The 60,948-nt window shown below is 37.3% G+C and overlaps 1 protein-coding gene and 1 long non-coding RNA gene across 4 annotated transcripts; one reads left to right on the forward strand and one right to left on the reverse strand.

The window, feature by feature from the left end:
- Window positions 1-24,049: 24,049 nt before the first annotated feature.
- LOC144294165 (uncharacterized) lies at window positions 24,050-42,456 on the reverse strand. Of its 2 annotated transcripts, none has more exons than XR_013361561.1 (4): window positions 36,431-40,694; window positions 34,648-34,791; window positions 32,716-32,838; window positions 24,050-32,611 (listed from the first exon to the last, which is right to left on the reverse strand). It is a non-coding gene; the product is annotated as an uncharacterized LOC144294165 (long non-coding RNA). The 2 variants fall into 2 exon arrangements; XR_013361554.1 differs by lacking the exon at window positions 36,431-40,694 and adding an exon at window positions 40,904-42,456 and having other exon boundaries at window positions 24,057-28,167.
- CCNH (cyclin H) lies at window positions 40,939-60,650 on the forward strand. Of its 2 annotated transcripts, none has more exons than XM_077865890.1 (9): window positions 40,939-41,209; window positions 43,641-43,763; window positions 44,860-44,933; window positions 45,957-46,167; window positions 50,252-50,415; window positions 53,897-53,967; window positions 56,703-56,814; window positions 59,613-59,688; window positions 60,256-60,650. In XM_077865890.1, the coding sequence occupies exons 1-9, from the start codon at window positions 41,093-41,095 to the stop codon at window positions 60,292-60,294; spliced, it is 987 nt and encodes a 328-aa protein (XP_077722016.1). In that variant the 5' UTR covers window positions 40,939-41,092; the 3' UTR covers window positions 60,295-60,650. The 2 variants fall into 2 exon arrangements, with proteins under 2 accessions (XP_077722016.1, XP_077722027.1); XM_077865901.1 differs by having other exon boundaries at window positions 40,944-41,209; window positions 59,613-59,673.
- The last annotated feature ends 298 nt before the right edge of the window (window positions 60,651-60,948 follow it).

The raw sequence follows: 60,948 nt of genomic DNA on the forward strand, positions 1-60,948 counted from the left end.
CCTGTCCCGGGGGAGGCCGGATCCTGGGCTGTGTCCCGGCGCCCTGTGCTCCGGAGCCTGCGCTGTTGGATTGGCGCTCCCGCCCCGCAGCCCCCTCCGCGGAGCCGCCCCTGAACCCCCCCGAGCTGCTCCCGCCCCGCACCCCCCTCCGCGGAGCCGCCGCCCGAGCCCCCCGCCCCCGAGCCCCTCTGAGCTGCTCCGGGTCCTGCCGTGCGCGCTGCAGCCCTTAGGGAGCTCGGCGCACTCTCCCGGGGCGCAGTTGCTCTGTTACTGTCCCGGGGAGCCCGAGGGCATCCCCGCCCTCCTGGGTCCTGCTCCACCTCCCTGGAGCCCCTTTCCCCCGGGAAGGTCGGTGCAGCTCCTGCTCCTCCGGGACGGGGCTCTCCTGTCCTGGGGACACTCGCCCCGGCCTCAGCCCGGCTCCTCGCAGGGCCCCTCCCCCTTGGAGGCCTTTTGTTTCTTTATTTCTTTTTCCCCGTCTTCCTACCTTGATAGAAGCGCGAACTCTTCTCACTGTAGCATTCCAGCTGGTCTCTCTTTAATTCTCAGGCCGAATTCATAGATTTTCAGGATAATTTGAAGGTTTTCTAGGTAATTTGGTGGAGACAGGTGATTTGGGGACCCTACTCTTCCGCCGTCTTGCCCCTCCCCAAGCCACTAGTATCCATACTGGCTTTATAAGTGATTAATCTACTACCTTTATTTGTTGGCTTTTACCTGTGAAATTTTTTTCTTCCCTGGTTTTCTTATTTTTAGTTATGGCCTATTCTTTTTATTTCAAGGATTCCCTTTGATATTTCTCATAAGGTTGCTTTAGTGCTGATAAACTCCTTTACCTTTAGTTTGTCTGAGAAACTCTTTATCTGTCCATCTGTTCTGAATGACAGCCTTGCTGGTTAAAGTATTCTTGGTTGAAGGCTTTTACTTTTACTTTGAATATATCATGCCACTCTTTTCTGCCCTGCAAAATTTCTGCTGAAAACTCAGCCAATAGTCTTATGGGGTTTGCCTTATGTCACAATTTTCTTGCTTCTTTTAGATTTCTCTCTTTATCATTGTCTTTTGTCATTTTAATTATTATGTATCTTGGTGAGAACCTCCTTGGGTTCATCTTGTTAAGGACTGTATTTGCTTCTTGAACCCAGATGTTTGTTTCTTTCCCCAGATTAAGAAAGTTTTCAGTTATTACTTCTTCAAGTAAGTTTCGTGCCTCCTTCTCCTTTTCTTTTTCTTCTGGGATCCCTATAATGTAAATAATGTAAATGTTATTATGCTTGATGATGTTGCAAAGTTTTCTTATCCCCTTCTATTTTTCTTTTTTCTTTTTGCTGTTCAGTTTGGTTGCTTTCAATTACCATGTCATAAAAATCGCTGATTCTTTCTTCTGCATCCTCTAGTCTGCTATTAATTTCCTCCAGTTAACCTTTTTATTTCAGTTATTGAATTCTTCAGTTCTGTTTTTTTTTTAATTTTTTCTGTCTACTCTTTTCCCAAGTCCAGTTAGAGTCCACCAAGTATCTTTTTGACTATTACTTTGAATTTTTTTCTCAGACATACTTCTTATATCTGTTGAGTTAGCTCTTTTACTGTGGTTTTGTCTTACTCTTTCATTTCTGACTAATTCCTCTGGCTCCTCATTTTGTCTAATTCTTTGTGTTTGTTTCTATGTATTAGGTGGGTCAGCTACATCTCCTGGTCCTAAAAGTAGAGGCCTTCTGGAGAAGAGATCCTGTAGTGCCCTACAGAGCAATTCACCCTGGTCATCAGAACCAGGCACAGTAGAGGTGTCTCCTGTGTAGGCTGCAGGTGCCTCCTGTTATTCCCAAGCCATGATTTCCTTTGGCCTAGTCAGTTGCAGTGCCAGCTTTGCCTGCTCTGGGTGCACTGGTCAAGGTTTCCTTTTTGCACTGTTAGAGACCTGTCTATAATATCTGTGTGCTTTTTGATGGGTAAGGCTGGCAAGGCCTAGCATTCAGCCTGCAATTAGCCTCTCTGCCACAATTGCAGACACATCAAAGGGCAGGACTTGCTGCTGCACAGCCATCTGTGATGTTCAGCTACAGAAACTGCAGGCATGCTAGTATGGGCCTATCTTCCCCTCTGCCCAGAGCAGGAGGCATCTGAAGGGATGCCTGCCTAGGTTATTGGGGTGGGTGAGGCAGGTCCGCAGAGGAAATTCCAGGATGGGGCTTTCAGTGTTAGTGCTGGCTATTGTAAGTGTCCATCTGCTGAGGAAAGGGATAGAAATAAATGGTGCCCACCTGTATTTTTGTTCCCAGAGAAGTCTACTGATCCCTGTCCCTTCAAAACATGTTCTGAGATTAAGATTCATAAATATGTCTCCTTCACATGTACCCCAGGCTCTTTTCAAACTGCTGCTTCTGTGACATTTCTCAGGTTGAGTTATTTAACGTGCTATTTTTTTAAGGATATGGACTTAGTTTCTATAGCTCTTTGGCTCTCTCAGAGTTTTAAGCTCACTGATCTTTAAAGCTTCCAGAGTTAGGTCTTGGTGGATTTCAAAGTCAGGTATAAAGGGGACTGATCTTCCCAGTTGGATCCCCAGTGTCAGGAGTGTTTGGTATGACATCTGATATTGTTGCTTCTCTGTGCTTGTGGTATCCCTCCTGTTTGTGGCTAGTCATTCCAGAGGTTTGGTTTCCAAGCATGTCTTCACCCCTTCTACCCTTTTCAGGGCAGCCTTTCTCTGTGATTAAACATAGAAGGTCTGTTCTGCTAGTCTTCAGGTCATTTTCACTGTTAGTCACATAGATGTAGCTGTTTTCTCAGTGTGTCCATGGGTCAAGGTGACTTTAGGATCTATCTACTTCATCTTCTCACAACTCTTAGAAAGTATTTTGAACTTAATGAAAATTAAAACCTTATGTATTAAAATGTTATAATAAAAAATAAAATAAAATAAAATGTTATAATAAATATCAACAACTAAATGTTGTTAATCTGTCAGTTTCCCCCACATTGATAAATTGCCCAGAGTGGAAGCCATTAGCCACATAAGGCTATTGAATACTGTATATCTGACTAATATAAATTAAGATGTGCTATGAGTACCAGATTTTGATGACTTATTGCCAAAAAAAGAATGTAAATGATTACATCAACACTTTCATATTGATAACATTTTGAAATGAAAATATTTTTATATGTTGAGCTAAATAAAATATATTAACATTAATTTCACAAGTTTCATTTTATACATTTTTGCCTTTCCTTATATATTTTGGCTTGAATTGTACTATGCTCTGAATATTTGTATCTCCACACGATTCCAACCCCAGATTTATATATTGAAACCTAACCCCCAAGGTGATGGCATTAGGAGGTGGGGCCTTTGGGAGATGATTAATGCAGAGCCCTCATGGATGGGATTAGTGCCTGATAAGTGCAACCTATGAAAGCTCTCTTGCACCTTCTGCCATGTGAAGTTAGAGTTGGAATATTGCTGTTTATCAGCTTGGACATAAGCCCTCACCAAACACAGAACCTGATCTTGCAGGCACCCTGATCTCAGGCTTCCAGCCTCCAGAACTATGAACAACCTATTTCTGTTCTTTGTAAGCAATACTGTAATTCAGTCTGTGGTATTTCATTATCATAGCCTGAACAGGCTAAGACACATTATACCCCACTGGTCACATTGATCTATAGACTTAAGGCAATTTCAGTCAGATCCCTTACTGATGTTTGTTAAAAATTGACAAACTGATTATAAAATTTATATTGAAATGTAGAAATTGAGTCTCATGATATATCCTCAATTACTTTTCAACAAGGCATGAAAGTAATCCAATGAGGAAAGGATTGTATTTTCAACAAATGGTATTGGAACGACTAGATAGAAAAATAAATCCTGATCCTTGTCCCATGTGATATACAACAATTAATTTGAAATGGCCCATAGAACTAAATATAAACCCTAAAATTATAAAACTTCTGGAAGAAAATCTTTGCAACCTTAAGATTGGTGAAAATTCCTTAGGAAGAAAAAAGGAACAAAAAAGACAAAAAAAATGTGTATTTGATATTATCAAAGTTTAAAATTTCTACTCAACAACAGACAGCACTAAAAATAAAATCCCACACACTGGGAGAAAATATTTGTAAGAACTATATATAAGGACTATATCCAGAGTATATAAAGAAATCAAAATGCAATAACAAGAACAGAAACAATATAGTTAAAATTAGGCAAAGATTTTAACAGAATTTTCACAAAAGAAAATAGATGGCAAATAAAGAATTAAAAAGACGCTCTTAGTCATTTGTGCAATGCAAATTAAAATCACAATGAGAGATAACCACAAATTCATTAGAATAGGTGAAATATTTTAAAACTGATAATACAAAATGTAAGAAAAAAAGTATGGAGTAAGGACTTTCATATGGTGTTAGTAGAGATGTAGAGTAGTACAATCACTGTGGGAAACAGTTGGGCAGCTTCCTATAAAGTTAAACATTTACTTACAGACTGACCCAGCAATTTTACTCTTGGGTATTTCCTCAACAACAATGAAAAAAGGTCCTCATAAAGAGTTGTTTATGAAATTTTAAAGATTTATTCATTTATTTATTCATAGTAGCCCTAAGTCAGAATAGGTCACTGTCCATCAGTAGATAAATGGATAAATAAATTATGATATCCATACAATAGAACACTACTTAGCAATAAAAAAAAAGAATACACTTCTGATACATTCAACAACCTGAATAAATGTCAAAAACATCATTCTGAGTGAAGACTTTATATACCAAAGAGTACGTACCTTCTGATTCATTCATATGAAACTCTTTAAAAAAGGCAAATTTAAACTATAGTGATAGGAAAAACATTGGTTGCCTGGGGTTGAGAGCAAGAGAGGGACTAGTTAAGGAAAAATACAAGGAAATCTTTCAGGATTCTGAAATGTTCTATTATCTTGATTGTGGTGGTTATACAGATATATGTGTTTGTGAAAACTCACTGAATTGTTTACATTAAATGAATACATTTACTGTATGTAAATTGAACTTCGGTAAAGCTGAGGATTTCTTTATCGATGAGAATGAAAGAAATTTTTCAAGTGAGATTATAAAACTATTTAACATTTCTATTTAATGTTTTTATTATAATTATTATTTAAAGATAAATTCTTACCAATAAGATTCCCTTTTACTCCATCCTGTTCTTCTCCATAAAAATATCTGTCCTCATTTCATGGTTTGGTCTACTATCCAACACAGCATCAATGTTAAGATAAAATCAAGTTCTGAGGATGCAAAAAATTAAGAAGTCATTTGAATACAACTTCATAAATTTAAGAAGTTGATGACTCACTAGCTATTTGCACCATAATTTTGTTTCAAAGAAAGGAAGAATCAGAGTTCCAAGTTTCCGATGCAAAGTTGTTTTTGCAGATATTCTGAGAAATAATTTCCTGGCAGCCAAGTACTGTAACTCATATACTACACAGAACATCACTGTAAAATAATGAAAATTCTATCTATAAGATAAGTTATTATAGCTATTGTCTTTTTTCTTCTGCAAGGGAAAATAAAATTACAGAACCTCAAGTCATAAATACATGGATCATGGCTTGTGAGGTTTTTGGGTTTTTTTTTTTTTTTTTTTTAACATTTTATCAACTACAAAAGAAGTCTAGGGAAGCTAAACATGTGCCTTTTTTTCTGATTACTTTGTTATGCTATCCTCAAACTATTAACTTTTTATGCTATCCTCAAACTATTATCCTCAAACTATTAAACTATTGTTAGTAGCCAAACAAAACCATTCATGCTAACTGGAAGTGAGAAAGTTCAACTTGTTTATCAAGAGAGGAGTTTTTATTGTGAAGCAAACTAATAAGCTTTTTTAAAAGAGGAAATCTGCTCATGCTAGGAATATGGTAGAAGAATTTATCTTTAGGCTTAATCTCCTTTTTTGGAGTAAGCATAAAGAACAAAATTTACAAAATACATTTTTTGCATCAGGCTAGCAGGTTACATTTCTACACCTTTAGCAAACAAATAGTCCAAAAAAGTCTTCAGGTTTGTTGATGAATTTTTTTTAAAAAGGGTGTCCCTGTCTTTTTGTTTGGTTGGTTCTAGATCTACTACTCTTAGAAGTCTGACCTGAACTATACTGACAGCTTATCCCCCAACTCACCATGTGTCTTTTGGAAAGTCATTTACTTTGTCTTACATGTATGTCTGACAAGACGAAGGAATCAAATAATACAGTAGATAGTTTTTCTTAAAAACACAGATTTTTAAATTAAAATTGGTTTCTGATTCCACATTCATGCTGGTTAATGTCCTGTGTGTTATAAATGATTCCAGTGTAGGATACATTTCACTGTCTTCACCCTAACTAGACACACCTTTACTTCTTTTTCTCCTTTCTTTCAACGCAGATTAAAGGATGTTTGTCTTTGTGATGGAAATCATTCTTCCTTCTCCTTTATAGCCACCACTATTTGTTCAGCTAGCAAAATGGCTGACTACTGATTGTTTATACAATTACAGTCTTATGACAGCTTATTTACTTCCTTCTTTTATAAAGTTTTAGTTCCAACTGGAGTATTTAGCAATAGGTACAAAAGCAAAGTGGTGACTTTATTCTAACATTGAAAGGACACTTGAGGATTTCTGCAGAAGGAAAATGGAACTTGGTCCCTACTTCATACCCAAAATTCTGTTACCTAAAGATTAAAAATATAAATGTGAAGGATAAACCATAAACATTTTAAAGGAAATATGTTTATAATATCAATACATGAAAACAAGACATCAAAAGCAATATATGTAAAACAAGTTTAGTAGAAAAATTCAAATTAGAATAGGGAAGAATTTTTTGAACAATACCAAAAAAATAATTACAAAAGAAGAAACTAAGTTCAACTACATTAAAATTAAAAATTTCTCCTCAAAATACACATAAAGAAAATTTAAAAATATGATAATTGCAAGATGAGAGTTGCAAATATAAGCAGAAAGGACATATATCTAGGTATAGAAAAAACTCTTATACACAAAAAGACCCTAAAAAAATAATAAAGGCTCAGTAGAAAAATGGACCAAAAAATAAAAGAAAATATGCATTCATAGAAGAGAAGATATGAATAGCTCATAAACATAAGAGACTCCTAATAATTATTAGTTGTAAGGAAAATGTAAATTAGAAAGACAATTTGCTATCGTTTGACATCTACATTGGCATAAATTTACAAACCTGTCAATGCCCTGTACTGGCCACAATACGTATCACCAAGGAATCTGAGATACTTTTTGGGAATGTAAATTGACACTATCACTTTAAAAAACAATTAAGTACTATCCTGCAAAAGTGAATAATCACATTACCTACAATTCGGCAATTGCACTCCTGGGTATAAAGCCTACGTGAGAGATATGTATGACAATGGCAGTATAATTAATAAGCAAAATCCTGGAAAGCTAAATTCTTTAAACGAGAAAGAATACATATGTATGTATATAATCACCTACTGGAATCTGAATATGATAGTGAAATGAATGAACCACTACTTGCTTCAGTGTGGAGGAATCTTGGACTCTGAGAGGGAAAAGAAACTATATACAAAGCGGGGCTATTTTTATAAACCTCAAAACCACAGTGCCTTGTTGAAATATACATTCATGTGTGATTTTAGAAAAGCGAGTAGGGGCACCTGAGTGGCTCAGTGGTTGAGTATCTGCCTTCAGCTCAGGTCAGGATCCCAGGGTCCTGGGATTGAGTCCCACATCAGGATCCCCTCAGGGAGCCTCCTTCTCCTTCTGCCTGTGTCTCTCATGAGTAAATAACAAAATCTTTAAAAACAAACAAGTAAATAAATAATTGATAAATTTCAGCAGAGTGTCTACTTCTTGGAGGGAAGGGGTTAGGGGTACGAGATGAAGGGAGACCACAAGTGGTTTCAAAGGTATTTACAACATTTTAATTCTTAAGTTGAATTGTGATTTCATTGGTGCTTATTTTATTACTTATTTACCTGGATCAAATAGTTGATAAGTAAAAATGTAAAGATAAAGGTGTATATAAGCTAAAATGTGTCCCTCTCCAAATTCATATGTTGAAGTCCTAAGCCCAAGTACTTCAGAATGTGAGTATATTTGGAGGTAGTGTCTTAAAAGAGGTAATTAAGTTAAAGTCATTAGGGATGAATCTGACCCAATGACTTGTGTTCTTGTAGAAAGAGGAGATTAGGACTCAGATGTTTACCGAGGGAAGAGCCTGTGAAGACAGAGAGAAGACAGTCATTTAAAAGCCAAGAACAGGGGCCTCAGAAGACACCAACCATACCCACACCTTGATCTCAGACTTCTGGCCCCCAAAACTGTAAGAAGATACATTTCTCTTATTGAAGCCACCCAGTCTAGGATTTATAATCGCAGCCCCTGCAAACTAATGCTATGTGACTCCATAAAACAGGATAAATTGTATTTATTACTTAAATTATTGTTTTAGTTATTTGTGAGCTTAATTCATTTCTGTTAACTGGGAACTTAGCTATCATTTTGATGTGTTTTTTTTAGGGAATATATTCCAGCTTTAAAACCAGTGACATATAAGTTAATATTTTTATTATAATCTACTTATACACATGGGGCTCAGATTTTCTCAGTTTATTATCAAGGGGCCCTGATATAAGTTCTTTAGTCACCATGTTACTAAACCTTAATTTTTTTTAAGTGTCTAATTCTGTTTAAGAATGGTGATATTTGCTTCTTTCACAAAGCAGATGCTGACTTGAGCACGGGTAGTATATTTGGGAGTGAGAGAGTAGAGAGCCAAGGAAAAAGAACAAGCAAAGGGTATGTTAGGGAACTGGTTATTGTTTTGGGCAATGGGGCTTCTTTCAGCTGGGGACTCTGAGAAATCATAATCTTAAAACTATCCCTGGGTATATAGGAGGTTAGGGCATATCCATCAGCTCCAGTCCTCTACTAGTTGAGATTTGCTCCTAGAGGAATTAATGCTCCTGCAATGTGATACTGCCCTGCCCCTGGCTGAAGGGTCCTATGCTCGCAAAAATCCTCGAATATAAAAGTAGATACACCTGGTTAGACACTTGCAGTGAGTTGTGGTCCTGTGCATAGAAAGCATTCACTATTGCTTGTTTCTCAAGTCAGAGGCAGGCTGAGGGGATGTGACACAGGGTACAAAAGGCATCAATGTGTATTTCGCCATTCTAAAAAGAGTGTCTATGCTATCTTCAGTTGCAAGAAGTTATCTTGGCCTATTGCAGGGAAAATTGCATAATTGAGGGAACAGAAAAGAAGCCCAACTATTAGGGCCATGATATCAGCAAGGAAGACGAATTAAAAAGAAATTGATACTTACCTGCTAGCTACCTAGTATTGATGCAGTAAAGGTGTAAAAAGTTTATGTTATCAATGAGATAAAATCAAGCCATGGGATAACTGGGATAAAAGTGACTGAATACTTATCCAATTTGAGTGAACAGGTAGGAGTCCCAGCTAAATTTAAATGTAATATAAGAAATCACTAAGAAAAGTATCTATAGATCTGTAGACACCATGTAAGTAAAATACCCTAAAAAAATATATAAAACCAAAATTTACTGGATAACAAATTACCTCTATTTTTTAAAATATAATTCGTATTATTTTAACTAATATCTTTTTCCCATCTGATAAAAATATTTTTTTTTTTATGCTGGCTAAGCCTCAATGCCACTAACACCAATACAGACAAAAGCAGTGAATTAATTAATGAATCTGACTCCCTGACATAGTACCAGACTTGAGAAATGGCCACAAGCTTGTGATCTGAACATAGAATTTATTGTACTGGGAGTTATGATTAAAAGTGACTCCTTAGTTAAAAAGTCTGAACTGATGCTGAAAACTGCCTGGAATCACCATTATTAATAAGGTAAAATTTCTTTCCATGCAGAACAGAATCCTTGAGCAATGCATAAACATATATTATCACTTCTGAATCAGATTTTTCTTGTGTTCCCTGAAGAGGCTTCCTTTTGCTGGTATTTTCTTTCCCTCAGTGCCCTCTGCTATTTTGTGAGACTAAATCTTCCCATTCATCAGGAGCCAGCTCAAGTTGGCTTCCTCTAGGAAGGTGCTCTAACTTCTTTTCTGATAATATCAGCCCCTACCCTTGAACCCTGTCTTTTTTCTTCAGATCTCAAGATTCCTAAGCCTCCATTATGGCTATTTATATATTTTCTGATCCACTAAATTATAAATCCTTAAATGTAGAATTCACATCTGATTTGTTTCTGAGCTTCCATTACATCCAAGACAAGCAATTTGCATATAGTAGTTCTAAAAATATTTATTGGCTCAGTAAGTTGAACGATTTGTACACTGGTAGCATACATAAATTATTTGTTGCTCCTTGCTTCTGTGTCCTAAAAATCACTTTGATCCTTACATGTAGAGGTCTAGTTCTCCCGTGAATCTGATCCATTTTGTAATAGATGATTTTTCCCTTTACTTCACAAATCGGTGATTGTTAATTATTGACAGTTTGGGCTTGTTTAAGTTGTCTAGTGACAGTATACTCTCTGAACTCTAGTTGGGCCATTGACAGTATTAATAAATGGTAAGGGGCAGGATCTCCTAATGAGACACTTGCCTGGAATTTCTTTGACAATAGAAAGCTTATAAATTGGTTTGTGAGCTCACATAATAGTTCCTTATTTATTCTATATAGCTTTACAATATCTTTATCCATGGAAACTATTCAAAAACCTAGTTGTATCTTTGCTAACTAGTTCTTCTGAAAATGATTTCTAAGTATTACAGGAAATCGAGAGAGAAAGGAATTTGCTTGACTCGGCCAGTTGGCAGGGAGAAACCTACTCCTATCCTTCCTTTCTCTTTTTCTTCTCTGGAATATCATTCTGAGAAGGCAAGTATCTCTCTGCACTCAAGGAGACTGGAATGAAACCTCCCATTGAAAAACCTACAGTTTCCTCAGTTCAGTCATTCTAGATCTACACAGTATACATTCACATTCCAAAAATAGTGGTTATAAAGAAAATCAGCAAAGAGCTATGTTCTGTAAGATAGTCTCAATTCTATTATGCTAATATAACAACACAATATACTAAATCGGCAAGGAAATTTTTCCAAGAATATTTCATGGAATAAACAGAATTAACTTAATTTGCCACTGACTTCCAATCTCTCTAATTATATTACCATCACCTTAATCAGTCTCTGGGAAGAATGTTGGGAAAATTCTTTTGAGCATTTAAATACTTTTTAGGAGCATCTAATATGAAATTCAGAAAACATTGCCAATTTATTAACTTTTCCAAACAAATAAAAAGATGGATTTTTTTAAAATCTTACTAGGAAAAATAGTGTTTCTACAGGGTCAGCATCCTTTTAAGAGGCTAAACCTCAAATGCCTTTGATAATGTTTTATGTTCTAGACCTGTGCTGTCCAATACAGTAATCATGAACCACACATGGTTATTGAGCATTAGAAATGTGGCTAGTCCAAACTGAGAGATTAAATGTAAAATATAAGTCAAATGTTGAAGACTGAGCATGAAAAATATAAAAATCTCATAATAATTTTATATTGGTTATATGTATAAATAATATTTTAGATATTTCTTTAAATATTATTTCACTTTTTCCTTTTTATAAAAATAGTTTCTAGAAAATTTTAAACCACACACATGGCTTGGTTTTTTTTTATTCACATTATATCTGTGTTAGCATCATTTTATACTCTTAACCAGTGTTGCTCAAATCAGAAATATTTTTTCAGGAATACATGACTATATTCATTACTGTAGATTTCACCAATTATTAGTAAGTCAGAAAATTTAAGAAAATAATGGATAACAACTGCTCTATCAAAAATGGACCAGTGTTTGAGAAGTAATAGTTTGGCAAGTGATCTTCCATCAATAGTTGTTTCCAGATACAGTGACAGATTTTTGAGTGAGTGCCAGTCCCTATGTAATGACTAACAATCACATCAAAATGTTAGTACTCTGATGTCAGGATATTAATAAAATAAGTGCAGAATTAAGAATAATTTGAAGACCTTAAAATGAAACACTACTAAGAACTAAAATGAAGTGACTTTCCTATCATATCACTTCATCTACAGATTGGTTTTTCTTTCTTTTCTTTTAGCCACTGAGATAGAAAGGGTAATTGGCAAATATTAAAGCTATAATACGAGTTTTCTTATTTTTTTTAAATATGGTTTTTTGCAAATGTTTCACCTGCTTCATTTTTGAGAGAGAAAACTATTTGGTGGCTCCATGTTGTGAAAAGTGCAAAATCAATGACACACTAATAGGAAAGACATAATTTTGGAGGTGTCAATTAGTATATAAAAGTATATTGCACACTCATCAAATTTCCAAAATTTTTTTTAGAACAACGCCAGTTCACTCTAATTCCATCTACTAGAATGATTCAGAATCAGATATGTACTTAGCATTCAGATCCTCGGTATTATTTAAACCAGAGGAAAAGAGACATGAGTAGTGGATAAGTAGTGTGGCTTTTCTTGCATGGTTTTTGTTGCTAGGGAAACCACTTCCTTCTAATCCTTGTGTTCAGCCTGTCCATCCTACTATCTGGCATCATTGCCTCTCAAGAAGGGCAATATCACAGCATGGAATAAGAACTGGAAACAAAGGACAAAAACCAGAACATTATCCTGCTACACATAAACATTTCTCAGAAAATCTGCATGGTAGTGACTTCTGGGAAATGAAAAGCAGAACCAATCCCTTAAAACTGCTATATACACATGTGCTGGTGGCTGCAAGGTACCGCATTCACACATACAAGTATGCAAAAACACCAATTTTCAAGTCACACTTGTGATTGCGGAAGAGAATGTAATGTGTCAGGCCTGGACAGGACAGGGCTTGGCACATCAGAGTCTCAGGGCTTGCTGGGTCAGTATGGAGCCCTGTGATCTTTCTCAGAGGCAGTCACTGGCAGTCAGTGTAATCAGTGAAGTGACTTTGTAGGAGTAGATTCTCAGAACCAGTACAAAGACTAAGACCCCTTAGGTCCTGGGGTGAGGCTGAGGTATGAAACAGATAGTGAGCTGAATAAAACCATGAGTAAATGAAAAGAAAGCTGACATGCGCTGGTAAAATAACCATAGGCCATAAAGGTAACTGCCCTTACAAACTCAATATTGGCTTTTTTCTGGACATCTTAGCAACCGACTCAAAGACCCAAACTGACTCTCAAACAAACAAGCAAAACCCCAAACTCTGAAAAGTGATAACAAACCGCAAATGATTTGAATGAATATAGTCAAAAGCACAGTCCTGTCATCTGTGCATCTATAAGACATCAAATAATCAGCTCCTCTACTACTTTGTTTTACTTTGGTTTTCCAGTATTTACTGCATGTGTTCTATAGACATTGTTAAATTGAGTGTACATGTATGGCAAAGAGTAGTGTCTACCAAATTCTGAAGACAATTGGTGATTAAAAAAAAAAGCTGCAGCCATAGTAGATAATTACGTAACTATTCAGATAAAAAAATACCAAAAAATTAATCTGAAATAACTATATACAAAAGTTACTCTTATGAAACAGGTGTACTAGTGGGCACAGCTTGGTATAAGACCATGTTCAAAGACTATTCAGAGTCCGTCTGTTTCCTTTATTCTTTTATAAACCTGGCACTTCATCTTATACTGCATTCACTGCCATATATATGTATGTATATATGAGTGTGTGTGTGTATGTGTGTATATATATATATATATATATATATATATATATATTCATTCTTTTGTCTTCTCAAATGATAGCTGGTTTCCTAACCTTGCTACTTAAAGAGCATCTCTGAAGATGTCCTAGGATAGCCATATTAATTTAAGGCTTGTTCTTCTAGGCTCCCAAGAGTGACATTCTGTGTAATTCCACAATAAAATTACCAAAAAACCACTAAAAAATGTAATAGCAATTTACCAAATATTTGAAAACAGAAGCAAATTGTCTCAAAATCTCTGTCCAATCAGAATTCTATCATCAGGTTCTTGACTGCCCCTATAGCCAATCTTACAGACAGATGCCTTCAAATTTTCCTTCTGTAGACATATTCAAATTGTCTTCTGGAGCTCCTTTTTTACATGTTTATTTCATCAGCTTTGAAAATCCTAGTTATACCTGAGATGTGTAAGAGAGAAATTCAAATCCATTTTTAAAGAACTAAGGAGGCAAAAATAGTAATTTGCTATTGGTCACATTAATTGTGATTCTCTTTCTTTCCCCTAGAGACTATCTTTCCATAAATACCCAAAACAGGATTCCTTTCCTGACAATTTGAGAAATTAGTTGCAGATGTTATGAATCCTTAATCTCCATGTAATGTAGGAGCTACTTATTCATGCCAGTAGAGAAACAGAAGAGGTAGGTAATATTCAAAACTGTCTACTTGTGACCTGTTTTTGCTCCCCAATATAGTTGTAGAACCACAGCACCAAAGACAAAGCCATATATGAAAAAAGTTACATTCTCCCAAAATTACCTGCTTTTATTTTCCTTCATCATCTATTGCAAGGGTACAGCCCTTTATAATGTTGTCTCCCTTCTACTCATAATGTTTGTAATTTAATATTATCACTTCATTGTTAGGCATGAATCACAAATACAATTTAGTAATAGTTCTCATAGTTATCATGAGGCATACAGACACTTTGGGGCCAATTGGGCCATTTTTGAGGTGAAAATGGCTGACATAGATTACATTTGATTAGTTCACATGTTAGTCATTGATACATAGAACAAAAGAGCTTTTGGAGGAGACTGCATATATAGTAAAATAATTTTTAATATTTTAACAATCTCCAGTGGAACAAGAATTTGTGTGAAATTTGTACCCTTTCCTTCACCATCTCATGCTGCACCCTAACCCCCCAGTGAAAGTGCATTCGGGCATGTCCCATTTAGCTTCTGAGATGGAAAGAGGTCAAAATCTACACAGGTGAGTCTTGAGGAAAACAGTAAAAGCCAAAGACAAACTACCTATCACATGAGGGTGCATGTAGTGGGAGGAGATAAGTGTCTGCTGGGCTCCACGTAGGAAAGCAGGCCAATGGAGTATGGATTCAGGGAGCATAAAAGCCTAGAGAAAAAAGAGGATATGTGAGAGAACTGGAACCCCCACTGGGGCATTCCTGAAGTTCTACACCAGTGCAAGACTACACCCTTGGGTCTCAGTTTTGTAAGCATTGCACATAATAGTAAATATCTATAATATTCAGGTCATAAATTTCTTTTGATGAAATTCTCAAACCTAATGTTTCCTCTGGGGGGAAAAAAGGCTACAGAAAATCATGGAACAAAATCCATACAAACAAATCCAAAACTTGGAAGACTACAGTAGCATCATGTTCGTGTGTGACAATCAAGTATGCCTTATCTCCTCATAGTTGGCCTCCTGCTTTTTGTATATAAAATTGTCCTTGCACACATCTAAGCCAGAGCCCAGGCAGCAGCCAAGTCTCCCTAACAGGGCAGCTTCCATCAGCTTCTCCTTGCCTTTTACACTTTTATTTCTCACCAAGTAGCCCAGAGCCACATTTTAATAAGTGACCTTCAACAAGCTGAATAATTTCTTCAGTACATGGGTACATTCAAAAGCCTTGGAGGATTTAGCTGTAATAAGTAGTCCTAGCAAATATACGGTCTTATGAAGCCTTTGAAGTCTCTAAAAACTTCCCTTAAATAGCCTCAATTGAAGGTTCGGGCTAGATGATTTACAGAGCCCCTTGCAAAGCAAAAATCCTGTGATTTGGGATCAGCAGAACCAGCTGGATATTACAGCTTACTGAAGTTAATATGGTTCTCCCATCTTTAAGAATATTTTTGGATCTAAAACAGGCTGCTTGAATTGTTCAGCTATTAACTATTAATTAATGTCCAGTCTTCACTGGGCTAGCAGCAAAACCAAACAAAGCAGCGATTTGTATTCTCATTCCCCTACCTTAAATAATGATCTGATAAAAAAATATTTCCATTAAACACAATTAGAAAATATTGTACAGTGCTGCAAGGCCAAAGATGTTTTTCACAACTCTGGATTGATTGTCACTTAACAGACTCAGGGTTTGTATTTATCCTCCAATGAATTCTTGAACTTTACTTAGAACTCATACCTTCCTCAACCTATGTCTGTAACTTTATTAAAAAGTTTGAAAATAGTATAGCAACGTGTTCTTAATATTTCATTTTTAAGTTGGAGATGTAAAATATTAAATACTTTTGGTTGGTCAGTGAATCAGATTTCTAATCATGTGCATTGAATAGCGTTTTTTGAAATCTTCAACACCTTTTTATATTAATCACTGCTTATCAGAATACTAACTACATACTTAATCATGTATGGTACCTAGAGCATGATTTTTGAAGAAATAAAAATTTAAAGCACAATCACAATAAATACACAAATAGAGAATCATCATTAATAGAGAACACAGAAATTAATAGAAAATTAATCTATTATAATCAGTTTGCCTAATAACCAGTTTCTGAATGGCAAAATTGATCAAATTTACCAAAAATTTGTTTTAAGAAATATCTTTTAGAGTATACCTGATGAAAATGATTTTTTTAAGTGTATCTACTGCCTCTAAACTTGTTTTCCCTTAATATTTATGGAGGACTTAAGACATGTAAGGCCTTGTTTTAAATACTTTACATAAATTAATTTACTCTTCACAATAGTCCTATGAAGTATATTATGTTATTATTATTGAGAAGAAAACAGACATACTGTCATGGTGGGTAACTTGCACAAGGTCACACACCCAACAAGGTGCAGAGTTTGGCTCACTGTGCCATACCGCCTCATAAAATGACATCCACAGAAATTAATGAGTTTAAGAAAGTTTCAGCATATCAAAAAATAAGGAGATCAGGGTTGAGAAGTTAAGATGGAGGAGTAGGAGGGGGACCCTATGCTTGCCTCATCCCTCAAACACAGCTAGATAAATGTCAAATCATTCTAAACGCCAAAGAAATCTATCTGAGACTATTAGAAAAAACTGCACAACTAGAAGGAGAACTAGAAGGCCACATCGTAGAATGTAAGAGGCGTAGAATGTAGGAGGTGCACAGAGATGATTTAGGGCAGAAAAGGATCACAGGTGCTATGAAGAGGAGAGAGCCCTGATCATGGACAGAGGGAAGAAAGTGGAGAGAAGGTTGGGGGCGGGGGGGGGGGGTGGTGTTGCGTAGAAAGGGAGAGGGAGGGAGTACAGCATACAGAGGATTGAACAAGGAAAACACTTCCTCAAAGCCATTGGCTGGAAAAATGAGACGGACTGATTATCATTTTTATAACCAGCAGAGCTCAGACTGGAGTTTTAGAAGTCCATGGTCTGGCAGTTGTTAAGCCCAGAAGACACTGAAGGGCTCCTGTGGAGAAGGAGGTCTGAGGTGCACAGCTGATGGCACAGTCTGAGGATACCCAGGACACACTGGGAGAGAAGTTTCCCCTTCTTAGAGTGCATCTGGGAGAGGTGGCCTCACCTTTCAGAGGACAAAAGAGCTGGTGAACTATAGAGAATACACTGAGGATTGCTGGAAGGGAGGTGAGCAGTGAGGTGGGCTAAATGGGTGATGGGTATTAAGGAGTGCACTTGTGATGAATCCTGGATGTTACGTGTAAGTGATCAACCACTAAATTCTACTCCTGAAATGAATACTGCACTATATGGTAACCAGAATTTTAATAAAAACTTGAAACATTTAAAATATAAGGAGATCAAATCAGTTGTAACTCTTTCAAAATTCTGAATGTTTTTTTTAAAGTACTGCTAAAACAGTCATATGCACTGGCTAAAATTTAGAGAATATATTCATATTTACAAAATGTATTTAAGAAGAAAACTCCCTAAAATATACCATCATTTGGGCTTTATTCTATTCATTAGTAGGTTGTACTACATAAGGAGAGAATTAAGGTCCATTTGATGAGGGGAGAACCAAAGAATTCATTGATATAATTTGAAGCCACCATGGAAAGAAAAATGAAATCAACAGAAAATCTTCACTATAGATTTTATATGAGGATTTCATGAGGTAAAACTAAAAGTACCATAGGTTAAATGTCCTATGAAGACTTCATTTATATGCAGGTTTTTCTTTTTAAATATCTTCCTTTAAAGAGATGAATATTTAGTTTACTATCTGTTTTAAATTATTTTCAGTGTTGAAATTTCTGCCTACATGGTGAAACACATGTAATGGTTAGGGCAAGAAGCTCTTGTGTGCATACTCTAAGAAACAAAATCTACTTCCTTTTTTTTTTTTTTTTAATCTACTTCTTGACTAGATTCGTGGTTTGGTTCGCTGATAGCTCCTCAGGCTAATTCTATGGGACTTAGGGTAGCTTATATTTCTGATCAGGGTCCGACTTTGTGAAATGATTTCAATCCTAATCCATTTTGAGTTGTTGATAGGATGTGCAGTCAATTTTTTTCTTCTAAAGTCTCTTAAGTCTCTTACCAAATTAACCAATAGTTCTCCACATAAAATCATGTTAATCATCCTAGTTGGAAATTTAAGAATCGGAGTTGTGTAACTCCTCCCTGCCTTTATTGTGAAGATGTTGCCCTTTACATCATGTGATGTCAGAAGAAAAAAATAGATTTTTCTTCAGCAATGGGTCTATTTTTGTCCTATAGATATTATGAATCAATATAAATGATTATGTTTTTCATTTGCACCAAGGAAGTTCAGAGTCATGTTTGCATGCACTTCTACTCAGTTTATATAACTCTCTGACATGACCTTTGAAACAACATAACCCTGCTACATCATTCTTTGTCCTGTTTTATTCATTGTGTTTTGAATTTTATTACTATACAGAACATATTTATATAAGCAGACGTAATTACTCTTGAACAATTTAGAAAATACATAAATATATACCTGTACCAATCAAATCTCATATTTGTCATTACATCACTTCAGAACATGATTTTAACTTAGCTTCTCCACTTTTCACCTATATCATTTTTTAATAAATCCTTTTCAAACATCTTCATGGTTAATTTGCTGACTAGGGTATCTCATCCACATGCATGTCTTTGGCTAGAATCATTGCTAGATGTGACAATCAGGGAGGTGTGCCACTCATCTCTCCCTTTGAGAAAGATTTTTGTCAGTCAGTACTGAGGAGGGCTGTTAGATGATAGCTTCTAGCGATAGTTCTTTCCAAACTCACCACAGTATTTGAGCCAAGGCTATGTTTTTCCTGGGAAGCACCTATCCAGTCACTGAGTACAGTGGGTGTCCTAGGGCCTGCCCAATGCGGCAACACAAGGGACTCTTGCAACAGGCCATCTTTGATCAGAGCCTCACCCTTAAGTTGGCCAGGCCATTGTCATACCTACATCCCAGTCTACGATTTTCACTGTCCAATTCTTCCTCTTTCCTGTCAGGTGTTAGAATCAAAGCATCCCCATGATATAGCTTTTGTTTTTCTGCTTTACCTTTCATAGGCATTACCAACCCTCTACGTTTCTAATCAATAAACCCCTTACACTTCTAACTCCAAATCAGCATCTGACTCTCAGAGAACCAAAATGACACATTAGATAACTCACACATTTATATCTCATTGAGGTTTCACACCTGTGAAATTGATGTATATCAATCCACTGGGATACACTTTGTGTTTTTTTATTGTGGTATTTAATCACAAGGGTCCCTATCTAAATCTTACCCATCCTTTAAGTTTCAGCTTAAACATCAGCCACATCAAGGTTTCCTTGACTTCCTAGTTGAAAATAGTTATGTACTCTATTATAAAATTCTGTATTCTTGTATGCTATACCTAATATGTAATTATTTGATTAAACATCTTTGATATTACTAATATATCCAACTAAACTCCACATTCATCAAAGACAAGTGTTGAATTTATGCTTTTAAGTATTCTGTGCATCACCTAACATACACATATGTGTATATGTGTATGTGTTTACGTGAATGATTTGATTGACTAATCTAGCAACATCTGGATGATTTTTGCCTGCCACTAGAGCAACTGTGGTGATATTTGAAAAAGTGGATGAGGCTAATAAAAATGTGATGGCCCAGTAAAAATGTTGGTTAGGCAATATATCTCTTGAATCTAACTTTAAGCATCAAGAATAGGAGACTCATTTGGCCTATAAAGTTTTGTTGGTTTTCTAAACTCAAATGTCATAAAATCTACTTCATAGCTACAAAATATGCAGTAGCTGTGTGTCTGTAAGAATTGCCTACGCCTGATAATAGAGAGATTTTCCAATATAATAATGTTTGTACTGTCAAAGACCAAAAAGTTGATTTTAGGTGCTGTAGAGGCAGGGTGCTTAAAATTTTTCATCGATTCTTTTCATCGAAGCATTCAATATATATTGAATATATATTTGATATGCATTAAAAAACTCTCACATCAAAACCATGATAGTCATAGCTAATATTGCTTTGGATGGGATTAAGAAACAAGCATTTCAGTTTTAAAAGTAATTTTATTTTTTATGAATATTAATGAAAAAACTTTATATTTTTTATTGGTTTTAGGAGTAGAATTTTGTGATTTGTCATTTACATATAACATGCAGTGCCCTTCGCAAGTGTCTTCTTGATACCCATCACTCATTTAACCCATCCCTCCACCCGCCTTCCCCTCCAGCAACCTTCAGTTTGTTCTCCTAGTTAAGTGTCGTATGGTTTGTCTCCCTCTCTGCTTTTACCTTATTTTATTTTTCCTTTCCCTCTTCTATGTTCCTCTGTTCTATTTCTTAAATACTACTTATGAGTGAAATCATATGGTACTAACCTTTCTCCAAGACTTATTTTACTTAGTATAATACCCTCTAGTTCCATCCCCATCACTGTAAATGGCAATATTTTATTCTTTTTGATGACTAATAGTCCATTGTATACATGTACCACATCCTTTACTCATTCATCTGCTGATGGACATCTGAGGTCTTTCTATGGTTTGGCTCTTGTGAACATTGCTGCTATAAACATTGGGTGCATGTGCCCCTTCAGATCACTATGTGTGTATCCTTTGAATAAATACCTAGTGGTGCAATTGCTGAATCATAGGATAGCTCTACTTTCAACTTTTTGAGGAGCTTCCATACTGTCTTCCAAAATGACTGCACCAGTTTTCATTCCCACCAACAAGATAGAAGGGGTCCCCTTTTTCTGCATCCTCATCAAAATCTGTTATTTCCTCAGTTGTTAATTTTAGCCATTATGACTAATGTGAGGTAGTATTTCCATGTGGTTTTGATGTGTATATCTCTGATACTGAGTAATTTTGAGCATTTTTTTTCATGTGTTAGTCATTTGTATGTCTTCTCTGGAGAAATGTCTGTTCACTTCTCCCCATTTCTTGACTAGATTATTCATTTTGGGGGTCTTGAGTTTGATAGGTTCTTTATAGATTTTTGAATACTAACCCTTTATCAGATATGTCATTTGCAAATACCTTCTCCCATTCCACAGGTTGCCTTTTAGTTTTGTTGATGTTTCCTTCACCATGCATAAGATTTTTGTTTTGATGAAGTCCCAAAAGTTCATTTTGCTTTTGTTTCCCTTCTCTCAGCAGACATGTCTAGTAAGAAGTTGATACAGACGAAGTTAAAGTAATTTTAAATAAAAATACTAAAATAATATGTGGTATGAGATATGGCCAAAACCATGGCTGAACCTTAGGAAACATTATTTTAGAGAACTGAAATGTTAGTCTAACTCGTTAATGAAACCTAGGTTCTTACTGCTATTGAATCAGTAATTCAGTTTAATAGCTTTCATTTGCCAGATATTTATGAGCACTGCGTATATGTAAAGCACTGAGCTCAAAACTAGGGAAATAAAATTAAGAACATGTCTTCCATCAAGGAGCTCATAACCCCAAGGGGAAGGCACTGTGGAAAAAAAATAATAAACCTCACGTGACTGCCCTAATAGAAGGACATTTATTGAAGTTTCAATGGGCGGGGGGGTAAGAATGATTAGCTCTGCCTGTGAAGCAGGTAATCACATGAAAAAAAGGGGTTAATACAGGAGTTTCATTTGGGAGGCCAGGTAAAAGTTCACCAGGCAAATAAGTAAGGTCCCTCATTTCAAGTGAAGGCAACAGTCTTGTCAAGCCAGAGAGGCTTCTACAACAAAAAGTAATCCCAAATGCCTGGAGTATGGGGTGCAGGATAGTAGGGGCTAGAAACTGAGGCACAGGTCTACTATTCTGTGCCAAAGAGTTCCTATACCTTAAAGGTGACAGAGGACCAATATACCAGATAACCACATGATCAGGTTTGTTTTTAAAAATAATAATAATGTCAGAGGACTTTTGTATTCTCATTAATTTTAAGGCAGAAAATTTGAAAAGTACTTTTTCTCAGTATAGATTCTCTTAGAATAAATTTTTTCCAAAACACCCAAAAGTGAGATTTGAAGAGACAAAAGCCAAAGTGAGATAAGAAAAAATTCAAACCAGAAGGGGGAAAAATCATCCACCTTAATGACTGCCATCTCCAGTCCTGAGGGTCTTACCTGTTTCTTAAGGGAAGCAGTTCTACCCAATCATTTACTATTCTTTCACTTCAGCATTTCCCGAAGTGCCATAGCCTTATCAGTCACAAAGTAACAAAGGTATATATTTTTATTATAAAAAAAATCCTCAACCAGTCCTCAGAACTAGTATCACCAGTAATGCGATAAATAACACTATGTGCTCTCAGATAGTCTTCCTGTCAAAAATGTTTAACCTAATCTAATCCTGCACAGTCCAAGTTGAAGGACACACCAAACTTTATGACGGTCAATGACAGCCTGGAGAACTGTTCTAGATTAAAGGAGAAAAAACAAGCAAGGTAAATTAACATAATTTGAAATCTTGGACTGGATATTGATTTAAAAAGAAAAAAAGCTATTCAAAGGATCTAATTGGGATTAGTGGAGAATTTTGAATATAGTCCATATGTTAGATAATATATAATTATTAAATATCCTAAGTGGTGTCTTTATGTTGTGCTTATATAGAAAAATGCCCTTGTTCTTCAAGTTATATGCAAAAATGTTTGGAAGTAACATTTCATAATTTCAGAATAAGTTACTCAAACGTTTCAAGGATAAAAAAAATGAATCTTACATAAACAGAAATCTAAACAAATGTTACAAGGATATATAAATGTTGATTTACTATTTAGTGGATATTCTGTAGGCTTGACTGTTTTCCAAATAAAATGTTGGAAAAGAATTGATCCCTGAATCCCATCTCCAAAATTTCTGATTTAATTGGTCAAGAGCCTAACCATGGAGACTTTTTGAAGCTCCCAGATAATGTTTAATATTATTATTAAATAATAATATTGTTGTTCAATATTATTATTTTACAATTATGAGGGCAGGAGTCAGCAAGTGTCACAAGTCCTTGAGCCTAGCAGTTCTTGAGCTTTAACTATATGCCCTACACTTTTGTAAGTGGTTAATACGTATTAATTGGCTACATTGATGAGTAACACAGGGAATAGGCCCAGATAAATGTTTAATTTTATTCTGTATTTTTACAAGATATATCTGTGAGTGATTTACTTTTCACCAGAAGCCCAAACCATTTCATCCCATAAATAAGACTAAACCATTTAAAACAGCATCTGCTTGGAATATGTAAACTACCAGGCCACAGAGTTAAAATTTGAGAGTTTATGTGAAAAACACTCAAAATAATATGTGGTCATGATATATATCAGTGAAAAGGCAAGAATTTTTCCGCACAAAAATATATTAATGCAAGAAGAGAAATGATAAAATATGTACACAGTTAACTCAAACACTGAGATAGTGACAGAAATATAAATTTCTAAAGTCAAAAACCTTATATCTGACTTTCACCCAGAGTAAGAGAGTCCAGGTGAAAATTTCAAGTTCTGTTATTATTTTATGTTACATTTTAATAAAAGGGTTTTTTTAAGATTTTTATTTATTTATTCATAGAGACACAGAGAGAGAGAGAGAGAGGCAGAGACACAGGCAGAGGGAGCAGGTTCCATGCAGGGAGCCCAACGTGGGACTCGATCCTGGGTCTCCAGGATCCAGCCCTGGGCTGAAGGCAGCACTAAACTGCTGCGCCACAGGGGCTGCCCACATCTTAATAAAAGGTTTAATTGTTGACCTAATATTGAAGGAACTTTATATCTGTCTGGCCAAATGTAAAATTTAGGTTTCCTTTGGCTCTGATTTCAGGGATTTATTACTTGCAAAGCAAATGACAGACGTCATCTGGAGCTATAATTTACATCTTGGGTTTTTGTTTTGGGGTTTTTGTTTTGTTTTGGTTTGGCTTGGTTTGGGTTTTTTTGGCCCTGCCTAAGCAATGTGCATTTGCCTAGTCAATGTTGTTGGTCTTCCCATGTTTTTGCATGGCAGAAATTAAATAATATTATTTCTAAAAAAAAAAAATAGAAAGGTACTCTTCAGTATAGCAGATTCACAATCTGAGTCCTTGTTGTCTCAAATAACATATTTCTTTATTGTTACTACAATAATTACATTTATCATTAAAAAGAATTCTATCCTTTAATAAAATGTAAATAATTAGATCCATACCTCTACTACATATGTGTTAAGAGTTCTAGTTGCACACCTTAAATTAAGGATCAAGTTTAGAGCTTATTTTACACAGTTGACCCTTGAATGACATCAGTTGGAACTGTGTAGATCCATTATACTTGCAATTTTTTTCTATAAGTATAGTACTGTAAATGTACTTTTTCTTCCTAATGATTTTCCTAATAACCTTGTTTACTTCTAGTTTAGTTTACGGTAAGGATATTTATAGGATACATATAACATACCAAATATGTGATATTCGACTATTCATGTAATTGGTAAGGCTTCTAGTCAACAGTAGACTACCAATAGTTAAGTTTTTATGGAGTGATAAGTTCTACATGGATTTTCAACCACATAGAGAGTCAACATCCATAACCTCTATACTGTTCAAGGGTCAACTGTACTGATGAGCATAGAACAGAATGATTTTTTACCTTTTAATATTCCTAGAAAACAAATTTTATTTAACTATTACTTCAGATATTAGCCCCATACATACATTAACTAAAGCAATTCAGCTCAACAATTCTTAGCTAGAAAAAAATGAAATTCTAATCCTACTCCTTGCCTCTTCACTGCCATCTGTCTACCACCCCCACAACCATAGAGAAGAATGATGCATTATTTCAGAACAATAATGTCCATGTCTTGGTTTGGTCATATACAGCTAAGGAAGCCACCATATGAATTTAGCATATTAATTATTTACTTTACCTAGTAGCTTTAGGAAACAAAATTTGGAAATGGAAGAATGAAAATTAATATTAGGAAAAATTTTGGATAATGGTATTCTTAAAAACTATAGGGAAGGAAATTTCTTCTTTATGAATTTAGTCTTTCTTGACCCTGAACATTAATATCTGCCTTGAGGTGTGTGTGTGTGTGTGTGTGTGTGTGTGTGTGTGTGTATGATTCAACAGCTACTCACTGATCATTAAGAATAAACAACCACCTACAACTCACACCATTTGGGAGACTTTTAGAAGCTAAGCTTGGAAAGGCCACACCCACTCTTGACCTTTCTATGAGATTTGGAATGTGAATGATAGATCTGAACTGTCCTTCTTGAACCTGTATGGGATTCTTCTAATTCACACTTGGAAGAAGATACTTCTGTGAGAGAAGGGAATAGATCTGAAGTGAAATCAACCCTTATGGTTAAAGTAGAGTTTCTAACACTAGTTGGTGAGATTGCCAAGGAGAAACCCTTAGAAATCTGTGGATAAAATAAGGTTGGGAACCAAAATGTGGAAATCCTTGAGTGTTTTCCTGTTGAACTATGAGAAAGCTGTATGCATTATGACTTTTCTCCATTACTTTTAATTTTCTCCAACCCTTTAATAAATTCACATATAATTTGTAGTAGTTGTGAGGTAGAAGGAAAAGAGCCAATAAGACATATTATAGGGCTGCACCACTTTCGTCAAGCATATCTTCTGTGGAGGATTTTGGCAAGTAGCACCATTTTCCTGAAGGGACCTGACTTGCATGAACAGGATTTTTTTTTTTTTAAAGTAAAGTCTTGCATCTATTTCTTCTAATGTATGCCATTTCCGGCCATCCTGCCATATCTCTCTTTTCTATATACATTAGATATATTTTTTTAAGTTTTTAAAACTGAACTTTTTCTCATCAAAAATGAGATGGAAAAAACTGGAAAGGAATAGTGTGGAATTTGAGCTGCTGTTCCCAGAAGTCACCAAATTTCTGCAACCTCTACAGATGAACATGCGCTCTCATAAAATCATTGTTAGGACCTTGGGCATTTTGATAGTAAAAGTATAATGCCAAGGAAGCCAAGGTTCCAAGTCATTTCAAGAATAATATGAAACAGTTCTCACTTGGAAAGTTCATTTAGGAAAAAAAATACATGTTGATGTGAGTATAAATGGAAATTAAAAAGATAGATTGACCAAAACCCACAATTAGTAAATGAGTTAGTTCAGTTTTTTCAACTCTAGAACTCTCACTGTACCCCCCCTTGGCTGTACCACCCCCTAAGTATATAAAGTTGGCCTGCACACCTAAGAGATCATAATGAACCTGTAAGTTCCTGGGATCTTGTGGAGTGACAAGAACCCTGCTGGAACCCTGAGGGCAGGTAGTGACAGTATCACTTATTTGAAAATGTGGAGCAGAGTTCTATTCATCACTTACCGTATAAGGATATTAATACTTTTTGTTCTTTATTCCAAATCAAGAAAAAGGACATGGGGCCATCAAATCTTAAATGCAGCAAGATCCTCCTGCCTCAAGCCCTGAGAAGCTGTGATATTTAGGTAGTTAAGAGGTGACTGGCAGGAGGATCCATTGTGTTCGCTGCATTGACACACACATCAGAATGTTGGGTAACAGTAAAATTCTGAATGCAGGATATAGATTTCTTGTCATATATCATGTTTAATAGATGTATTTAATATTCACTATTGAATATTAAAACTATATTCCCTTGAAGCAATAGAGGTATCAAGAAAGAAAAATGACATGTTATCTTTTTTGACATAGTGAACATTGGAAAAAGACTCAGAATAAATACTAACTTAACCATGACAGGCATGCCTGGGGAAAGCACATGATAGTTACCACAAGCACTAGAGCATCAGATGAGAAGTCCAGAAAGCCTAGTTCTGTTCATGGCTATGATACCAAATATATAAACTTGGACAATAATCGTAAGTCACTCTCCTTAGTATTTTTTATCTATCAAAGGCAGCTAATCATAAGTAGATACTAATTATGAGGAGTAAATAAGATAATGGGCATGATCACAGCAAAATTTTATAAAAATACAAGTTAGTCTAATGGTTTAATGAGATAATGCATCTGCTTTAGGAAAACTCCACCCATTAATCATAGAATTATTTTAATTAGCACCTACAGATCAGCTAAGCCATCTATATAGATTATGTAAATATTAATATAAATATTTGAATAGAAGTCAGAGAAACATTGAAATAGTATTAAGAGTAACTTCAGGAAAAAAAAGTAACTTCAGGCCCTAAATCATTTCTTATTCCCTTGAAACGGAATATGTTATTTTCACTGATAAATTATATCAAGGTCTTAGAAAATTACTGATATTTTAAAAGAAACATTTCAATGAACATTAAATTCTTAGTGGTACAATTTTTTAAAGAACTAGTGTAAAGAATAAACAAATATAAATTGATTTTCAAGTCTAAAAACTTAAACACTTAAAAAGTTAGAATTGATTTATTAGGTGCATTAAAATAGTAGGCTGTAGGGTATGCATAAGTTTGCATATGTCCAGTTCCAGAAAGGCCCCACACTTTGGAGTGCCTTCCCTAAAGACTATTCTGGTCTGTTGGGCTGGCCAGGGTTGGCAGTTCCATCCAGCATTCTCTGAGTCCAAATCATGAACCACAAGGTCTTCAGTCTCTTCTTCCCCACTTTGGGGAAAACTCCAATCCTCTTCCAAGGGTGTAAAGTGAACCAAATGATCTGAGAGGCTCTGGTATTCATGCTGATGGGGTTGTCCTTCACTCCAGAGTTGGTCCTTGTTCCAGGAGTGCAGCCTGTTGAGTGGACAATTCCCAATAGCACAGCATTTCTTTGCAGGATCAAGTTGATGAGATTGGGTTGCCATAAAGGTACCACAGCAGCTGACTCTATCATCACATGTAAGTTCAGGCCTGGGCTACTGAGGATTCATTGCCAAACCTGGGTTTGAGCTATGTGTGTGGGCTTGTGAGTGGGCTCTCACTCAATTCTTTTCTGACCACAGTACCACCTCTGGTCTAGCATCCATGGGTGTGCTTTACCCCATGCACTCCTGGCTACTGGCTCCTAGCACAGTCACTTATTCCCTCTGCAAACTCCATGCCTTATGTCTACCAGCTCTAGGAGCATGGGAGCCGAGGGGTAGGAGTGGAGTTGGTAGGGGGAGGGGCTGAGGGAGAGAGAAAGAGTATCTTAAACAGGCTCCACGCTCAGCACAGAGCCCAATGCATGGTTCGATCTCAGCACCTGAGATCATGACCTGAGTCAAAATCGAGTCAGACACTTAGCTGACTGAGCCACCCAGGAGCCCCTAAAAGTTTTACTTTTATAAGAAAAGGCTAAAAGTAAAAATAACATTCAGTGTTTGTTTTGCAGTGAGTCATCATACAGGCAGCACCGCCAAGCTCCTTCCCTGGAAACTATACTCAGCATCTGGCCACCCTAGCATTCAAGTGTGTCAGTGAGCAACTGTGCTTTATCTAGATTTATTTTGTGCAATTGTTAGCAAGATGTGTCCTAAGGTATCTGAAAAGCCTAAAAGAGGTTATTTTTGGGATCTGGGGATACTCAAGAAATTTTCCATATAAATTTAACGGTAACTGTTCCTTCACTTCATGCCATTTCAGCTTACAGAAGTTTCATAGGAATGTTTTACTTTTGGATAGCAAGGGAAAATCTGTTATTATATGTATTAATTATTATAGTTCTCAAAGTATATAGTATAAGTAACTAAGAGATAACAATTAAAAATATTTTTATTGATTTATCATATGCCAGACCCCGATCAAATATTTGATATGTACTATGTCATCTCATCCTAAGATCCTACTATCCTCAATTTTTTTTCAACCAAGTAACATGTCTGAAATTTCATGCCTAGTTAATATTTTAAAATATTCTACTTAAAGGCATGGATAGAGAGAAGCCTAGAATAAAGAGTGTTGAGGACAAGGTGGGTGTTTTCAAGATATATTCAGAAGGCACCAGATTAGCTTATAGATTGGATAAGAACAACAGACAGCAAGAACTGTGAAAACTAAGATTTTTCAAGGACCTAAGCATGTGAAAGCCCTTCTCAGAACTCTGTTTCTTTCCTTCTTTTTATTTATTTATTTTTTTCTGTCTGTTTAGAACTCACAGTGTAAGGCTGAACCACCATCCACCACTTGCAACTCCTGGACTCATATCCTTAAATCTTTGCCACTTGAGATAAAAGGGCTCATCCTTCTAACTTAAGGTTAAGTTCCTAGGAAGATAGGTTGATGGACACAATACATATCATGTGCTCACTCCTTGGATTAATCACAGTGAGCAGTGAGCAGAATGCACTATGATTAGCAATCTTTACAAAATATCAAGTTTAAATCCCAGAAGGGAAAGATGTCAGGCAAACCAATCAGAGAAATATCTATAAGGATGCATTAGATAGCTATGCATCCACCTTTACTATTAAATTATGAACTAACCTTATCAGTTTCATTGGTTTATTTTTTGCAAAGAAAGAAGATCAATTGTTATTCAAGCATTAAATACTTGAATAGCACCTAGGGAGCCAGAATCCACAAAGCCAAGAGCTTCCTACTATATATGAACATGGCCCTAAGGTTAAACAAACAAAAAAATGATGCTCTAATAGCCAAGAAATGTATTCTAAACACATTGTAGTTATCAAGTATCTTCAACCCTAAAATACTCCTCTCACCAAAAAGGGATTGCCCAGGAAGGCCATTAAAGGCAGTGGAGTTTATTATTTATCTTTAATAAAGAGCTAGATTAAGACTATCCAGTGTCACAGAAACACTAGTTAATTCATTCAGCAGCATGTTTGAATTTACATTAGAAAAGCAAAACCACTTGTTTAGTATTGCACAAAAATACCATCCATATTCTAATCATGAATTTTGACGTCAAAGGTGCTCAGCTAAATGTGAGCTCTTTGCAATGATTAACACTTTCAAAAACATTTATTTTCATAAACTTGCAAACTCTAGTAACCTCCTTCACTAGAGGGCATTTCAGAGAAGTGCTTCTGAAAACTGAGTGTACATGATAGAACTGTATTATTTCTATGACCGTTCGCACTCATTTCTAGTATTGGCACCTTTTTATTAGAACAACATCAAGATGTGTCTGTTAAAGAAAAAGTGGCTTTTACATGCCAAATGACTTACTAGGTGTGTGCTATAGTGAAAAAGCAGGTTAAGGGGATGATTAGAGGGACATTTTTCTGTTACTTGACATATGAGTGCCAGCAACTACCTCCTCTCCTGAAGGAAAAAAAAAAAAAGTGTACTGGGATAGATGTTGATTGCCTGATAATAAAGACCAAGATACCCTGGTAGACACTATCAAGCATTTATATCCTGTGGCAGACATGGAGAGGTAGAATTTTTCTTAGGTCTGTAGGCTCATTGTCTAGTTTTCCTGAAATCAGGGCCACTTGGCATTCCTGTACCTAAGACACTTTGGTCTTCATAGACCCCTTCCTCCATAGAGATAATTACCGATTGTATTTATCATCATGTTGGTGTAAAGACAAATATATTCCTTTTTTATATTAAAACATTTCTTTGACCTAAAAGTTTAATTTTGATGTAAAGGATATTAAAACATGTTTGTGGACCTCTGAAAGCATTGTGGTCACCAGGCACTGTGTCTGCTGCTGCCCAGTAGATAAGGTGGCCCTGACTGAAACCACACCTGAAGAATATGTGAAATCACATATTCTTCAGAAATATCCAGTCTAGCAAATCTAGTTCAGTTAAGGTTTTGACACTTCCAGGTAAGAACTATTTTAAGATCAAAGATGCTAAATGGCTAGCCAGTGAGTCCAAGGATCCACTAATTTAAAAAGAATAACTAAAGGGCATCATCACCCACAGGCAAACAGTTCAATCTCTGTTGACTCAAACACAAATGTTAGAGTTGAAAAATTTAGATCAAAAAGAAATACAGTGCTGAAGCAACTGTTCCTAGGGAAGCCTTCAAATGTTCCCTTTGAATGAAATAAGTTGGCAGAAGAGTGTCGGCTTTAGAATATATTTGACGTTTGTTGGTTAATATCGTGCCACATTCTGCACTCCAAGCCACAGAAAGGTAAGCAAACACTTAGGAGTTTGACAGAAATAAACATCTCTGTCCTAAATAAGATCTAGCCATTTCATAGTATTCATTTAATCATTCAATAAATATTCATTTGTGCCTACTGTATTAGATACTGGGGATGTGAACCCAAGCTTGGAGGTGTGAAAAAGCCTGGTGTGTTGCCAGGTAGGAGATGGTGGTGGTGATACTAAAAAATGATAATGTGATAAGGATTGTTTGCTATGTTGAAGGATTTATTTTATCCTAAAATTGATGAGGAACCAATGAATGACTTTAACTGAGGAATGGCATGATTATAATTTAGAAATATATAGTAGTTGTAAGAATATGCATTGGTGTACAACCTTACTTTCAGGATAGAATCACCTATGGAGACTTGAACCTTGCCAATGCTCAGACCCCACCTTGCAGAGACACCTGTTCATTTAGCCTCAGAGCCCTAACTATAAGGGTTTTTAGAAACTTCCCAGGTGATTGTAATGTACAGCCAATGTGGGAGAACCACTGCTATGGAAGACTGGATGGAACAAGACTGCACTATGCTGAGATAGATGATAAGGAAGCAAACAAATAGCACCCAAGGAACACGCAGGAACTAACAGAATACAGGAACAAGAAATTTGTTTGATTGGATTTACCGTGAGAGATTTCAAAATGAGTACAATAAAACTGATGTCTCCAGGATCTAGCCACATGGCTCCACCATGTGGATAAACTGTGATGTATCAAGTCAGCTGATAGCTTTTTTCCTTCTGATCCTGGTTGTGGTTAACATGAGAATATCAGTAGAAATAAAAAGCCAAATATAGCGTGTTGCTTAGAAGAAAAATATGTGTTGATGCATAAAAAGATTTGGAACTCAAATACTTTATTCAAGTCCAATACAATGCTTTACATATGAAATTTCTTTATAATTTTTCCTTGGATACGATCTGTATGAAAAAGGTATTTATTTACATTCCTTATGTCTAACGTCTATTAAATAGTGAAATTATCACATTAGTTTTGGGGCAGAAGGTATTAAGAGTGTTGCTTTGAGGACTTGAAATGCCAAACATTTACAATTGCTTTTTATCTCTCTAGGATTCCTTGAAAGTAGCTTCATAATCACATCACTCCTATTCTTGGCCTATACTGAAATAATTTAGGTAGAAATTTTAAATTGATTAGAAGAAGATCAAAATAAATTGATTAATTTTTATGACTGTAGAAGTTTCTCATCTTATTTAACTACTCACATAATTCTCTTGAAAGGCTTGGAATGTGTGATTCTTAATGGCAAAATAAAACATCTTCATAGTCTGTAAACTTTCATACATGATTGGCTATTGCAATTTATCAATATCTCCTTCAAGCAAATTCTGAAAATGAGATTATTATACTAGTGAAATTAACATGGCATTTCTAATTCTCCAGTCTCCAGACACGGTGTTCAATAAGCACTTTTTCAGTTCATAATTAAGTTGTACTTTTCATCTAAAGGTTCAAGCCAAATTTAAATTTTAATTCCATAATCTGATTTAATATATCAATCCAAAGGTTTATATTTTACCTCAAAACTGTGTTTGTTCTGGAAGAAATATAATGCTTACCAACTGAAATGTTTCAAAATCTATTAAAGCAGAAAAAAAAAGTTCTAAAAATGTAGGTGGCTAAGAATATTGCCTTATTTACTGTAATGACACCCTATTGACAAGGAAGGTCTTTTCTACACATAGGACAGCTATTAACTTAAATATTTTTAGAATATCTCCCAGACGTAAGGCACTATACGAGCATCATAGGCGATGTCTAAAAACAGGATCCCTTCTTCAAAGGAGTTTAAAAGTCTTTGGGGCAGTTAAAAGTCAAACAACAAGGCAACACAGCTTAATTTAAAGGCCAAAAGAGTGAAGCAAAGTACGTGCAATGAGTACGAAGGGTAATATACACAGTAAGCTAATATACTTGGGCAGTAACAGAACTAACAGGATTTAAGCTAGATGGACTCAAAAGAAATTTGTATAGACGGAGTTTGGGGCATTGCAGTCAGGGACAGTGACAAGAGCAATAACAGAAATAAATCACCATTTGTCGACTAGCAGCACTGTCCTTACTTACAGGAGCATATTAGAAATGGAGGATCTTGGTCCTGGCCTATGAATCAGAGTCTGCGTTTGAACAAGAACCCTAGATGATTTTCACTTACATTAAAAATTTTAAAACACTCTTAGACAAAGTCAGCAAACTTTTTTCTGTAAGGTGTCAGATTATAAATATTTTTGGCTTTATAGGCCAACTACTCAGCTCTGCTACTTAGAATGAAAGCACCCATAAATGACAGTATGTAAATGAACAAGCATGGTTGAGTTCCAGTAAAATTTTATTATTGTGATGGCTAGTTTTATATGTCAATTTGACTAGGACAAGGGTGCCGAGATATTCGGCTGAACATTGTTCTGGGTGTGTCTGACAATGTTTCTGGAAAAGATAGCATTTGAATTGACAGACTGAGTGAAGCAAATTGCCCTCCTTAGTGTGGATGAGCCTTATCCAATCTGTCGGAGGCCCAAGTGGAACAAAAGGAGGGTTAAAGGTGAATTCGCTCTCTCTGCTTGACTTTTTTCCAACTCTGGCATTAATGCTCTGCACCCGGACTGGAACTTACACTATTGGTTTTCCCGGGTCTCCAGTTTATATACAGCTGATCCTGGACCTTCTCAGGTCCCATATTGCATAATCCAATTCCTTGTAATAAATTATAAAAGTATATATGTAACTATATATCTATTTGTAGGATATCTAGCTATCTCTCCTATTCCTATTGGTTCTGTTTCTCTAGAGAACCCTAATACAGTTGTTCAGTTATGGACACTAGTATTTGAATTTCATAAAATTTCATGTGTCATGAAGTACTACTCTTGTTTTGATTTTTTTAAACCATTTAAAAATGTAAAAACTGTTATTAGTATTCAGGTCATGCAAAAATAGACATTGGCTAGATTTTGTCTGTGACTGTAGTTTACCGACTCCTGTCTGAGCAGCTAATAGAGATCCTGAAAACAGTTATTTTTATCAGCTAAATTCAACAGCAATAGAAGAATAATAACTAAAGAGGTTGGTAATTTTTATTACTCTATAACCAAAGGATATCTTAATCCAATTGTGAGAAAATGAAATTTTTTCCTTACCTTTTTTTAGCCAGTGGGAATGTGGTTATTAATAATTTTTCTTCAAATAGGTATTAAATTTCACTGTGGTCATGTTGCATGTGTATAAACACAAGGCCAACAAATGAATAAGCATCTCCCATTATTTTCTCTCACAAAGGTAACCTGGAATAAAAGTATAGTTTTCTTCATTCAACCCAGTAGAAAAGGTGGAGACTCTCCATGATAAGGCACACTGTCATTCTCCTCATTATCTGGGCTTTAAAAATCAACTGCAGTGATGCAACTGGAATAGTAGTTCTCAAAGTGTAATTCAAGTTCCCACCATCACCTGGGAACTAGTTAGAAATGTTCATTCTTGGGCCTATCCAGGACTGGATAGTGGGCCCCACAATTTGTATTTTAACAAGCTCTCCAACTGTTGAACATTAAAGTTTGAAAACCACCGAACTCAAGAGAACTCAACTTAAGAGTCCAGATTCCTGAGGCTCTACTCTAGATGTATTGAATTGGAAACCTCTGGTTTGCATTTAACAAGCTCCCAGATGACCGTTAGATTCATTCATATTTCAAAGTCACTACTTCAGAGTTGGCTGCTTTTCTTTCATCCCACCACCCCATCCAACCTGTAGGGCTTTGTCAAGTTCTATACATTTTACATTTGCAAAAAACTTCCAAACCTAATGCTAATCATCAGAAAAAAACTAAGATTTTTTTTTTAAAACACAGACTCCTAGGTCATGCTCCAAAATTACACACAAAAACATATTAATGTATTACATTTCATTCAGTATATATCATATATGATATGTATGATACAAGTGATATATATCTGGGAGCCTAGTGAGGATTTCACCTTTATATTCCTGAATCTGACAAAGCTACTCAAAGAGTAAATATTTGAGCCTCCCCATTAGAATTGACCCCCTGTTCTATTTTAATGTGAACTTCATAAAGTCTTCATTATTAAAACAATCACAAATAACTTCTAGATTAAAGTACTTCAATTCTGATAATTTTTCTCTCCCACTCAAGATTTTTGACATTATTGCATACAAATTACTTGGCTTCACATTCAACACCCTCTGCTAATCTTCTTACAAATTCGTATCTCCATTAATTCACCTTATTCTCCAACCAAGCCATGTTTCTTCTGTCTCTAGATACACATTGTACTTTATGCCCCTCTACTTTGCCCACGCAGATTCCATCCAGCAGGAGTGTTGCCTCCCTCGATGTCAATAACAAAATCAAATTTACATAACTTATATCCTCCATCAGCCTGTTCTAGGTGTCCATTAAGTAATAACTAACATTTATTAAATAATTTGTAGAAGCCAGTCACTCTGCTATGTCTTCCAATGCATTAACTAATTTAATTTTCATAGATACTTTATTAGGTATCTACAACTATTTCCTTTACTGTTCAAAAAACAAAACTTAGGGAAAAATAGATTGAAGTGATTTTCCCAAGAATACTCAGTAGCAAGTAGTAAAGCTGGGATTTTGATTTCATATCCTAAGCGCTGAAATACTAGATTTATTGAGTTACAAATGAAATCTTTCCACCCTGTTAAATTGCTATAAAATTGTGTTGGAAATGATTACGTGGTACTCTATAAAATAGATGTATTTGCTATTGATTAATTGGTATAAAAGAAGGATAAAGATCGTAATAGATCACTCCTAAACATGGTTGCAAGAGAACAAACCCAACTCTTTTTTGGAAAGGTGGTGGTTAACAGTGATTAAAATACCACTCCCACCACCACACAGAAATTACTTTCATGTTGACCACACCTACCTATCAGAAAAGACACTTAGTCTTTGGACTGAACCATAACTGATACGGGTTGAATGAACTAGGCTTTAGGCTTTCCATGGGTTTCAAACCATATAAAGGTCATGTCTATATCAATACCAGGTATTAGCACCTAGGGATAAGAAATCTTACTATCCCACTCTCTGTTGAGCCCTACCCAAAGTTACTGTCATTGAGAGGGGACTGTTGTTGTACATGTCATAGTCATTCTACTACAGACCCTATCCTGAGATAGGGACTATGAAATAGTCCACTTTTATGTCTCCATCACCATCATCACCACCACCTAACAATTAATTAGCACCAGATTTAGACTATGGTGGGGATTTAGTAAACTGTGGAACTGAATATGGATTTATAGAATTTGTTCCTCAGTATGGTTGTCAATCCTCTTTACACTTTAATTTTAAACAGTCCTAAAAGGAAAGAAAAAGTGTTTCAATTTGGGGGAGAGGGTTACATTTAGATCAAGGATATTTTTTAGATGCTCTGTCTTCCTTTTCTATTACTCAGTTTTTGGAGAAACTAGGTATTTGCTGAATGTTGCTCCTTTGAGTCACAATGTGAAAACTGGGGGGGAGGGGGGGGATAGGAAAGGATTTTAGAGCCGATGCTAATTGCATATATCATAAAGACTTGCAAAGAGTTTGTTTTTGAATATCATTGGCAAGCTATATTTAGAATGTCACATACCCATGTCAAGTAGCTGAAGGGGTACAGTTGCATGTCAGATTTTGAAGGAAGATATTGTGGGGGTTTTTTGTGTGTGTGAGCATAGGTATGCTTTATTCTCCCTGCCACTTTTTTTTTTTTTTTTGGCCTTTATGGCCCTGAAATCAGAAACTTTGTGGATATGAGTATACTGAAGTGTTTGGGAAATAACTATAAATTAATCAGGTCACTCAGTAAAGTGTTTTATTGGACTACAAATCTATTCAAGTTCCACATATGTTTATTGGTCATTCATTCCCTCACCCTTCTAATTTTCCTTTTCTTCTTTTATTCATAAGATCAAGCAGTCTGATATTCTTTATTTTTCCCCAAAACATTATGAGCACTAGGGTAGAGCCTGAAGAAGAGGGAAAGTTACAGCAAGAAGAGAAATTCCTAATGCTGTCATGAGAAACTTCGGCATCACACACGGGTAAGTATAGAGACTTTCCACCAGATGACGCCTGTTCTGCATCATCTAATCTCAGATTCACAGTCCTTGGTTTTGAGGTAATGCATGCAGTCAAAATATTTAGAGTTTGTCTACAAATACAAACTGCAACACAATTTAACAACTACAGCACAATAAAAGAGATAGTGTTTACTTAAAAACTCATTGTCATCTTTTCTGCTAACATTTACTTTCTAGGTAGTATCTAACAAAATAACCTTGGCTTTCAAGTTTGCAGTATTTCTATTTTTTAGAAAGTATAAATTCTTCAGTTTGTTTAGTTTGTTTGAAATGCCTCCAGCTAGTATCAGGGAAATTGTGACTTAACTGGGGTGGGAAGTGGAGGGGAACTGACCGTGTGTATTGATAATTTTGAAATTTTCATTTCTCTCTCTTCTTTGAAGTTTTATACAAATAAAAAGTATGGAAGAAACACTTGCTACTTTTTAGTTGGAATTAGAAATGGAACTAGGTAAAGGCACCTAGTTCTATGTCCACAGTCTGCCTTCCACTGTAGAAATAGCACAAGGAATAAATTTGTGCTCAAAGAGCTCGACAGGGGAATGTGACTCTGTCATAGTGACTGATGTAGCATCCAGCCTGCTCATCTTAATAAGAAGTCGTATGTGAGCCTCACTGTTAGGGCATCAGTAATAATTTTATCCTGTAGCTGGTTAACTTAGATATAATTCCTTATACATCCCAAAAATATGGTCAGTATTAATTTTTGTAGGCTAAGATTTGTTACAGGAAAAAAAAAATAGTTCCATCATCACCACCAGCTTTTTCACATTGACTTCCTAAATGAACTCTGACACTGAGCAATTTTACTGTGGAAATCTTATCCTATTTCTCCCAAATGCCCATCTTTGGATTCTCCTTTACATAAAATTAAAGGAGTTGTCAGATGTCTTTTAGAAAAAAACAAAAAGAATTGACATGGTATACAAAACTGTCATGGGTCAAGATCTTCTGTACATACTAATTTACCTACATCCCCTCATTTCCTGCTTATCTTTTATAACTTTGTTTTTCCTTTATTTTTTTTTAAAGATTTTATTTATTGATGAGAGAGAGAGGCAGAGACATAGGCAGAGGGAGGAGAAGCAGGCTCCGTTCAGGAAGCCTAATGTGGGACTCAATTCCCGGTCTCCAGGATCACACCCTGGGCTGAAGGCAGACACTCAACCGCGGAGCCACCCGAGCATCCCTGTTTTTCCTTTAAAATTATTCTTCCCCATTACACAATATTTTAAGGTGCTCACAGTGCCCTGGGCTCTTAACTTACCATGTCCTACCTTAACATTATGACATTTTCTCCTTTCTCTTTTCTGAGCCATTTTACTAGTCCATATTACCAACAAATGTTTAAGGAGTGTCTGGATTTCAAAAGTTGCAAATTACAAATTTGCAAGTTTGAGAAATTCAAATGACTTTGGCAAACTCTACCCTCAACTGTACCTACCAAAATGAAACAAAACAAAACAAATAAAGCTCTCCCTTAAACCTCTCAAAACTTTTTCATAGAACACAGACACCCTCCTACCTCTTTTTACCTATGCAAATTTTCAAGACCTAAATTCCTCATCTCCTCTTTATCTGCTTTTTATTTTTTAAAAAACCCAACTATTTGCTGTAGCTCATTCCATCTTTCTAACGTGATGAATTTTGCACAGAATAAAGTATGCCTGCCTACATGGGACAAATAAGAAAACCAGTAAAGGTTTTTGTAATCAATATAAATTTTGTTTCGCAAATGCAATTTTGAAAATACTAGCAATAGCAATTGTAAATCTCGTCCGTATTAACAGTAGCTTATTGCAAGTCTTCCCTGGGGCAATAATGAAGATGAGAATTCAAGAAAATCATAAAACTACCATTATATAGTGCTTCAGATGTGGAAGTGGGGTAAGACTGGCTAGTAATCAGCAGAAGGGGAGGGGAAAGGTCCTGGGAAAAGGATAGGATCACAGCAGTGGTGGAAGAGTAGAGAATGCATATGCACTGCATCTGGCTTGTCCACCCGGTTCCATGCTCCCTGAGGCGGTCTTTTGTGAGGAGGCACATTCTTCTTTAAAAGTCCCAGGAACGCTTCTGCCTTGGGACCCTGATGTTCTATCTGCCCCCAAATCCACCGCTCCCGCAAGAGGCCTACTCCCTCAACTCTCTCAAGCCTTTGCTCAAATGTCACCTTTTCAGGGAGGCATACTTTGAACACTCTATTTTTTTTTTTGAAACAATACATATGTATACATTATATTATATGAAAGAAGAATTAGCAGAAAACTGGATATAGGACTTAACATTTCTGGAACCGTTATAAACCATGTTAAACTGTTTACACAAATGTGTGACTATCGAGAATTTGCTAGGTGTATAATTAAATCCTGCCTACTAGGAATGTTATTTTTGCTTCAGAGTATATGAAACAGAATTGATCTTGAAGATCCCATTTCAGTGCTAAATTCTTTTCTAGATAACACATCTTTTGACTTGAAAAAGCGTCAATAATTTGAAAATTAGGTTCAGAGAGTAAGCTAAATGGCAGCAGGGTTTGTGCCTGATTTTGTCTACGACTCAAGGCGTGTGTGGTAGGTAGAAAATACTTGCCTAATAAATAATCTTCACAACCAAAAAAAAAAAAAGAAAAAGTATTAACAGTATAATACCTTATTCTCTTATATGTAGTAGCCATTTAAAATGAAAAAGCTAAAATAAAAGGAAAAAGCTAATCTAAAAAAATACATAAAAATAAAAATAAAAAATAAAATGAAAAAGCTAGAAGCCTGGAGTTGCTTGATGATAGGATTAAATATAAAATGGGCATATCATTACTTGAACACCTTATTTTTTTTTTAATTATTTATTTATTCATGATAGACCTAGAGAGAGGCAGAGACGCAGGCGTTAGGAGAAGCAGGCTCCACGCAGGGAGCCCGACGTGGGACTCGATCCCTGGTCTCCAAAATCGGGCCCTGGGCTGAAGGCGGCGCTAAACCGCTGAGCCACGCAGGGATCCCCTTGAACGCCTTATTTAAAAGTTGACACCCTCCCAGGCCCTTTAGCGGCTTCGAGTTACCGCACGTAAGTTGTTAACGTAGCCCCCCACTCCCACCCCCGCCCCCGCCCCCGCCCCCGCCCAACCTCCACCTTCCATCCCTTTTGGACGCCCCTGCCTGGCGCCTCTCCCTTAAATTGTGTCGGGAAGGGGCGGGGCTAGGGCCTCGCGTCACCGTAAGGGGGCGTGCCCTTAGGCTCCGCCCACTTGCGTGCCGGGGGCCGCCCGGACCTACCCGAGGGCTGTTTTCCTCTCAGTCCGCTCCGGAAGCGCGACTGCCGTCGGAAATATCACGTGGTCTGGACGTCACCGCGCCGGCGCCGCCGAGCGGGCGCCCTCGGTTTCCGCGGGACCGCGGTGGTAGCCCAGGCGGTGTTTGCCCGCCGCGTCGTGCCCTGTGGCGTCCTTTCCTCAGGCCTCCGCGATGTACCACAACAGCAGCCAGAAGCGGCACTGGACTTTCGCGAGCGAGGAGCAGCTGGCGCGCCTGCGGGCCGACGCCAACCGTAAATTCAAATGCAAAGCGGTGGCCAACGGGAAGGTGAGGGAGCCTGGCGGCCGGTTCCCTGCGCGCCCCCTTCCCCGCTGCCGGCCTCGGCGGAGCGCGGGGCGTTTTCCCGACCACACGGGCGAGGACCTCGGGGGGCGACCCGCAGCGTGCGGAGGCCAAGGCTCTGGGGCGCTCTAGTTGTGGGGCGCTGTGCGGGGAGTCGGCGCGGGGAGCCTGGGAAGGGACGTTCCGGGCCGGCGGGGCGGCAGGTGCAGTGGGCAGGTCGGGGCCCGCAGGGGCGGCGAAGGGCGAGGCCGCGCACCTGGAGGCGGAAGGAAGGAGTCCGGTTCGGGATGACGAGATGGGGAGCCTGTTGTAAGACTTCAAGTGGGAGACTGACCTTTCGGGTTCTGTCGTAGGGAGCTGGGAACCCCGGGGGTGCGGGGGGCGGAGGCGGGACGCGGGGGTGGTCGGCGCCCGAGGCCTCGGCCCTGCCAGCCGAGCCCTTGCCGTCGTAGCTCCCGCCGCCCTGCTCCTCTTCCACGGGCTCCGCCAAGGGTTCCAGCACCAGCGTCCCTCCGGCGAGTATTCCGCCCTTCAGACCCCTTGGGGCCGAGGCCCTTTGATGCCCGACCGACGTCTGTATCACGCCGCCTGCGTTTGGCGCTGCCCCGAAGGGGGACCTCCCGGGCTGCGCCCCAGGCGCTGCTCTGAGTGTGTGTTAGCTCATTCAGTCCTCACAACTGTCCCACCAGGCAGATGCTGTTATTGTCCTTGCTTTACAGCCGGGGAAACTGAGGTATGGAGTGGTTGGATAACTTTTCAGGACTGGTAAGTGGCAGAGCCAGGATCTGTGAACCCATTCCTGCTGGGCCATCTCCATAAAATTAGTTGGTATTAGTTTCCTTGTGCTATCATTAAAAAAAAAAAAAAAAAGGGCACAAACTGGGTGGTTTAAAACAACAGAAATGTACTGTTTCACAGTTCTAGAAGCCGGAAGTCTGGGATAAAGTTGTCATCAGGATATATTCTCTGTAGTTTCCAGGTGACCCTTTCTTCCTTCAGCTTCTGGTAACTTAGGTGTTCCTTTGCTTCTACCAACTTTTTTTTTTTTTTTTAAAGATTCCATTTATTTATTCACGACAGACACAGAGAGGCAAAGACAGGCAGAGGGAGAAGCAGGCTCCCTGCAGGGAGCCCTACATGGGACTCGATCCTGGAACTCCAGGATCAGGCCCTGGGCTGAAGGTGGCGCTAAACCGCTGGGCCACCAGGGCTGCCCTGTTCCTTGCTTCTATCTCTGTCTTTACAAAGTGTTCTCTCTGTATCTTCCCACATTGTTGTTATAGGGACACCAGTCGTATAGAATTAGGAGCCACCGTCCTCCAGTATGACCTCATATTAACTAGTCACATTTGTAGAGATTCTGTTTCCAGATAAGGTCACACTCAGATCCCGGAGGTTAAGACTTCAACATACCCCCCCCCCTTTTTTTGGTAAACATAATTAATCCAGTAACACTGCCTAGTATATAATTGTTTTAAAATTGTTTTATGAACCATCTAGGTATTTTGTGGAGAGTTTATAAAGACAGGAGGTACTATTTGGGGGGAGGGGGTTGGAGGTACTATTTTTTTAAGGGTCATAATCATCCTTGAGACACTTGTTGATTTTTACCTCAGCCTATGTGACTTAATGACTGAGAAAGGGATGTTGAAACCTTCCCAACCAATGACAGTATGTATCTTTTTTTTTTTAAGATTTTATTTATTTATTCATGAGAGACTGGAGAGAGAGAGGCAGAGACACAGGCAGAGGGAGAAGCAGGCTTCATGCAGGAAGCCCAACGCGGGACTCCATCCAGGGACTCCAGGATCAGGCCCTGGGCCAAAGGCGGCGCTAAACCGCTGAGGCCCCCCTCCCCCCCCCAACCTTGTATCATCTTTTTGATTTATGATTGACATCAAACTTGTGAGCAGATGCACACCCTCTGTCATGATTCTTTTTACCCTACTGAAGTAAATGCCCAGCTGACATTCTGAGAAACTGTGATACAATAGGATCATTTTTAGTTTATCAGATATTTCACTAATATTACTTCGTGTAATAATTTAGTTCTCTAAAGAAAAAAATGACATCTGGTATATTTCCCTTTGGTTGGAGATACAAATGCAGTCTGGACCGAGAAAAGTATTTTAAGATTATTCATTTCATTGAACTTCTGCTGTAACTTTTTTTTTTTTTAATTTTTTTTTAAATTTTTATTTATTTATGATAGTCACAGAGAGAGAGAGAGGCAGAGACACAGGAAGAGGGAGAAGCAGGCTCCATGCACCGGGAGCCCGATGTGGGATTCGATCCCGGGTCTCCAGGATCGCGCCCTGGGCCAAAGGCAGGCGCCAAACTGCTGCGCCACCCAGGGATCCCTTTTTTTTTTTTTTAAATTTTTTTTAAATTTTTATTTGTAACTTTTGATCTAAAGGTTCTTCCAAATGATCCAGTCTTTCTTGAACCTCATGAAGAAATGATACTCTGCAAATACTATGAGAAGAGATTATTAGAATTCTGTTCAGTGTTTAAGCCAGCAATGCCAAGGTCTGTTGTGGTAAGTTACAATAGTGATAAAGTGTAATGTCCTTTAGCTGACTTCTGAAATCAGAACTTTTCTAAATGTGTAACACAGTTCTCTGCCCACTTTAGGCAAATGTACGTATTCATGTTTTTGTCATTTCATGTATTTTTTGATAAATTCATTAACTTAGGAATTCTGTATCATTTCTTTTTCTTTAAAAAAAAAAAAAAAAAAGACTTATTCATGAGAGACACAGAAAGGCAGAGACATAGGCAGAGGGAGAAGTAGGCTCCCTGCAGGGAGCCTGATGGGAGACTCCCAGGATCCTGGGATCACACCCTCCCTGAGCCAAAGGTAGATGCTTGACCACTGAGCCACCCAGGTGCCCACATGAAACTTTTCTTTCAATCCAAAAATAGATAAGTATCTATTTCATTGGTTCTAGTGAAATGACAGAGTAGTTAAAAATACAGGCAGATCTTAGTTGAATCCCTCTGTGTTCCTTATTAGATGTGTGACCCAGTTAATCTCACTGATAGGCAGTTTCCTTCTCTGTGGAGATAGCAATACTTCACCAAGCTGTTGTAAGGATAGAAAAAGATGATAGCTTGGTGCTTGGCACAGAATCTGGCCCATGGGATACAGTTAATAAATGGTAGGTGCTGCTTCTACTATTTAATTTGGCAATACGAGCATAGTTCTACCACACAGAGCCAAAGTGGATTTACAGAGAGGGCTTATTGCCCCAACTGTATTAATTCTGTCCATGTTTTCACGAGATTGGTTAAGCTGTGAATATTTGTATGTTTCTCCTTCATTTTTTCCTAATCTAGTTGGCTTTTGTTATTCTGAAGTCTAAAATAAACACACACAGACTTTTTAAAATTAACTCAGTGACCATAGGAAGGGTAACCAGGGTGGGTGGGGAAGGACAAGAAAAGGTCTTTTGGCTGTGACATTGCTGTAATAATTCATCACAATTTATTTGATTAAAGAAGATTAAGTTTTATATTTGTATCAGAAACTTTTTCAAAGAAACTTTTGCATATGTAAGTTTAAAAGAATTTTATACAAAATTTAACATGGATGTGTGAATAGATTTTGATAATGTATGTATTTTTAATCATAGGGTACAGCTTGTATGTATTTCAAGCGTTTTTATCTTAATAACTCAGTAATGGAATATCACCCCCGGATAATAATGTGAGTATAATTCTAATTTATTGATTTTCATTTAAGAAAATCTTTATTTGTGTGGGGAAAAAAAGAAATGACTTTCTAATAAAGGGTAATTTAGACTTGCTTCCTGTTATGAATTTATACTGTCCTTTTACTCCTATATATCTGTAATACTTCCCTCCCTATAGTACTTATGGCATCTGAACTTCAACTTGTTCAAAGTCCGTTTTTCTTATACTAACTTTCCCTAATACCCCTTTCTGTTGGTAGCACCTTTCTTCTCTTTGTTGCTTCCGCTGAGAATCATTTGTGGTACCTCTTCTCCTTCTGTATCAGTGGGTTTAAAAGTCTTATAGCTCCGGATTCATATCAATTGAACAAAAGTCCATTAAAAATAAAGATAAATCTAGTATGAGACTCATCAAAGAGCTTGCTATCAATCACATTCTCCTTATTTATTTTCTCTCTTTTTCATTTCCTTTTCTATCAGTCTAGGCCAGGCCCTTGTTGCTTTCAATCTTGATTTTTGTGGTAATTTTATTACTAGATTCTTACTTGATATTTATGGTAGTAGACATGAGAGTTCCCAAGTTTGTTACTGAGGTGGTAATCTTTTGAAATGCCTTCAGAGTCTTCACTGGTGGTCTTCCTTTCTTCCTACCTTTCTTCCCACCTTTCTTACCTTGCTTCCTTCCCAGGTATATCTGTGTATACTGCTGTGTTCTTCTATCTACATTTCATGATCCAGTGTACTCTTATTTTTCAGTTATTTTTCCAGATATTTATGTTGAACTTTATGAAATTGCCATTAAGTCAATTATGGTTGAATGCTATGGCAAGATTATACAGTTCAACCTAATTATAGTCTTCTAATGGATAAAAAGTTGAAAGAGAAAATTCTTTAAAAAAAAAAATTTCCTGTAATGTCTAGCATCGTCACCTGTTAATATTAGGCATTTTTGGAATTTATTTTAGCAATAAAATACTCAGATATTTCTCAAAGTATGTACAGATCCCATCCTATCCCTTTGGTTTTTTTTCCTCTAGGCTTACTTGTGCATTTTTGGCCTGCAAAGTTGATGAATTCAACGTATCTAGTCCACAGTTCGTTGGAAATTTGAGGGAGAGTCCTCTTGGACAAGAGAAGGCACTTGAACAGATTTTGGAATATGAACTGCTTCTTATACAGCAACTTAATTTCCACCTTATTGTCCACAATCCTTATAGACCATTTGAGGGCTTTCTCATTGATTTAAAGGTATCCTGTCGATATAAAAAGTAAACTAGTAGAGTGTATACCTTTGCTATAGTTCTGTAACCAGAAAAATCAAAATTTTATTATAACTTGTAATATTCCTAATTGTAACAACATGAGTTGCTCTAACATGTGAGTTTAGCTTGGATCTCTAATGTTATAGTTCTCAAACTTTGGTGCCACCTGGAAGGCTTGTTAACCGTACTGTTGGGCTACAGTACCAGAGCTGCTCATTTAGTGGATCTGCATATTGGTCCAGGAACTGTAATGAGGACTATTATCAGTTTAGAGTAATGGTTTTGAAGACTTAAGTTAACTTTTCTAACTCTGAAGTATACTGCCATGGATCTGATTTAAAGAACCACAAAAATTCTTAATTTTAACTAGAAGATTGCTAAGTGATTTTTATTTTTAGTGCATGTGTAGGCATCAAAAACGTAAGTAAATGAACCCTGACAAAAATAACTTGTTTTGTTTGGGTCCTGAAAGGGGACTTGGATAGTGTGAGTGAGGTCAAAATGGAAGTCAAAAACTGGTTCATTCATCTCAGTTGAGTAGCAAAATTTGGGTATGTGTACCATATGCCAAAACATTGTGCTTGAGGATTAAGACAGGAACAGCCTCAACTCTCCTAGGTCTTACAGTCTAATGGGAAAGATAATCATATATTCAGTGTGCTAAGTGTTACAGAAAGAAAGATACAGGATACTTTAGAATGAGATGGGTTGTCGTGAGAAAGGGTCATTTAGAGTGAAAATCAGAGCAAGAGTAGGAATTAGGCAGAATAATACACCAATTAGATTTCTTTGGTCAAAGGTCCAGATTCAAGAAACTGTGGTGCAAGAACCTAAACAGCGTAGAGATAGAGGGGAAAAGACTGCCACAGAGTGCTATCTGGGTGGAAGGTAGAGTCTAGACTGTGGAGGGGATATTAAGGATTTTGAATAGAGCAGTGGGAGACCACTGTAAGGCTGAAGTCTGAGCAGTGGCATAATTAGGTTTGCAGTTTTAAAAATTTTGTTTGGAAGCTCTTGAATCAGTCTGCATCAGCTATTTATTGCACGTATGTATGCGTCAGACATAATATGGAGAATGGATTAGAATGGATGAAAGGATACCAGTAAGATGCTATTATGAGTAGTCCAAGCAAAAGATGGTGGTTGGCTTGACTCATCCAGTGGCTGTGCATATAGAGAGAACTTCCTGGACTTAGGAGATACTAGTCAACCACTAGAGCTTGAGGATTTACTTCCTGTAGGGATTGAGAACAGAGGAGGAACCCCCAGGTTTCTGGCCTAAGAATATAGGTGGATGGTGGTTCAATTCCGGATACAGAAAACGCTGGCATAGAAGAGATTTATTGATAGTGGAGGGGTGGGGTTTGATGAATCTGGTTTGGGACATAATAAATTTCCAATTCCTCCAAGACATTATGAGTGTCTGGAAGTGAGAGATGATGGCTAAGCTATTGGGTGTTGTTACTTCTGGAAAACTTAAACTGGGTTGGCCAAAAGGACCATTTAAAGGGTAGTTAGAGAAGGGTGCCTGGGTGGCTCATTGGTTAAGTACCCAACTCTTGGTTTTGGCTCAGGGTCATAAGATTGAGCCCCACGTGCTCTGGGAGCACAGTGTCTCCTGGAGATTCTCTCCCTCTGCCCTCCCCCCCCCACCCCCCTGCTCTCATGCTTGCTCCCTTGCTTGCTCTCTCTAAAAATAAGTTATTTTCATAAATAAATATAGAATAGTTGGAGGAATAGAAGATGCTAGTAAGGAGACTGAAAATATCCAAAGAGATAGGACTTTCTGGAGAAGTGAAGAGAAGTAGAGTACTTTTAGAAGATGAACACAGGTCACTCTCTAACCTGTTCAGAATTCAGGCAAAGTAAAAGCAAAAGGGATAATGTTTGCTGGGTGGAGTGCCGGAAGGGTCATTTGCGATTTTTGTGACATTTGTCTTCATAGAGCATGGAGGAAGAAAGCAGATTGGAGCCAGTTGGGGAATACATAGAAGGTGAGAAAACAGGTATTTATGACATGGATTAAACAGCTTGTCTTTGAAGTGGAAAAAGGTGAGTGAGAAGATAGAGGAACTCCTAGAAAGAGATGAGAGAGATGGCTTTTGTTTTGCTTTGTGGAAGAAACTGATGTGGAGAGCTAGTAGTGAGAGAGAGCTTAAAGGAAGAAGTAAAAAATAAGTTCAGCTTTCTCTTTGGAGTAAGGTATAAGGGATTGGCATGAGATTCAAAGCAAAATAGAAGAATTGGCCTTGAGAGAATAATAGCTCTTAGAACAGAGAGAAAGAGGAAAGCATGGGTTGAGGACAGCATTACCCCTGGGGATTGAGGCTGACAGAAAATAGTGTGTCTTTGTTTAAGGCAGAGATCATTTACAGAGAGTGGTGGAATTTCTGAAAACTACCAGAGACGTTGAGACAGGTGGAAAATGTTGAACACCCAGTTACTGAAAAATGGGAGAACAACTTTTCTATGGGATATTATCATAGCTAGGCAGTGTTGAAAGTCCTCCTGAGGTCAGTGAACTTGAATTTATAATAATAGTATCAGACCTCTTGGTGGTACTATTTTCTATTGCAGCACCAAGAAATGTGGATATAGTTACAAAGCAGAAGATTGCTTGGATTCAGCCGTTGTTAAGGCTCTGTCTGAAATATATTGGCAGCATATTGAGGCAGGGAATTCTGGAGGGAAATGAGGATCCGTGGACATTGGTAAGTAGGAGCAAGTAGAGGGATAAGGGACCAAAGGTTCTGAAGAGGAAGTCAGGGAATAGCTGTGAAGTAATTGAGGAAATATGTTGGGGGAAAGGAGCACTGTGGTCAGAGTGGAATGTCTGAATTTGTCATAGTAGAGGTCAGCCATTTCAGGAGAATAAGATTTGAGTGTGACTGCAGTTGACTCAGGATATTTTGTGTGGAGCAAAGAAGATATTTCTTAGTGCCTTGGGACTTGAATGTGGATTTCTGAAATAGATCTGAGGGTTTAGGATTTAGAGAACAGCATAAGAGTTTTTCGGAAATACAGGCTCTTCCATATTTCCTGGGCATATTCTAAAAATAATTCTGTAATCAAATCAAGATCCATTTCCATTCACTTCTTCCCAAAAGTAAACTTCAAGTAGCAGGAATTTCAAATCTAGATGAGGTGGTGCTTTGATTCCTAAACGGCCTTGCAGCTGAATCAAAGCTGGATTGCCTGGAAAGCCTTTTCCTTGGAGTATGTAGGTCTTAGGTCAACTTCAAACCTCTCTTCCCCTTCCTCCTCAGCTGGAAAAGGATAAAGAAAGATTAACATAAATCCGAACAGTGCCAAGTACTATACTGGGAACATCAGATTCTTAAAGCATATATTTCTTGTTAGGGTTGTGATTTTATTTTATTTTATTTTATTTTTTAATTTTTTTAAATTTTTATTTATTTATGATAGTCACAGAGAGAGAGAGAGGCAGAGACACAGGCAGAGGGAGAAGCAGGCTCTATGCACCGGGAGCCCGATGTGGGATTCGATCCCGGGTCTCCAGGATCGCGCCCTGGGCCAAAGGCAGGCGCCAAACCGCTGCGCCACCCAGGGATCCCGGGTTGTGATTTTAAAAAGTTTGAAAGTCACTGAGGAAAAGCAGATTCTTAAAACATGCAGAATTTAATGACTATACTTTGGGTACATTCTGATACTAAGTACAAAACAATCATATGTGGAAAGATTAAGCTGGTGTGTTACTTTTTTTTTTTTTTTAAAGATTTGAGAGCAAGAGCGCCAGTGTACAAGAACAGGGAGTGTGGGGGGAAGGGGCAGAAGGAAAGACTCTCAGGCAGATTCCCTGCTCAGTGTGGAGGCCAATGCAGGGCTTCACGCAGGGCTTGATCCCATGATGCTGAGATCATCATGACCTGAGCTGATACCAAGAAGTGGACACCTAACCGATCAATGGAAGCCACTCAGGCACCCCTGGGGTGTTATTTTTATAAATAAAAGAATCCTTTGTTAAACATTTTCTTGTTTATATAAATATTTTTGAACTCTTATTACTGTTAACTCTCAAAAGTGGTAACGTTGGGATACTTTATTTCTAGACTCGCTATCCCATGATGGAGAATCCTGAGATGTTGAGGAAAACAGCTGATGACTTTCTTAATAGAATCGCATTGACCGACGCTTACCTGTTATATACACCTTCCCAAATTGCCCTGACTGCCATTTTATCTAGTGCATCTCGAGCGGGAATTACTATGGAAAGGTACTAATCTGTGTTTTAACTTGGATCAGACTCAGGTTATCCCTGCCTGTAGACCCAGCTTTTAAGTGAGACTCACTTTGTGACAGTAGTCCTCTGTGCCTCCTATGGTTGGGAGGGTTGGTGAGGGGCACTGAGAGAAGAAATGAAATCACCTTTTAAAGAAATCTTTAACAATTGAGCATCTTTGAGCTGAGGGATATCCATTTTGTGATGAAACTAGAAGTAAAGGAGGTGATCCTTGAAGGGCTGATGGAGCTGCCAGCAGAGGGTGAACTGGTAAGCAACATGCACACAGCAAATACGTTTGCCTTGATTTCTCATTATTCCCCTGCTGTGGAGCGTGTATGGCATGTGGAATTCCGTGAAGGTCCTTTGAATGAATAAGGCTTTAGAGACTGTCCATATGACGTGCACCTGAGCTGCAGAAAGCAACAGCTGATGCATATGTGCACAGCGAGGACCAGGCTTCTCCATAAGCCCTTCACCTGAATTAAGTTTACTTGATTCTTCGCAATATCTTATGCACGGGCTAATTAAACATACTGATTCTTTTTTTTAAGATTTTATTTATTTATTCATTTGAGACACACAGAGAGAGGCAGAGACACAGGCAGAGGGAGAAGCAGGCTCCCTGCGGCAAGCCCGATGTGGGACTTGATCCAGGGTCTCCAGGATCATGCGCTGAGCTGAAGGCAGACACTCAACTGCTGAGCCACCCGGGCATCCCTATTATACTGATTGTAACTCAGGCACAGGCCAGTAGCAAATGAGATTGTGTCCGTTTTTATGATGATTTCTCCGTTTCTCTGACTTTGAAGTTCTGACCAATCTTAGTCCTAGAAAATCTGAGAAAGATGATAAAATTTTCCACTCTCCACGTTTGTGATACCCTCCTCCATGATCTCATGATGCATGGATTATGGTGGTGGCAAACATGAACAGATGTGTCTTTATTCCGCCTAATGGGAGTGTTTACATGTTTCTCAGAGAAGTAAGGACGTAACTGGCGACAAGCTGCTTCCCCAGACATCTCTAGCCTGTTGCATGTTTCATGGTACTTTCCACAGCTTCCCTTCCCAAAACATGAACAGTTTATGAATTTCAAAACAGATCTAAGATAAGGGATTGTGGGCTTACGTGTAAATCACGTTTACTTTATAGTATGCCTCTTCTCTACAAACACAGCTCACCAAATGTACATAATTTAATCCCAAAGTGATCATTTGTTTAATTGAGCAAAACTTTACCGAGTCCCTTCCCTGCACCATGCGCTGCACGGTTAGAATGAACCAAGCTGTCAATCCTTGTTCTAGTTAGGGAAGATAGCCAGCAGATGGTTGCTCTCTGTAGAGTTCAGGTGTGCAGCTTCCACTCTCCAAGAGAAGAAAGCCTCTTCCCCACAATTCAGATAACCACACATTTGATTAATCTGTTGAAGCATTGTGTCTGATGCAGCATATATGCAAATTCTCCAGTGTGAGATTCTTCTTCTTCTGTAGTTGGAGAGGGATGAAGCATCCGAAAGTCCAAATCAGAGTTTATGTCATCTTGGAAGTGTAGTTACAATTTCAGATAGTGGAAACTAAAATTGTGGTAACTTGGGCTCATTGCAAATTAAATATACTATTGAATTTCCAAGGGACCATAAACAGTTGAACTTTTTTTTTTTCCTTTGAGGAAATACTTGCAGATCATTTTTAACTTCTGATTTACTTTGCAAATTTTGAGGATATATTGGAATTCCCTTTATATTTATTGCTGGTTTCAGAAAGGGAAAGCCCTTGTGCTATTCTGGATGATGCTTTAGATTAGTACTCATAGGATGTTCTGTTCTGTCTTTTTTACTGGATTTTAAGATTTATTTTTCATCTCCTACTTTGACTTGTTAAGTATTCCTGCTTGCTTATGGATTTTTTTAAAAATCAAAATACTGAAATTCTCTAAAATTCAAAATCAGGATTGAGATTGAGTTGCTAATTTAAAGGCTTGTAGAGGTAAAGAGCCTGGTCAGCTCTTATTTTTCTTTTTTTTTTCTGGTCAGCTCTTAGAACCCAATGTAGCACGCTTGCACTTAAGAAGTGGAAAGGAAAGGAAGAATAAAAAGAGACAAAAGAAGATGCCAGAAGTGTAAGGGGTTTTAGGGAGAAAAAGGTTATCTTGAATTACTGATAACCAGAAATGTATTAGTTGTTAAGGAAGTTGTTTTTATATCTAAAATTAATTCCCATCATTGATGATGAAGTTGTAACATCAAACTTAGTTATCAAAATTTATGTAATATTATTTAAATAATCTGGATAGTTTAAAAGATACCAACAAAATTTCTTAAAGAATTGTCTATTGTTGTAATTATATATCACCATTTATTCACTTTGCCATTTTTCAGAGACATTAATTTTTTGCACTTGTGTTGGATGATTTATATCTTCAAAATCTGTTCGCTTGGGCATTTATCAATTATAGATCAAGTTCAGAGTAAATATTTACATACAGAAATTATTTTCATGCTGCTATCATTGGTTTTGAGAAAAACAGATAATTGGGCTTTATATCCATTTATGGAAAAGTATTAACACTTTTGATTCGGACTCTATGCAGATATGATGTGATAGATTTGCAGAGCATGAGGATATTCTCAACTGGTTTGAAACCTGTTAGTCTCGAGAAGAGCACCTGTAGCTTAACTAGATATTAAGGGGAGAGAGAATCCTTAGTCAGCTCTGCTACTTTGCAGCTTTATGACTTTGGGCAGGCGACAAGATCATGACTTGTCTGTCCTGTGACGGACATATATATGTAAAATATATATTACAAAATTTACACACTAATCTGAACATTAAACTTTTTTTTTAACATTTTATTTACGATAGAGTAAGAGAGATGTGCTCCTTCACAAACAGGAGGAGCAGCAGGGAGAGGGAGAAGCAGGCTCCACACTGACCATGGAGGCTGATGTGGGGCTCAATCGCAGGACCCCAGGATCATGACCTGAGCCAAAGGCAGACACTTAACTGACTGAACCACTCAGGCACACCCCGAACATTAAACATCTTTTAAACTCAGTTGTAGGGATCCCTGGGTGGTGCAGTGGTTTAGCGCCTGCCTTTGGCCCAGGGCGCGATCCTGGAGACCCGGGATCGAATCCCACATCGGGCTCCCGGTGCATGGAGCCTGCTTCTCCCTCTGCCTATGTCTCTGCCTCTCTCTCTCTCTCTCTCTCTCTCTGTGTGACTATCATAAATAAATAAAAATTAAAAAATAAATAAATAAACTCAGTTGTATTAAATTCTTAAGACTATAATAGTTGTAGATTATACAGTTTTGTGGAAATCAAAATATTGTTATTTAATACTTTTGAAGTAAATTACTTTTAAAATTGCCCTTAATGAAATGCACATGGGGGAAACTAATTTATGTCGTCATGTTTCTTAAGATGCTATATGGGTTCAATAGATTAAAACTTTTTTCTTTTCTTTACCAGTTATTTATCAGAAAGTCTGATGCTGAAAGAGAACAGAACTTGCTTATCGCAGTTACTAGATATAATGAAAAGTAAGTGAAACAGGACAATTTCATAAAACGTTCTTCTATTACAAAGCTACTTTCTAAATATCATCTTGATATTTAACTTGAGGTATCCTATAGATCGTTGTTTAGATTTATTTTCATTGAATTAATGTATCATGGAGGCATGAGGGATACATTCACTGATGAACAAATACAGCTTCCATGAAAGTAAGTTGTTTGTACATAAACTGAACTTACTAGGAAAGTGAAAATACAAGATTCAGAAAGGGTTAAGATTCAAAACAGTTCTTTTAAAGTGTACACAGATATATGATAGGCACAGGAAAAGATCTAAATGGAGCCAGATTAAAAGATAATACTTAAAATTTGAAGTTCTGTTTTGTAAACAGCTTTAATTAGTGAATAGACATTATTTGCTAGTCATGTTGCTATTATAAAAGCCCTGGTTCTCCAGTGGGTGTGATTTTTGCAATGTCTGGGACACTTTTGACTTTCAGGACTTGGGGCAGGTGGGGATGGTGGCTACTACGAGCATTTAGTTGGTAGAAGTAAGAATGCTGCTGAACATCTTACGATTCGGTGTAGCCCCCTGATAGGCTGAGAAACGGCTCCCCAAAATACCCATGTCCTAATCCTTGGAAACCGTGAATGTTCCCTTAGAAAGTCTCCGCAGATGTGTTAAAGTTGAGGATCTTGAGATGGGGACAGTATCCTGGATATCCAGGTAGGGCATAAATGCATCACAGGAGTCTTTATTAAAGAAAGGCAGAAGTTTGATCCAGAGAAGGCACTGTGACGACAGAGCACAGTGAAAGATCTGAGGGTGCAAACTGAAAATTGGAGTGATAGGGCCACAAGCCAAGGGATGTTGGCAGCCACAAGAAGCTGGGACAGAGAAGGAATGGATTTCCTCCTAGAGCCTCCAGAGGAAACATGGCTATGCTGACATTTTGATTCTGACCCAGTGAAAAGGATTTCAGACTCCTGGGCTTCAGAACTGTTGGAGGAGAATCCAAATCCATTTATGTTGTGATAAGCCTCACTGAGTTTGTGATAATTTTCAATAGCTGACTCCGGAAACAAATAGAGCCCCTCACAAGAAGGCCAAACTGTCAGCATTGTCAGTGTCAAGAAACCCTGTCTTAATGGTTGAGTAGAGATTACCCACCCTCTCCTCTTCACGCTTGCCTGGGCGTCACTGATGCTCATGGCTACTAAGCTTTATGATTCAAAGTCAATTGCGTGTATCCCCCAAACTCTTTGTGCTATTTATCCTTGTTAATTAAGTATGTAGTTGAAATACTGAGTAAACCAATAAACTACGACTAAAAATCTTGATCTTGAATGATAGTAGTAAGTGAGGGTACTTTTTATATGCTTTATGTTTCAGAAGGTAAGCTTCTTCAGGGCATGTAAAATATCATTTCTTGATTCTCTGAAATTATCTCATGGGGGCTTCAGTTGAGTGATGGATTTGTGATTTATGAATCATAAAACTGTAGGTCTTCAGTTACACCACTAGAGGGTTCACTTCCAGAGCTAATTGTGATTTGGCCAGAGATTATTAGTTAGGATCATGAAATTGAGGAGGTAAAAGGAGCCTTAAAGATAACCCACTATGTTCATTGTACAGCTGATAGTTTTTGATTGATTTCTTCTCTGTACCTTTATTTTACTCCACTTGTTTTAATGTGAAGTAAGAGTAGCTCCTGACAAAACACTCAGCTTTCGCAATGTTAAGATGTCTTATCCTATTCATAATTTTTCGGAACAAAGATACTGTCCTAAGGGTAGTGAGCCACAAGTATTAGTTCAGGTGAAAACACTGCTTTGCAATGCGAAATAAGCCAGTAGCTCCACCTATTTGGAGCATGTAGCTGCTAATAATAAACCTATTCCCCTAAAAATCTTGAGATTTATATTCTTTGGTTTATTGCAGTTGAATAACATAAACAGACCAGGGTAAGGACATTTCTGCAGTTGTAAAGTCCCTGACACAGTAGTTTACTCCTAGCCTAAAGAGGACATTTTTGTTTTCTTGGTAATGCTTTATTATATAGCTTCTGCCTTTTGTTGAAGCAAAGGATCATTGACACATTTTTACTAAGCATCCTCCTGTTGCACGTCATCTAATACTCGTTTCCTTTGTCAATAAGAAGTAAAGTCTTTGGGCCACCATCTGTAGCATAGAATGTCATAAATACAGTTGTTGGTAGAGAACAAAGCATGTTCACTAAATCATGGATTTTTAAAGCGTTAGACCTGAAAAACCGACTACGGTGGGATTTGGTAAAAATACTGATTAGATTGTAGAACATGTTTATTTTTATGCTGTATATGATATAGGCTAAGCAGCAGACAGCTACCATTATTTGAAGTATGGTGTTCACTGTATTTTTTTTTAAAGATTTTATTTATTTATTCATGAGAGACAGGGAGAGAGAGAAAGAGAGGGGGGGTGGGCAGAGACACAGGCAGAGGGAGAAGCAGGCTCCATGCAGGGAGCCCGACGTGGGACTCGACCCCGGGACTCCAGGATCACGCCCTGGGCCGAAGGCAGGCGCGCGCTAAACCGCTGAGCCACCCAGGGATCCCCATGTTCATTGTATTTTAATGCCTAACATTGCAAATCCTGATTAAGAAAAATCACATTTCTAGAGTTTTGTTATTGTTCCCATAATAAGATGGGAAAATACTCAGCTCCCTTAGGGAACAGGACTTTTTACTATCTAGTATGAATTTTTTTTATCTCCATATAGGTATGAGAAACTTGGTAAAAAAATATGAGCCACCCAGATCTGAAGAAGTTGCTGCTCTGAAACAGAAGTTGGAGAGATGTCACTCTGCTGAGCTTGCCCTTAACGTAATTACGTAAGTAGATGAGAATATTATTCAGTAGATAAAACTGTTATTGAGACTAGCTTGTCCTTAAATCATTTAACTGGTAAATGTTTGCTTTTGTGGGGAAAAAAATGACTTACCCATTACACGACGTAACAGCTTGGCTTTCATAGTACAGCTCCTGCTATATGACTAATGTGTTCTTTAGCTTGTGGGCCATATCCTATTACTTCCCGTGGGATCTCTGGAGTCTTTCTAGAGAATCTCTGAGCCTCTTCTTGCCCTTTTAACATTTGGGTTCTTTACAGGTCTGGTATCTTGTCTGAGAAAACAGGTATACTGTTTCAGAATTATTTATTAGCTGGAGCAAGAAAAGCTGACCTATTTTCTTTCAGGGTAAGCTTTAAATTGAAGATGGAACCAGTAAGAAAATGTGCTGTTCGGAATCCTCTTGGCAGCCATAAGGAACACCTATAAGGTCTCTGATTTGTAGGCTGACTGTGGGAATCACACGATTTGGGCTCTTTGTGCTTTACAAATTGAAGGATCCACTCAAGCCTCATCTTTTACGGTTTAAACAAGTTGGGGGTCTGGGCAGGTAATAATGGGAAAACTTTTTTCTGTGGAATACATTCTGATTCAAAAGTTCTACCTTATTATGCAGTGGGAGTTAGCCTTGATATTTTACAGTTAACATCCATTGGATATGTTTTTGATTTCTGTAATTGGCAAATATACTGAAATGCATAATGTCTGAGAAACCAGAACAGCGTTCCATAGCCTTTAGGTCCAGATCCACATGGTTCAAGTTCTTTAACTACACAGTTGTAGGTGAAGAATATCCAAGGATTTATGAATCATGCAGAATAGGGAATTATGATAGCCTAGCTCTCATGGCAAAGCATGCCTTAGTCTAGAACTTCAGATTGGTAGACCTCACTCCTGGGTTTCAGTGGTAACTCACAGAAATGACAGAGTGGTTACAGAGAAGTATAGAAATGTTGACTTTAATAAATGAAAATACTGTAGCAGTGATTATATTCTTTTCACATTGATTTTTAAATGGGCTTCAACCAGGGGTCCGCAAACTGTGGCCCATAGGCCAAATGTGAACTCTGCTACCTGTTTTTAGAAAGACTTGTACTGGAGCAGAGACATACCCATTAGTTTGCATATTGTCTGTGGCTATTTTCACACAATGATAGGAGTTGGGTAGTTGTGACTCCTTGTGTAGCCTAGATGGTGAAAAATATTTGCTGTTTGACTATTTAAAGAAAATGTTATCATTCTCTGGATTAGACCATTGAACTATTAATCTGCCCTCTTAGCTAGGTAACTGAATGGACCATAGTCCAAAATTCCTAATTGCCAGAGTACCTCTTTCTCTAAAAGTTATTATGTGTTTTTGTAGTATGTCAAGCAAATTCTGCGTTTCCACGAATACTTGAGAAGGGCTTTTTAGACCACCTGTAAAGGACTTTTTTTAAAGTCCAATATGAAATGCAATAAATTACTAGAAAAACGAAATAGAATATAAGTTGAAATTTTATTAGAAATAGTCATAAAACTAATCGATGGAGTTGCTATAAAAGTTCTAAACACAGTCTGTTTCTATACTTCAACTTTTTGCATTCTGAAAATGGTTCACGACTGGTGCGTGGAACACAGACAGGCACTACTTAAGAAAAAATATTTGTTTTCTGGGTCTTTAAATTCCTTTACCTTTCTTTTTCATTACACAATTAACTGTATTGTCGTTACGAAAGTCAGTTAATACAGGTAAACTAAAGTTCTCTTTGACCAAAACCCAAATCCAGTTGTGACCTCAGAGGCAACACCTAGTTGGTTTACTTTTGTCAGTCTTTTTTTTGTATATGTGTGTATCAGATAAGGTTTTTCGTCTCGGATGTTTCATACATATTGTAAAACATATAATAGTATCAATCTTTAACTTGCCAGTCTGGGTGAGAAAGCTGTATCACATTGGTATTTTAATTTACATTTCCCCTCTTACTCTGAGGCGTTGAGGCTTTTGTGTTTAACAGTCATTTGTAGTTCTTCTTTTTTCCTCCTTACAACCCTTGTGCAGTTTTCTGGTGTTACTTTACTGATTTGTAGTTCTTTATATATTTTATATACTCGTCTTTTCCTTTATATCCTACAGCTGTTTTCTGGTTTCTTTCAACTTTGTGATATATAGGGAGATTTGTGTTCTGTTTTGTGCTTTTACATTTGAATGCCTTTTCTTACCCTAAGGTAATACGTATTTTATTTTGCTTTTTGTTCAGCTGTTTTAAACCACTTAGGAGATGTGTACCTCACATCATTCACAAATAATTCTAACACTAACTTTTATTAAATAATGTTATCACCATTTTTAAAAAGTTGATAATTTTCCCCAGTTATTCATTGTATATTAAATTCCTATATATACATCATTTTTTGCTTGTCTGCTCCAATCATTGATCCATTTAATTCTTGCTAATACAGCATTTTATCTTATGTATATAGTGTTTTGATGATAACTGGAACAAAGGCCCCACGCTTTATTCTTTCAGTTTCTTTTTGCTATTTTTGCATAGTCTTTTGCACATCAGTTACACTTGACAGGTTCCATGAGAAATTTTATTAGGATGTTAGTTAGAATTGCATTAAACATAAAGATTAATTTGAAAGGTAATGTCTTCCTCTCCATAATTCATCTCTTTCCATCTACTGCAGCTTAGTTCTTCACTACACACACAGAATATTTCATATCACCTTACTAGTTTATTTTATAGTGTCTGTTCCCAGTTTTAGATTACTTATTGATGGCTGCCCAATTACAGGAAGAAGAGGAAAGGCTATGAAGATGATGATTATGTCTCAAAGAAACCCAAACATGAAGAGGTATGTTCTCCAAAGGTAAATTTAAAGTTACTGTTGTTGGATAATCTGGTATGACCATAGTGTTCTGATTTTATTGTTCCAGAACACAAGTATCTTAGAGATGTGGGCTTTGAAGCCTTCATTTTTGTTTTTCGCATCCTTCTTGATGTATACTGTCTGATTATGGGGTTTTCTCACTTCTATCTTAGCGTGTTCAGAATCAGTATGATAGTTTATTGATGAAGAATCCTTCCTGTGGTTCTGGAAAGCAGCAGAAATAGAGATAACATGCTAAATTTTTGCTTGGTTTTTGCCTCTTCAGGGATTCTTCTCTTACCTTTTTCAAAGAATTGTACCTTACATGTCAGATATAAATTAATAATAAGAGGCAGAAAGTCACAATCATAACCTTTACTCCTGTCATTGGTGTAGTCTCGTGAGACTAAGCCACATTACTAGAAGATTGAACTCTACAAATTTTCCTAGTTTATTACCTTCCTGTAACCAGAGGGAAAGGAAGATTTTCCTGAAACGTGAAGAGGTAAACAGTGCTGTTATCCTTCAGTGTAATGTCATTCTTACTATATTCTCTTTCCTTCTTAGGAAGAATGGACTGACGATGACCTCGTAGATTCTCTCTAGCCATTTGAAATTGACTTTTCAATGCTAACTGATCACACGGATGAAGCACATCTTAACTTTATTGAAAAATGAATTAATGTGAAAGTATCAAGTATATTAAACTTTTCTATTTGTTATTTTTTTCCCTTCCAAGATAGCTTTATGTGAAATAAAACTTGCTCTAAAAGGACCCAGAATAGCACCTGGTTTAGATCTTACCCCATCATGACTAATATCAAATTAGTCTTTCTACAGTAGTCAGAGCTATAATTTATTTGCCTATATTGTCTTAAAATAAGCAAACCTATCCTTTTAGGGAATAAAGGCACCAAAAAAAAAAGGTCTACAAAAAATAAAACCAAGTAATCAGCTTTAAACATGGTAGGACATGGTTTTTGCCCTCTAGAAACCTTTATAAATGCCGTCTCAAAGGTCATCATGATATACTTAGCTTTTTTGTATAGAACTACTGAACGACAAAAATGTACTTCAACTGAAACTGAAAGCCAGTTAACCCAGGGTAATCATCATCTGCATTTTTTTTTTCCCCTCAGTTACCTGAAATCATTACCAAATAAGTTCTAAAAAAGAAATCAGATAAACACGTAGTCTTGAATACGGTCTAGACGAAAAGATAAAGTTGCTGTAGGGGAGCAGATAGCAAATTGTATATTC

This window comes from Canis aureus, chromosome 2 (genome assembly GCF_053574225.1).
Source record: "Canis aureus isolate CA01 chromosome 2, VMU_Caureus_v.1.0, whole genome shotgun sequence".
Classification (NCBI taxonomy): domain Eukaryota; kingdom Metazoa; phylum Chordata; class Mammalia; order Carnivora; family Canidae; genus Canis; species Canis aureus.

Coding starts and splice junctions, on each gene's coding strand:
- CCNH (XM_077865890.1), top strand. CDS start 41,093: ATGTACCACAACAGCAGCCAGAAGCGGCACTGGACTTTCGCGAGCGAG. Junction 41,210..43,640: donor AAGCGGTGGCCAACGGGAAG/GTGAGGGAGCCT, acceptor TTTGATCTAAAG/GTTCTTCCAAATGATCCAGT. Junction 53,968..56,702: donor GTTACTAGATATAATGAAAA/GTAAGTGAAACA, acceptor ATCTCCATATAG/GTATGAGAAACTTGGTAAAA.